Raw genomic sequence first — 71,666 nt, forward strand, 5'->3', positions numbered from 1 at the left:
AACACTACTCATGCTGTTCCGTCATATATTAGTCTTAACTCCTTACTTGAATACCTGCAGGATACATACGACAAATATGAGCATGACATCTGTCCTGGCTGGAACGTGCTGGAAATTTCCCTCCCGAAGGGTTCAGACTTTATGCCACACAGCTCCATCCTGACCCAATGTCACATTTTATCCACTAATATGTCCATGGCTGTTTGAAGTATCATCTTTATTCAATGCCTGTCTGAAAGCTCTAATATAATATCGCGACTTTCCTAAATTCCTTTTCTCTTCTTTTCATGGTCAAATTCGAATACATAAACTTGATGTTCCTGCCGCTTTATCTTACCAATCCATGCTTGTAGTGACCATGTAATGTCTAACTCATATGTCTGTATGTATTACAGTGATCTTTGAATGGTACATCTATCCCATGCCAGGCCAAAATAATCAATGCTTGAATCAACGATGTCCCAAAGATGCCCTTGAACTCAACACACAAATATTCCTTTGGCATGTAGGATGAAAGGAAAACATGTGAGCTCAGGTCTCTTATGGGTGCCAGCAGGGCGGGCTTCGGGAAGACCTGCAGAATGTCAGAGTATTGATCGTGACTGGCTGTCTTGTACTGTGCCCCTACCACTGTGGTTCGCATGCCTACCTGACAAGTGCTGTTCCTTGGTGTTACTCTCAATCGTTCATGAATTGCCTTTTCTCTCCTCCACATTTCTAACTCTCTGCTGCCCTGTTCCTATTGGAATATCCATCATAAATCTTTTCGTTCTCTTCATTTCTCAAGATCTGCTTACAATAAATTAGCAAATGCAATGGATTGTTTCATTTCTCACAATGAATTAGCAAATGCAATAAATCAGAAGAGGGAAAAACAGTGATATTGCATAGGTTCTGTAATAGTCTGTCTGTTAAAAATATATCTTGCAGCTCTCTAAATATAAAAATGCTCAGTTGAACTATTTCCTCTTCACAAATAAACTGACAAACATCTACACCTCTATGATCTGTGAAGCCTTAGGAGGTGAGTGCTTCCATATTTTGGGACATACATGTATATACTTTTCAGAGAAACACAAACTAGTTCTTTATCCTCCTATAAACGGGAAGCTAGCCCAAGCCTAATGATTTAAACTTTCTGCATCAATGTCATATGTGTAATGCCAGTGAACACAATTTTATAAATGGAACTTCAGATCACTGACAATAATTATTGATGGACCCTGGAAAAATTTAAAAAAACTGATTTTGATTGATTTTAGCCAAACATTCTCTTTTTTCCTGTAATGAATCCTTTCTTGTACAACAGTTTTGTTTGTTTATTACCTACAGGGTTTTTTGTGTCCTAGAAAGATAAATTCTTCTTCACCTCTTCATCTATAGCCCACATGCCTACCAGCAGAGCCTGCATTCATCAGGAAACCCCACATACTTACCAAATTGAATTCCGCCTGCAAACCTCTTTAATGCTTTCCTTGCATTCGGTTGGCTCTCTGCAGTATATTATTACTATTGGTTTGCCGATAGTGGAGTCAATACAGCTACAATCCTTAGGGGAGGGTGAGCGCGTAATGCAGTAAATGGAGAGGGGCCGGCGCTGTTACATCTATCAATAGAGTAGCCAGGAATTAAGCATCGATTCATTGGGCACTTTGTTACGGACATGGGCTCACAGGAGATGGAGTCCTTTGATATACGATTATTTCTGCTGCTTCCTCTGTGCAGACCGAAGAGGCACACGCAGGCCGGCGAGCGCCGGCGCTCGAACCCCCCATGAATTTTTCATTATACTGCGTGGGTCCAGTATTAAACGCAGATAAGAGCCGCTTGCCAGGCAGCCGGGAGGCGCCGTTGGTGTTTCAGCTGGCACCCGGCCCCCAGTTCCGGGCAAGGCGGCACAATTAACGGGAGAGGCTGAGGAGGCGGGTCAGCAAGCCTGCTACGGCTCAAGGTCGAAAGCCCGGCATGTGGCTGACGGCATTGGGGTTCTGGCGGGATGTCCGTGCCGAGCGAGGCGACGGGACGACCTCCCACAAGACCTCATCTGGAGGCCTGGAATGTTCCGGATCAGGGCTGTGACAGCAGTGCGGACCTTCCTTGATCCCAACTAACCAGCGTCACCCTTCTGGCGGGAAAACAGAATAAATCCTTTAAATAAATCCTCAGTTTTATGATCAGTAAATACATGTAATCCTTGGTGAAGCATCTCGGAACTTTCCGGACTCATCCATCCACCAGGCAGCTACTGGGCAGGTCAGCAGTTCATTTGGGTGTAATATTTCATATCACTATTGCACCGCCTAATAAGCAAACTCAAAATTGTCATCAAAAGCAAGATTTATTTATAGAACACTGGGCATCAGCTTTCTTATTAGGTTTAGCAATTACTGACAACTGGTGTCCACAAGAAATTTGTGGGGGGGGGGGGGCACATTCGTGAACTAAGATGGGTCTATTAATCCCATGGTCTTGTCAATCCTTCTATGATGCCCCCCCGCAGCAGATAACAGGCGGAGGTGACAATAGTTTAAGAGTCATCTTTAATGGAAGGCACAACCAGCCACCAAATAGAGCCCCAGATCTTCAGCTGTCTGTCTTTCCTCTGGAATCCGGCCACGGGGCTTGAACTAGGTCACGGACATTCTGGGAATCTCCAGAAACTCAGCTAACACAAATCCTGAAAACACCTCATCCTTCACCTTCGGGTGGACAAACAATACATGTTTGGGAATGACCATCTCATCACACTAAACCGAAAGAGCTTGTAGCTATGAATATGATGTGTTGAGGAATCAGATGTACTCAAGGTACTCAAGAAGGAAGTTCAGAAAAGCTCAATAAGACACTTACCTGCCTTCACACCAGCAAATCTCACTATGCACTTGTCCATTAGAAGGTAAACCCAACAGCCTTAGGATTAAGGGAAGACATTCCAGACATTCCAACTTTTTTTGTCCAACATGTGCACAAAATTTGTTGCTGACCTAATGAGCTTAAGGTGACTGGATCGCTGATTTGCGAATAACCTTAAGCTAAAATAAGCTAGGCTGAGGATTCTTCAGGCTTCAGAAGATACAGTAGCTTATCATGCAGGAATGCTAAGCAGGGATACTAAACTGGGGCAGCAAGAGGAGAACAGAGATTTAAGAAACAGTAAGCAGTGATAAACATGCACTGGGGTTACAGCAGTCGCTGAAGAGATAATACAGAAATGCTGTGGCAGCAACAAAAACTCCCAGTCTATCAGTGTCATATATTCTTGTGCTCACTGACCGAAAGACAGATGTCAAGTAGTACTTGTGAATACACAAGAGCTGCTCATAAATACTGCAAACAACACACTTACTGACCCCCATGAAAAATGCAAGAAGGCCCGTGTGGATCGGTCTGGCTGAAAAGTACACCCTAACAGGCCACTTTGGGAGCCCGCATCACGCCCAGACTGTAGTCGCCAAACGCCTTCATATGGCTGATGATCAGCCAACCAAAAACAGATCTGATTTCCAACCTGTAAGTAATCGTTTCTGCAGTATTTCAGCTGTGATTCTGCAGTTACACACAAAGAGCAGTATGCCACATCATTTGCAACTCATGCAGCCAATTAAGTTTTTTGTCCTTGATTTATTGAAAAGGAGTGAAAATGTGTTATTGCCAAACAGAGCAGATGCAGTGGAACCTGCGAATAAGCAGAAATCTAAGACATTATTGCAAACTGTTAATATCTACTTCATACATACTGATTATCACTGGCATAATTTTTGCAAACAAAATGTGTCTCCCCCCCCCCCTCCCACTGTAAGGCCCATTATAATTTTGATCTAATGGAATGAATATGTTCAGAAATTTTCTTCTTAATTAAACTGCTCATTTATTCATTTCAAGTGTTACAATTTTAGAGTTACAATGGATTATTAGTCCATTAACACTAATATAAAATTTAAAAATTTATATTAATTTGTTGCTTATCTTTAGAGTTATATAAATCTGAGAAGTATTCTTGTTCTTACAGTAGCAGGATTTTTTTGTTCAATAAAGTTTGATCTGAATCATGCATTTACCAGATGCTGACCACCAACCTGCTTCACGTTTCTAGGCATTTGACAAAATTCCTACCTGCCTTGTGCATTCTGGGTATTTTCTGGCTCAATTTCCATCAAGGGCCTTTGGGCCTGAAGTAAATGCAACAAGAACCTATCAGATCGATTTCATTTGTCATCCATATAGATGCATATTAACTCAATGATTTAAGCGACCAATAAAACTTTCGTTTTGGTAAACCGGGACCGGGGCATACGTTACGGCGGCAGCTAGGCCCGGTCCCGGGATATGGCCGCCGCTGTTTGGTTTTCTTTTTCCGTCTTCCCCAATGCACCAGTAAATGTGCTAATAAAAAAATCAGTCCGTTTTTCATGAGTCCCGTGTGATAAGTAAGACTGCATCAACCTTTAATATCACGGTGTCTGCATTACTGAATGGAACGGGCAATTTTATATGGGACTCTTTAAATTACTGCACGAAGTTCATCGGAAGTCCGAACAGCCTCTGAAATAATGTTTTGTTGGCGGGAAGGGGACGGTTTTCTCGGCCAGCTACGGCCCAGCTAGACATACGTATGCTGCTGTGACCGACGTATCGACAGAGATACACAGAACCATACAAACAGATTAGTGAGGATCCTCCGCATACAGCTCTGGGGGGGCGCCTGAGCACCCGTCCGAACTATTCAATATACCTGCCCCTCACAAAACAACTCTGAACAGCCCTGGTGAGCATTACTCTTACGTTCCCTTCCCCAAAGCACGAGGAAATGTCAGGAACCGGAGAGAAACCAGCCAATCCCCCCGTGCATCAATAACGGACGTAGACGCAGTCAGGGTGCCCGCGGAATTGCGCACTGCGACGGTAAACATCGCTCAAGCATCCGTACCACGCAGCGCCCACGAAAGAATCGCAGACAATTCAACAACGACATGAAGATGTTTAATTTGGAATGGTCCATTACGCTCCGCACGCGATCCGTCACCCACCTCTCGGCAAGGCAATAGCCCTAATGTGTGAAAATTGATTTTCAGGGCTGCCCCGCCCCCGCTGCCTGTTAATGAAGACGTAGCGCTTGTCTGTGGGCAGGCTTTTTGAGAGGGCTCCTCGTTTTCCCTCTTCAGCAGTAAAGGGGGCAGCTTAATCACTACTTATCTGCGGCGATTCGTTTATGTGCACCCCCACCACTGAGGTACAGTACTCACTGCCAAGGAGAGGGCTGTGGTGTACAGCAGAGATGATTTTTTTTTGGGGGAGGAGCTCGCACCTATGAGTTTGGACCACAGCTGCTACTAGCTGCTCTGAGTAACATTGATATGGATGCCAACGCTCACAACTGTGGTAGGCCCAGAGGATCCTCTCAGCCAATCGACACGGGACTGAGGGTCAGACAGCCAATCAGCTGAGGGTCAGGCTATTTCCCCTCCTCGCCTACGGGAACACGTCGCACTTCCGGCCCAACCCAGGTTGCGAGCTATCTTTCTGAGGAAACCAGGCCTTCCGTCGACGTGCCTCCAACTCTCCGCACGGGTTCCCGGATGGCCGAGGTCCGTCCCTGTCGAGGACGGTGCCGGCACTCGGCAAACCAGCGCGTATCGACTTTCATCCCGCAGGACGCTTCTAATCAGGTAATTGACCACCGTGTGCAGCAGGTGCGCGTATCAATTACAGCAAGCCTGACCCACTCATTGTAAAACAGTGACCCTCTGCAGCGCTTGTGCCAACACCCGAGGCATGGCAGCGAGAGCCCGGCGAGGCCAGCCTCCAGAGACAAATACACTTCCATATAATTACTGCAGCCGCCCCACCCAGACCCGCCACGGCAACCCTGCTTAACTCAAGGTGATGCTGCTAATGCGTTTGTGACATCGCCCTGACATGCGAGCTCCTTTAAACTAAAGAAAACTGACAGGAGAAACACCCGGGCTTCTTCGTGTATATTTTTATATACACATTTTTATATAAATAAAAACCTTTGGTGTATATATATATATATATATATATATATATATATATATACACCAAAGGTTTTTTATATTTTATAGGTTTTTTATATGCATGGAGGTGCAGTGGTTAGCACTGTTGCCTCACACCTCTGGGACCCAGGTTGGAGTCTCCGCCTGGGCTACATGTGTGTGGAGTTTGCATGTTCGCCCCATGTCGTTGTGGGGTTTCCTCCGGGTACTCCGGTTTCCCCCCACAGTCCAAAGACATGCCGAGGCTAATTGGAGTTGCTAAATTGCCCGAAGGTGTGCATGTGTGAGTGAATGGTGTGTGAGTGTGCCCTGCGATGGGCTGGCCCCCCATCCTGGGTTGTTCCCTGCCTTGTGCCCATTGCTTCCGGGATAGGCTCCGGACCCCCCGCGACCCAGTAGGATAAGCGGTTTGGAAAATGGATGGATGGATGGATATATATATACATATATATATATATATATATATATATGTATATATATATATATATATATATATATAGCTGCAAAGCACAAGAACCTTAAAATATATCAGCAACTTGTAACATAAAAAGTCCCTGGTATAATCACTGGCTAACCAGCGTACAGTTTTTCCATTAAGATACCCCAGTTACAGATGCAACGTTATGATGAAAGGGTACTTAATGGAGGAGCCAGGCACGTTGCGTATATGTTAAGCAGGGGACTCCAGAGGCTGGACCATATACTTGTGCAGCAGAGGGAGGCTACATGAATTTAGCAGGATTACTAAACAGTTTGTGGTACATTTAAGCAGGGGGTTCTAAGTTCTGTTCCTAGTGTAACATCTACGCGGCATGTTGGTTGTTGGTTCTCGCTGAGGGCTTAATTAATTAGCCCTGAAGGCAGGGCCTGTCGAATGCAAAGCACACAGATGGAGTCCACGTTAACACAAGCATGTTGTAGGCGTTTCTGTACTGAGCAATTAAGTAACTGTAGGGTCGCTTAATTGAAAAAGTGCGCGACTCCCAGCAGCAGTAATTCACGCCATGTGGGAGGTTCTGTGAAGCCCTCGCTTCTGTCAATACCTGGATCCATTTAGGCAGATAAGCATTTTCCAACATGCATGGCAGCTTAATTGAAGTATCATCCCAAAGGCTACACACTTGTTCTTGATGACTGTCTGTCAGTCTGGTCCTTGGGGAGACACAGGCTGTCCAAGTTTTTGGTCAAAGCCTGGCAAGGAATTGGGTGGAAGCAAAAATGTGGACCGTCTGGGGGGGGGGGTCCCTGAGGACCAGGTGGGGAAACACTGTTCCCCGCAAATGTGAAAATTCGGGAATAACACATATAGAACTAGTGTTTCATAAAATGCGTGCATTGCCGGCTACTACAAAAACGCTCCAGGGAAATAATTCACTTTCCAGTGTAAGTAAATTTATGCTAATCAGTCTTGTTTACCTCCGAATATTCTTCTACGTCTAGATGTCTTATTTCAGCTATGCATGTTCCTTAACTCTATCCCAGGGAGGAGAAGGCAGAAAGGCAGGGGACACTCTGGATGTCTTATTTAAATGGATAGATAAATAATTAAATGCTTTGGTATGGTATTGGCGAAGAAACAATACAATTTTATTAAGATCAACGTCTGCTCAAATTGTGTCATAAAATTTAATCCCTAGTAACAAACCAGATTGACTTAAAGAGGATTAAAATACTGGTGCTATTTGAGATTAAAATACTTTACAGACTCAAGTGTTAAAAGCTGCAGCCCCTTAGTTTGCTTTATACACACAGACCCGATATGGCGACTGTGGTATTTTAATGCTCGCTGCGGTCGCCATGGCTAATCCATGGAGAAGGATAGCTGGGAGCGCGCAGAGGGGACGCCATGACAACCGCGTTGCGTCAGACCGTATTTTTGTGCTGCGATGAAGGCCGCTGGTGATGCAGTGTGTCCACTTCATGACAGAAAGCTGGAAGTCGTGTATTAGAATGGGAGAATTTTCACATATTAAATCCAGGAGCCCAACAGGAATAATAACATGATTGTCTCACATGAGACAGAGAGAAAGATGAGTTTATACACACATGACCTTTCACCGCCTCAGAATTGAATCGTTCATTTTCTTGGCGTTAGAGGTGAAGTGATTATAGATCAAGATTTTTTTATATTCTTTAAATTACATTTTATGAAATAAGGCAAGAAATGTGTGTACTTTTTATTGCCTGCCTTGTTTAAAAAGTTTGTAAATCACAAACTTGCTAAGATCGTTTTCAGGGAACATATCTACCACTTGCCAGACCAGAATAATAAACATCCGACGATATGCAAGGCTCACATCTTAATGGAGCAACTTGTCATTCTCTTGTGATCTTGGTTATTTTGGTTATTGTTCTACACTTGCGCCTATGGATGCCTGACAAATTAGTGTATAAAACCTGCATTACATACTCTGCATTAAATTTTAGCAGTTTAACAAACTCAGACTTGTATATGTGCCTATGGACTTTTACTGAAGAAACATTTTGCAACTACACAGAAATTTTAATTCTACACAATTCTACACATTTTTAAAAATGGCCTTCTTTCAGCAAGCTCCGAAAAATATTGCTGTTTAATTATTCACGGCCAACTTGCGAATAACTGGAACTGCAAATGTGAAGGGGGTCACTGTAGTTAATTTTTATTAACTATAATATGCAGTAATATAGACACACACACACACACACACACACATACATACATATATAACATTCTGGAGTCAATCGCATGATTCATGAAATTCCACTTGGGATCAATAATGTTTATTTAATCTTTAATCTTTATTCTTAGTGAATAAAACGTAACTTGTAAAAAAGAAAGCAGATAAATGCAGAGCTTCCATACTGCTGAGACCCAGTATCCTGCACCATGAGCTGTGTGGCTTAGCAGGTTAGGACACTGATTGGATGGTTACGGGTTCAAATCCCACCATTGGACCCTGAAGCAAGGCCTTTAAGTCTAAACTGAAAAGCAACTTTCCAGTTCAGGTCATATCTGTGGACATTCAATGAAAGTCCTTCAGTGGAGTGAGTGAGTTTTGGTTCTCGATACTGTATATGATGTGGGAGCCTGACTTTAGGTCACCGGTGGTCTCATCTCAATAACCACAACAAATCTGACTGATTTATGGAAATTTTCTCTTCAGTTGCTCCAGGAACTGGCTGGCCCTGCTTTTGTAAAGCATGAATGTCACTTTAGATAAATGAGTCTGCTAAGTAAGTGTGGGGACAGTGTCCCCTTTAAGGCTGCAGATTGATTCAGGAGGCACCCAGACTCTGGCCATCCAGGAGGTTTTATCCGGCCTGATTACCTGAGGCAGAAAAACCTCATCATATGGCTCGAACGTGACGTGAGTGACAGCAGGCTGAGGTAATCGGCGGGGGTGGGGGGAGGGGGCATGGCCAGGTGCCACGGGTGGCTTAGCGATGACGCGATTGGTGCACACGCTACACAACGGGGCGACCTCTTTACAAGCAGGGCGCGGCACACGCTCGTCGAAGCGAGTCTGGATCCGCTCCGAAGGGACAGGCTCGGAACAACAGGAGGCGGCTTGGGTATCCTTCAGCTCGGGGTCCTCAAACCCATCCTGAAGAGCGAGGAGAGGAACAAGGGAACGATAAAAGAGGGTCACAGGCGTATTAAAATATGACTCGAGTGTTTGGTGCCATTGTTTGCACTGTTAATTGGTGCATATATCAGAATTTCTTTGGCGGCTTGGAGGTGCCATTAAATCACCCTCCACGCTGAAATGAAGGGAGCATGGCTGACCTGGCAGAGTCCGGCTGAGGGTTTTCATGTGGGATTTAAGGTCACAGCCCTTGGAGACACGTGGACAGAATTACGATATCTCCCTCTTTCCTGGCTGCTTGCTGGGCCTCCCACCTCAGAACAAATCCCACGCACTTGAACCTGGCTTTTTAAAAGCCTGCATCAGCTCATGCTCAACTAATTACTTTTATCCTTTGCACTGTATAAAACTATCCCTTAAAACCTAAAACAGGTCACCTTTCCTCTTTCAACTTGACCTTTATTCCTGCCGTTCATCCTAATCCTTCCAACCCCTTCTAGAAAATCAGTGCTCTCACCCAAAAAAAAAGACTCTTTTTTTTTCATTTTGTTTATAGAATCGCTTCCTTTATGTTTGTGCGCGTTTATATGTGTGACCCAGGTGATGAAATTCAACTTCGAATGCAAACTCATCTAAAATCTTGTTGGGTTGGACCGAACCTTTTTCATGTGTGGTCTGATCAGAATGTCACTGTTTTTTATATTAGCCTGAAAATCACCACAGCAATTTAATGTTATATTTTAATTGCAAAATTATTAAAAGGTGTTTTAATGTGAGAAAATGGGTAACCCAGAGTACTGAGCCGATATATATCTTAAATTAAGATGCTTAGCTGTTAATGTGGCAGCTTTGCCAATCAGAGAAATACCTTCTATTGATAAAGAAAACCTTACAGTTTCCATCATTCAAAACCTTTTCTGTCATTTTAAACGTTTTCTTTCATTCTGAAACATGTTTTGGCCAATGTTACAGTCCATTCTCTTTATGCTTTTACGATCGCCAGATGAACAAGATTAGCAGAGGATGGCGATGACAGAGAGGGTCACAGGGACATCTCCAGGCCTGCACTTTAACACACATCTCCCCCCTTAATTAAAACAATAAATCTGATTTGTTTCCATCTTGTTCTTTGTTTTTTTTTTTTTACAAGCAGAGCTCGATGTGTGGGAACTTCCCAGGACTTTCATTCTGCTCCCCAGGTGCGTTTACGTCTTGCGTGAAACCTGAGTAGGGTTAAATGTGTCAGCCCCTGGCGGAAAAAATGCTTTTAGGAACTTCTTAAACTCCGTTTAACGGGGTGTTTTTAGTGCCCACTAAAACCCCGGCCATGAACCACGGAGGGACGAAGTGGCCTCGCGTTAGACCACGTCCCTCCTCGTCAACACGGCTCCTTCAAGGGTTCTCCGAGGTCCACCCTGACGCTCCAGAGATCCTGTCCTCCTCAGATCCCCTCCTCAGGCAACTCACGGCCCTCTACGTTCACCCCGGACGATGGATCCAATTTCATGCTGATCGGATCACTATGGATGGATACGATATCACGATTTGGGATCTTCGGCGAGTGACCGTTCTGTCCTAATCTTCGGTAAGATAAAGTTCCCCAGCACACATCATCCCCCCTCCCCTGAAGGGTCACGTCTGTCATCGGTCGGCTCCTTCACAGTTCCACTCTAGATGCCGAAAATCTTGCCGACAGGTGCGTTTCACTTTCACACATTCAAATCAAAACTTTTTTTAACACCTGTCAAGGTGTTTGAAAGCTACATGTCAAAAATAAACAGAAAAGCTAGCGGGATTTATTTTTGTTTGAAATAGCCTTGGGGAGAGTGGCGCTATGTGTCGGAAGAAAATCATGGCGTTGGCTGAGGGTGTTTTACAGCCTGCGTACACGTGTTCCCCTGAGTCGGGGTCTTTGACCTTGTGTCCGTACCTGAAGGTTAAACACGCACCCCTCGACTTCCCCGACGACTCACCGGGACCCACTGCCGTTTCTATGCCTATGCTGCTTGGACGGGGCTCCTTGCCACTGAGCCCCTTTGACCCCCTAAACTCCCTTACTTGTAAAAACAGCCACAGGAGGTCCGAGCGAGGGGAGAAATGGAAGCCATATGACTCGGGACAGCGCCTATAAATATGAGCGAGATCACAGGACCACTTAATGTAAGGGGAGCCAGGTCCCCCCTTTTACCACCACATCTACAGTGTCTTTAAAAAGAGCCCGTCGTGTCATATGAAACCAATAAAACGTAAACACTTCCTCACAGTGAGAAGGGAAAACGTACGATCTTCCCCGCTTCATGACTCTTTACTCCTGCGGGGTGGGGGGTGGGGGGGGGAGATATGGCCTTTTACGTTACACAGATGCACTTGAGGGTTCCCAGAGCACCGGAAAACAACATGAAGCATGTGGTGCAGCCGAGAAGCGGCCATGCAAGGCTGCTTTTCTGCGGCGCTTTGTGGCGCTCTGATTGGCTGCATTGGTGCTTCGGCGTAAATCCCTCCCCAGGTCTATCGCCAGGGTCGCGGGCCGCTGCTTAGAATACGTGGAGCCAGACTGCCGCGCGAGTGTCACTGAGAGGCTCTCCCCCGTCACATGGGGAAATCCGGAGGCGAGGAGAGCAAAGCCCTGTGCGTCGGCCTTCCAGTGGAGTTCCCCCGCCTCTCCCGCTGCAGCCACCCCCACCTTTCCAACCAGGGGGCTCCTCTTATCTACTCTGGGAAGGACTTTCCCTGGGGCCAGGGCCTGCTCTCTCAGAGAGATTACAGCCGGGAGGTGGAGGGTGCAAGGGAAGGAGCGCTGACATGCCCCTGTAGTGTACAGGCTCATAAGAAAACTTCTGAATTAATAGTGTGATGTACAAGAGATTATGTGAATATTACTGATTTCAAGCACATTCATTTTCTCATATTAATCTTTTGCATGCAACGCAAAAATGAATCTAGCTTCATTCCATGCAATATATGTAATTTTATTACAATTATATGTATGCATCAATGTGACCCAGCTCAAGACAGTTGGAAAGTGGATGGATGGATGGATGGATGGATGGACTTATTAGTGTCAAAGCACAATATAATTGTGGCTAAATGCTGTAAACAAAAAACGTTTTGTTCGTCACGTCTAGCCCAGGTTTTCACATTCTCGCGTCAGAATTTTTAATACATTTTCCAGGATTTATTTCGGAGTTCCTCGGCTACTGGGAGTAACCAGCTGCCTCGAAACGGAGAAACGAATCATTCCAGCATGATGCCTGCCATCAGGAGAGGGATTACAGCAGCCAGCGGGCCGCCTGTTGGGAATGCTCTAGTGCTCTTTCAACACAGACATTAAGCAGCTCAATTAGGTTTTTTTTTTTGCTCCAACTCGTGACAAGAAACCTGTGCACATTTTAGAAATTAAAAAGGGAGTATCAAATTAAATGCAAACACTGACTATAGGGTGTTGCTATAGCAATATATTCTGCCACTTTAACTAATAATATACAAATGGGTGACATTTAAGAAAAAAATGACACAATTAGGCATCATAATTAATGTCTATGTGTTTTTTGTTTGCTTCTTTTAGCGTGAAATGCTTTTAGAAGAGGAAAATACAAATCACACAGCTGTAATAAGTAAGCCTGGCATTGTTATTGTTACACAGGCAGAACAGGCAGAATATTTTAACTCAATAGACTCTGTTGAATCTGTCAAACAAACGGTCTGTATGAGGGGAGTCAGTCAGGCAAATCAGCAGAAGTGCAGTGGCACAAAGCTAATTACGTGGACTTGTTAATTACCCAGTAGTGCACCAGAGGGCGCAGTGGCTGATGACTTGGCACACTGCAATTGCAGCACCAGTGAATACTAAGTAACACATGCTAGTATCTCTATATTGTGCCTTTGCATGATTAGCAGTATTTATATTTCGTTATGGTTTGCTATTTATATACCAACATGATAGATATATAACACACAACCCAAAGAGAAACTTCACCACATTTTACAGTCAATTTAAAGCTAATTGAAATGCCGTAGAACTATCAATAATAAGCGATTTATGTATTCCATGGTGATTTCCGAAAGCAAATGTGACCGTTTAGTGTGATGCAGACCAAAAACCCAGAATCCATACCTTGACTGGTGGCTGATGTCCTCTGGAGACCTTGTCCATTCTGAAGTCTGCTAAGGTGGAAGAAAGGCACCTACAAAATAGATGAATTCTGGAGCTAGATTGGTCAAAGACAAGCCCATTTTACAACTAATATTATTTTATATCATATACCCCGTTTTCAGAAAAAGGTTTTGTCTAAAATCTCGGACAGTTTTCTCTACCTTTGACTACCCTCAACAGTCTATCCTATAAGACAATCTCTACCTTGTAAAACAGTGTTAGTAATGAAAGAAGAAGGAACCGGTCTGCATATTTTGAATGAAAACCCAATATTGTAATATTAAAATTTGTGAAAAGTTATAATTGGTTAGAAGCAAATGTACTACACTAAATTAATTCTACTACGCAAATTAGAGCAAACATACTTCACTAACAGACATCGACCTCGCATGCTGCAAAGGAGAGTACGTGTACACAACGAGACGTGTTTGTTGGATGTTTGAAGAAATGTCTTCAGCATCTTAACATGTTTAAACCTGATGCTTTCAGGTGTTCAGTCAATCCTATCAGAACCTCCTGAGATACACTGGCTCTGGGTAGGACTCAAGGAGGAGGGATTTTACCCCGATGGTGGAGCACTGTACTGTTCACACACCAAATTGCCCTTATAGCTGAAGACAGAGAGATGTAAACGGCGCAGACTTGAGTGCAGAGTTGAGCAGGGCTGTTGTGTTTAGCTACAATAACACGGACGATAGCTCTCACGTCAGACGCCCTATTTGATAGCCCTTAACAGGACCTTGTTGGGCACCATGCGCCCTCAGGCACCGTCTTCAAGACATGAACTTTCAGAAGGATCCTCACGCCAACACCGCACACGTGTGCCAAGCACCCTACAGATCTCTGCGACATTCCGGACCATTCCGTTTCACAGGCCTGGGCGGCCATACCGGCATACCTTGATTCGGGGCCTGTTCATTGTAACAGGCTTTTGCATAAAACTAGTGACCCCCCCTCACCCCCCCCCCCCCACAAACTCAGTGGCTGCAGCGTGAATACAGCTGGGATCCTGAGTGCCGAGGGCAGCCTGTGGAGTATTTACTGTATTTGGAAAAGGAAATGGGGAAAGGGGGGATCGTTCCTTGCCCCCGACTGCACCCCCCTCCCCTCAGTCAGGGCTTGGCTTGGATGCTGAAATGCTTTAATCAGCTCAGAGCCCCTAATGAATGGAGGACTGAGTGTCTGCTGAAGAGAGCAGGAAGAAGGAAAGTAATTTCTGGAAATGATTACTGACTCATTTCCTTGTTCCATACACTCCGCCCCCCCCCCCCCCAAAAACAGTCCTTCACTGCATGCCCACCCCCCCGAATACCCCCCCCACCCCCAGTCCAAGCCTTGCCACTCTTTTCTATATAATTGTAGGCCCACTTCTAAACATTTGGCACACTAGATCAAGCCGAGGCTGCTTCTTTTCATGTTGGGGGCTGGCCTCCTCTGGCCCTTGTTAGCCACAAGTGAGAGAGACGGCTTAGTCTGAAGTTAATGGCTGGAAAGCTCCGGATAACCTCCCCAACAGCTGTCTCTTCATCCTCTTTCTTTTCCTCCCCTTTCTTGCCATTTTCCCCCTTCTCGTTTTGTTTTCCTGACCTCCCCCCCCCCCACCCCGCACCCTACGCACCTCACTCCACGCAAACGGCCCCGAGCGGGACTAAGGGAACGGCCCGGCATGTTGATAAAACAACCACTCCAGCAAATTTTCCAAAAATTGGCTTTTTTCACAGACAAATGACCAGAGTGCGGAAGGAATGGTGGGGGTGGGGGGGGGCAGCGAAGCTTCTCAGCCCCCACCCCGCCACCCCCACCCAAGCTGAAAGGAAGAAGAAGAAAAGCTGGTCGTTAGACATGTCTTTCATCTGCAATCCACCCTCGAAAAGCGCCCGGAGATTTTTGCTCCCCTAAACCACCAGTAATGACATGGGCTTCGTTTAAGTTTTTCATCCAACGGACTTTTTTTTTTTTTTTTAAAGTATTCATATCGGCTAAAAAAAAATCACTTGCCTTTTGAACTGATGGCCTGTCAGAGACTCGGGGAACAGCGCGTCAGGATGACTACCACCTGATTACAATTGCGATCACAGATGTTACTAACGCAAAAGATTGTGCCATGGAGGTCAAGGGTCTGAAACTGATGAGGGACCCTGATTTATACTGTTGTCACAATAATGATAATCCAGAGCTGCCGTTAAATGAATAAGGGTCTCCTTCCACCAGGCAGGATGACATGAATTCTCAAAAAGTTTAAGTGTACCCATACAGTCTGTTTGCTTTTTCGGCTTTTCCTGTGTGACCTTGTACATGCTAGGCTACTTCTCCCTGTCAAACACTTCTAGCTCCATAAATCTGGGTAAACAATGTCACACCTTAGACTTCATCCAATCCGTTTCGCATGCAGTTCCAGGGAAATGGTCTTTGTTGGAGCCCCAACTAAGCGGCCAGTCCCGGCATCACTGGGACGCAGGTAGGAGAGTCTACCAAGCTATGTAGTAGCACCAGACCTTCTCCCCTAGACCCCAAACATGTCATCCCACCATCTAATGATACTACCAGCGAGACCCTTACATGGACACCCATAACCCACTTCCATGGCATTGCCTTCCCTCCTGGAGTGGATTGGCCTCATTTATTTCCTTCACTGTCATGTCTCTTAGCTGTTCACTTTTAATCAATCTGCTTTTGCTTCTAACCAATCAGTTTAGCACCCAGCCGTGAAAGCTGACACATACCGCAAAGTTGCAGTGACAGCACTGGTATGAAAGACAGTTCCGATTCACAGTGATTAGCAGATGTGCAGCTGGTGGCGGTGGTGGAGCGGGAGGGAGGCGTGAAAATAAGAATCAGTGGGGCAGTCGCGAGCGTTCCTGTGCATTTCTGTGTCTTTCTGTGTCCTGACAATTCTGATAAGTGACCTTTGCTGCTCTTCACCTTGCTTCACCCAAACTTTCAGCCGGCTTGACTCTTTACAGTAAATCTCACGCATCGGTGTACAATCAGGCCATTGCTCTCCGGCACTTCAAAGAGCCATGATTGCGTACAGTCTCCGCAGAGATAAAGATGGAGCTTGCGATTTGTCGGTCACATACATGCCACGCACCCCACATAAACGCCTTGGCTCTGTGGGTCTTGACCTCCCCAGCGGGGAAACGTCTCGTTTTAAAGTCTCTGCCCCCCGGCGGCCACTCAGATTTAAACTTCCTCCTCTACGATCAGCAGGAGGTTCCAAGCGGGAGCACTGGAGTCTCGTTCTTTGCTGCCAGGCTACACAACTAGATATTTTACTGATGTAGCACAGCTATCTTTCTGTAAGACACCGAGACCCTGCTGAAACCTGGAACCTATTCCCCTGTTGTACTGCATTTCTACACTGGAGGAGTCCTGATTGCCAGGAAGGGTGTGTGTATGCTTTCAAGTAGCCTAGCAACTCACTTGAATTTAAACATTCATTTCACTAATTTATGCACTTCACAATGGCAGTTATGCTCCTGCATATATGAATAATTCCACTGTGTCTAAATTCAATCACTTTAGTCTGATCTGTAAATGTTCCATTGAATCATTGTCAGAAGAAAGGCGTTGCATATATAAATGGGCAATTTGTTGTTGTTGTAAGCTGTATAGAATGCATTTTAATAATGACCTTTTCAAGTACGTACCTTTTATTTACCGTGTATCTGTACTAGAACATGCAAATTGGTCATTTCTGGGTCTTACCGGGTTTAATCACACTTGCTGATTACCATTAAATGGCTTCCACCGCATTGTTGTATCAATTCACACAGCCACTCAGAAAAGGAAGCAACTATTTCGATGTAGGAGATGACATGGAAATATCATAATGGATGAGATGACCGGTCACTGGAGACAGAACCTTCTGCACACCACGGACCAGACAGCGCCTGTCTAATGTTCAGCATCTCTAACCTAAAATTCACTTGTGACCAGTAATGACAAATGACATGGAGGAGAGGAAGAGAGGTATCCTGCACTCAGCACCGGGAGTGAGAGCGATAGGAAAGAAATGCAGAGACAGAGAGCGAGTGACACACTCAGGAAAGGGGGCGGACCTCAAGTGACAAATTAATTAATTATTCCAAGCAGGTGATAGAAGAGTATAAACAATGCACTTCAGCAATGTGGCGTTTAGGGTATCTAAAGCAGGAAGGGGAGTGGGAAGGTCAGTCCTGAGATTATCATATGGGGTCATTTGTAACATGCTGACATCATTGCAGCCCAATCACATTAGTGTACGCCATAATTAGCATGACAGGCGAGCCTCTCCGCCCCGTGCCCATTAAACCGCCGTATGAATCACTCTGCGCTTGCGTCCGACTTGCCTCACGTGCCTTAAATACTGTGGCAAGGCAGCGCATTGGGAAGCATATCCGACATGGCGGTGTGTCCAGGGTAGATACCGCGACAACCTCCACAGCTGACAATGTGACGCTGATGGCAAAACCCCTAAAGATCACCAGTGTAGACGGTCTGATGGGACACGACGTTTTCCGATTTCATGATTATTCACCAAACGGACAGGAGTAAGGAGAACTTTTAAAAGTTCGTTTGAAAGAGGCATCCACTGGACATATACTGTGACCCTTACTACATAGGCTGCGAGATGTACACTTATGGCTGTAAATTAATACTGTTTTAGCTCTCCTTTTGTGTACCATTGTGTACCTAGGACCATTGTGGAGAATCCCCTATTCTTTTATAGAAAGCAGTCAATTAATTTGTGCCACTCATCTTTTAAATTTGTTTTTCCAGAAGCAGCTTCACCTTGCCCTAATTCTGGGTACCAGGTCATGCCCAAAAATGTGTCTATCTGTCTGAAATTCAGGCTTAGTTCTCCTGGCTGGTGCAATTTTCAGATGCTATTTTCACATTGCAAGCCTGCTCACCCATCTCCCTGAGAAGCGTGTCCCTTTAAGGTGTAGAAGCATGTAAAGACCAACACTGAGGTTTGAACTTCTGGGCATATAGATATACTTTTTGGTTAAACTCTAAACAGGCCAGTCTAACAGGATGCTGTTCGGCACGTTCGGCATGTTCTGATGGTAATTATGGGAAAACTGGAGAAAGGACTCAGGGCCAAAACATAAGTCAGGAAGACGGGACTAGAAGCGTGAAAAGACCTCAGCCGGCAAGATGCAGCTGTTAGTTCTCGTTAACAGATTGTTGCACGATACCAATTAACGAAGAATCTCAATGACAAATGTAGCTTGGTTTGCACACGCCTTCAAATGAATTACACTTATTGACTACTCTTTTGCTGGAGTTCTTCATTAAGCTGCATTTTATGCAGTCATAGATTAAGTCTTTAACAAAGTGTAATTGGGTACAAATGCTTACTATCACTCAAACTGAGAAGGCTGGGTTCTCTCACATTCTCTGCACCTGGAAAGTTTAAAGTTTAGGAAAAAGAGATTTCTGCCAAACCAAGAGGAGATTTAAATATTCATCCATCCAAAATCCATCCACTTAAGCACTGATTCTGGAGCTTATCCCAGACAGCAAAGGGCATGTAGCAAGCAAACACCCGGTAGATGCCACCTGACTTGAAGACGTACATGTCTTGGTTGACAGGTGTAATCAGTGTACCTGAAAGAAACCTACAAAAACAACAGGAATAACATGCAAGTTCCACATACACAGAGTGAGACTCAAGCCCCCAACCCTGGTGGTATGAGACCACAGATTTTGTCCAACATGTTGTCGAAAAATACATATTTATGGGTTCCAGTGAATGAAATACAATATCCCCCAGTTTATTATTATATATTACAATCATGAAACACTTCAAAGAAAGCCTACAATCATTTGTTTCTTGTCCTTAATCCACACAGACAGAATCGGTCCCCATAATGGCTGCCTGCTTCCTCTCACCCTCTCAGTCTGAATGAAGGAGTTCATGAACTTCACTGTCAATGGCTGGCTTTCATGGGAAGATTCATAGTCTTAGTTATGGTACTGGCCTTGTCACAGGGCAGTTCCTGATCGAGTAGGAGGAAGAGTCTCATGAGAGGGACAAAGATGGAAGGCTGATCAAGCCCCCCAACAGCAGGTGGGGTGGGGGGTGGCGGTGTACCGGGATCATGCAAGGATGCTGGGAGACAGCATGACTCCCCCACCTTGCATGCCCTATGGACACCCAAACTTCAGCAGAGGGGTAGGTAGTGAATGTACTTCCCAAACTTCTATCATATTGATTTATGCTGCTGTTCCTCTAGTCCATGCCTCTTACAGTCAGATTCCATATTCTGGTCTTCAGAGCTTGTCTGGGATTGCTCAGGAGATGTTTCAGATCTTCTTCCACAGACATGTCTCGATGGTGCATTCCAGAAGGCAGGCAGCGGGCCCTGATCTGCACAGGCTTCCTGTTGCTGCAGTCCAGGCATGCGAGATCTCTGAGAACCTACCGTTGGCATCTTCAGGAACAGAGATCTCTATCTGTGCTTTGGTGTGACAGGCCACATCCCACACTAGAGAGCCAGGCACAGGCCTGTCCTTGCAAACTCTCCTCCTCCATTTTCTGGCTTTCAATGAGGGTGTTGTTTGGAACACAGGCTGGGGAATGATGCTTGTTAAAGATGCTCAGCGCCGAGACCCAAAGCTGGGAAAATGCTGGCCATCAAGGTGCATTCAGTGTTTGTGAGCATGTCCCGGAAGGGTGAGAGGACATCTCTCTTTAATAGCTACATTGTAGCAAAGTGGTGTTTTTCAGGGAAAGTTATACCCAGAAGATGTGTGTTCCGCAAATGCCAGCTGTACCAAACTCAAACTACATTCTGTATTAAACAATTTTGAATTTTTCTGTCTAATTTTGCTTAGCTAGTTGTGTATTAACCAGTTTATCTTTGTTCAGGTAACAAAAATGAAGTAATTTTATCCACCTGCAGTGCCCACTACTTCAGACCAGGAACTGGAGGGTATTGTTATCAGGCCCTGGATATAAAGGGACAATACGAAGCAATCAGGCCATCACTGGTCTGCCTACCAGTAGGATTACATTCCGGATCCATCTCTTGCAGATCCTGCCTTTTCTGGACCGGCGTAAAACAGCAGTGGTGTACTTCCTAGTTTGTGTTTAGCAGCTGTGGTCTTGCTGGGAGTGTTTTCCTTTCCGCCTGTCAGTCTAGATTTTTAGCATCTTGTAGCCAATCTCAGGTCGGCCTGACAGGTCTGTTGATTTGCTTTAATGCATCCTGCAACTGCAAAGAAACCGATGTAAAGTGCGACGGCTGAATTTGTGTCACGCCCCCCATCCTATTGCCTGCCTCCAAATGTGAGGGTTATGAGAGGAATGTCCCTTACGTAGCTGGCAGTTTAGCCGTTTTACTGCCTTCACGACAGATCTCCAGCGAGCAGGACGTCGCTGCCACAGCCACGGCCGCTCCTGTGACCTCCTACGTGCAGTAAACATGACTTACAACTTCCAGAGTGATCGGTCCACACGCCGCCATTTAAACTTGCTTCCTCAGTGTCCAACTTGGCATCACTGGATGCCGCCATCAAAGGCAGATGGAGGACCGTCAACAGCTGGCAATATTTCCAGGTGAGAAGCGATGCAGAGAGGCCAGTGGCCACCAGCACAGCGAGGGCCTCGCTCTTTGCTGGGCCGCACCGTACACAGTTAGTATTCTCCGGCAGATCATAAAAGATAATTGAGCTGCCTAACAGTTTTAAGTGTGATGGAAGAACCGCTGCAGGGTGGTCAGGGAGAGCCGGGGAGAGTTTATGGAGGCCAACCTGCTAACGGAGGCAGGCCTTCTCCCGCTATTTGGCGCAGGAAGCCAGACTGGGTTTTTATGAGAGGAAACAGCCCCGTGTGCTTGAAGAAGCCCCAGGATCCAACATCCACAGGCCTTCTACTCTATCATCCATTGGCGATGTGTTATTCCAATATCCAGACAGACCTTGCTTCCTAAATTCAGTCCGATCGACAGTAACTCGTGGGGAAGAATTCCTGTATGGGTTTTGCCTAAATGTGGAGGAATGTGGTTTAATGTGGCCCTCAGCTGCCATTAACGTGAGCCGGAAATATCGACATGGGACTGGAGACAAAGCAAACGTTGCCTCAGATCCCAGTAAAACGCTGAAGAAATCGAGAAACTGCTTACAATTACATGCAAACAAATCAGCAGCAGTTGCTTCTCATTTTATTGCCCGCGGCATACGGCGGTTCAGGGCTACCCTGTCCATGGCAGAAATGTCTGGAAAAGTGCTTGGGAGGTTGGCGCCAGGTCGACAGGCAGCTCTACTGCACCTCGTTTCCTGAGGCGTCAAACTGAGGAAAACGCTTGGCTGAGCCCAGGCGAGAGCAGCTCCATCAGATGCTATTGCTGCAGAATACAAAGTCGTACAGGTGGATAAAAACATCACTCTGAGGCCAATGCTGAAATTCCTGACCCTGGATAAAGTGCTTTACTAAGACTCAACAGGCAGAAACCAAACTAGGTGTCCAATGACAAAAAAATAAGCCTTATGCACCTTAAAAACATGCTCTCTTCTAAGTTAAAAAAAAAAAAAGATTAATCAAAGATATCAAGCTATCCTTCATAACTGCTCGTGCAGTACATGGTCGCGGTGAACCTGGAGCCTATCCCAAAATGCACAGGGCAGAAGGCAGGAGTGAGCAATCCATCACAGAGCACACAGCTCAGATACGATGGGCAATTTAGGGATTAAGACAAAACACCTAACCACATGTTTTTGGACCTAAAAGAAGCTTTCGCAGACACAGGGAGGACATGCATACTCTACACAGACAGACCAGGGATGATGAGATTCAAACCCCAAACCCCAGAGGTGTGAGGTTATAGAGCAACTCACAGGGCTGCCGTATCACCCCAGCGACATGCTGTCACATGGAAAGAATCTGGTTTATTGTTTGAAATAAAAACTCTGCACTTTATTTTAAAATACAGCGAGAAAGCCAAGTGTTCTTCAGGATCCTGTAACCCCAGTAGCCTCTACTCCATGTGCACAGTGAGACACCAGGGCTGCATATGTTCCGTGTGTCTCGGGGAGTCTAATTCATTCGCTGAACCTTTATTAAATCAGTGGCCCATTTATTCAAGTGAGACTATCAAGCAGATCTATGCTAATATGGTGCCCAGAAGCAGGACAATCACATTACTGGGCGCGGACCCGCTTTCCTCGTGTCCCCGCTCTCTTCCGGGAGGCTGTACAGAGCACAATGAGTGAGGCTCCATCCCTCCCCGGTCTGCACCCTCTCCTCCGACCCCCACAACCTCAACAGTAGAGTCCCAACCCAGAATAACAGGGATCTTCAGACACCACACTCATGCAGGCGGGGTCCCTCTTTGTGTTACCGCACAGTCCGGACCCCCTCCACCTCCTCACAAAGACAGAACATCTGCGACCATTTCCTTTGCGAAATGTGAGACGCCCCGTCCTCTTCTGCCTCCGTGTAGCTTATCTTGACCCCCCCCTCCACATGACCACATAAACAGAAACATATATAACGACACATGTGTCCTGGTGGGGGGTGACTTTCATCTCTTTAGACAGATACAAAGGACAAGAGGCCAGCACAGCCTAACATAAACAGTCTCCCTCATCATTGCACATTACCTGCTATATCACATGCTATACAGGAAGCAGGAGTTGGGGCAACAAAACTGACAAATTATTTTTAAACAATTAATCTGTCTGACCACAAGCCTCCTAAGTCTCCTTTATAGATATATAACAAACTCACTCTCTCTCTCTCTCGCTCACACACACACACACACACACACACACATACACACACACACAGGTTTGTAATTATATCTTTGTGGGGACTCTCCATTCATTTACAGTATATGGGGAAAACTCTAATCCCAACATGACGACCTTATCCATAAGTAACCAAGCAAAATATGAGACTTTTGGCATTTTTGCAAATCTTTATTGCATTCAGATATTTCTGTGGACCTGAAAAATGGACACGTGGTCAAAATAACAGGTTTATATGACATTGTGGGGAACCTTTGGTCCCCACAATGTAATATAAACCTAATCCAGGCACACACACACACACACACATGCACATGCACACACACACATGCACACACACACACACACACAATTCCATCAAAAAATTGGCATCTTTAAAGTCAGACATTCATGCAGATGCATTTCAAAGTTTTTACGCTTATTAACTTTACGTTTTATTTTGTCGTACTTCAGTTCCTCTTAAGAGAGTGAAAATCCGCGGTACCTTGCACACAGCCTTAAAGAGGGAGCAAGCAGCTAAATCTGTCCCAGTCTGTCCAGTATACTCATACCAGTGCGTCTTGGCCACTGTAATGATTCAAATGAACCTTAAACAATATGCCTAAAATGAGAACTAAAGGAATTTTATAGAAATAAGACGTTTTGGGAAAATTCCAGCGAATGCAGTTTCACTTTAGAATCAGGTTTCACTTTATTATTATTATTATTATTATTATTATTATTATTATTGTTGTTGTTGTTGTTGTTGCTACTGTTGTATTTTTATATTTTATCAAACAATAGGGAAATAAAATATCAGAAATTCTAAAGGCCACTTCATGGCCCCTCTCTCAAAAAGTACGCACTAACACACCCCCCCCCCTCCCGCACACACACACACAGGCACACAGGGTGCATGTTCATCTATGCTCACCAACGGCGATCAGGCAGACGCTGACATGACCCAGATAATTGGTTGAAAAATCTGGCCTCTGCAATTTCATCAATTTTCCATTTCCACGTGTCGCCCTCAGCAACGGGCGTGCGGGGGCAGGGGACAGACGGGGGGGCGAGGCACGCTCCCCATCCCTCTCCCGGCCGTTGCGATGGCGACTTGTCCGTGCTGGGTGCCGTGACGCAGACCTGCTCGTCCACACCCCAGTCTTCGAAGGATGGATGAGAGGAAGCAGAGCACTGATCTGTCTTGCACCATATGCCGCATGGCAGCAGAGCAGATCTGATAAGAGGGGCCGTGTGCATGCAGCCGGAAGGCCTTCCAGCGTGACTTTTTAAACTCACTCTTTGTCTGCTTTCATTTTCAGGAGGAATCCAGAAGCAAAATCACTATCTGGTGTCAACACAGAATGTACTACACATGTCCTGAGTTGTAGTCGCTTTTGTATGTTCTGTTGATGTGCACATTAGACAGCTACCTTATTTTAAAAGGAAGTAATCCTCTCTTTGTTGAGCTAGGGCCAGGCTGACAGTAATCTCCATGGCTGTAGTATGTTACCGCTTAAGCTCCGCTCACTGTGCTCAGGACAAAGGCCTCGCACCTGCACGTTTCTTTAGGCCTTTCTCATGGAACCCCAAACACCCTCTTTGCCTGAGGGATGACAGGAGATGCACGCTTACGGCAGCGACGAGAACCACAGCGGCCCATGGGACGGACCGGTCAAGGCAGAGAAACCTCTGCTGGTTCACACCGGTGCTGGATTCCGATTGGCAGGGCAGGGCCGTAACGAAATGTGGGAGTGGGATTGTTATGAAACAGCAAAGCTGCAGAAGTCAGTCCTGGTTACCTACACATGCACATGAGAACAGATAATCAATCTTCTTTATCATATTTTGGAACATCAAGGAACCCCAAATGTTGTGATTAAAGTGTAGTAACTAGCATTTACCTGTTGCTGAAGCACCATAAACACACATAAGGGTTACACTTACCTACCTAACATCATCATATGCAGCGGCAGGCTGTTACTATGTTTGGCTCCCTGCATTACTAGAAAACAAATTATATATGATGTAGTCTTAAAATAAGCAGATAATACAAAAAAGAGATTTAAAAACACGGGTTCAGATACAATATGATATTGTAAATGAAGGGCTGGCCTAGATCCAAAGGGATCGGGAGTCTCCAGCATGATTAATTTCGTCAACTTGACAGACTGTCCCGACGTCGGGCGTCACCTGGGATTAGGGCGAAGGCCGTGAGGGTGACGCAGGGTAGGGGGGCTTCCCTGCATGCTGCTGTGTCTGTGAGGGGCAGGGAGAGGCTGACGGGTGATTGACAGGCACCCAGAGACATCCGGCAACATAGGTGAGGGCCTGAGGAGTAAGCAAGTCAGATGGAGCCTATGGGAGTGACAGATGAATCCCCAGTCATAGAACCTCCCCCCCCCACCTCCCCTAAGTCTCCTAAATTCCATCCAGCCATATTCCACAGACAGATGGCGACGTGCCCCCACCCCCTCCCAGGGGTCTGTCAGAAGTATGGCAGAGAGAGTGTCCTTCCCCTGTCTCCTTGCATGTCTTGATTATATGTTGCACGTCAATTTCTGGGAGGGGGGTGCATGCTCCGTGTACTGCCCATATTGGTGTCAGATCGAATTTCATGCACACGACATCCAGGAAACAAGCCGGCAGAGTAAGTGAATCTCCTGATCTAAAATGCATTTAAAGAAAAAGACAGTACACCTATCAAGCGAAATCAGATGAATTGCAATAAAAAATACCGCGTATAGATCATAATGGCCTTTCCTTGTGTGGGGTTTACAGAGCCGGTCTCATCTGCCTATTTCTGCATTCAGAGTCGAAATCCGGCAACCGTATCGCTTGACAACATGGAGAAAGTGACACCAGAGCCAACATTCAGCCAGCGTGTGGCTGTCAGGCATGAAAAAACATTCAGATGCTCAATACAGTCTCCTGAAATGCCAAAAAAATATGCAAAACTAAATAATTTTGTAATGTTTCCATAGGCTTAGTTTTTGCAGAGTCTTGAATTAAATCTGAATCCCTAATCAGGCCTGTGTCTGGCTTTTGGGCCAACAGACCGAAGCTTAGAAGAAAAGAATGGTCTTGGTTAAACAAGCAAACGACCAATGCTAATCACTGTTAATCGCCACCAGGGAAGGAACCAAGGTTCTGATGTTTCAGAATCTGTGAAACCTGTGTGTAAATTAACCTGCCATCAGGAAGCCCCTCCCCCAGTGACCCTGGTCTTCCCTTCAGAGAAAACAAGAATAACCAAAGCTACATGCTTTACTCCTCATTATCTGCCTGAATTACTCCTTCCTTACACTCCAGCCCGTATACTAAGATCGTCTGATGCTAACTTACACACCGTACCTAAAGACAGGTTGCCAACTATGGAGGAGGCAGAGCATTTAGTGTAACAGCCCCTAAAATTCGGAATGCGCTTCCTCTCAGTCTTCGTGAGGAAAAGTCTATTATCCATCTCAAGGTCCTGCTAAAAACACATCTCTTCAATGAATATTGTTCGTCTTCTTGCATGGATCTTGTACTGTCTTGTTAAATGTATTTGTTGTTGATATGGATAGCGTCCTTGAGTGTATGAAAGGCACTATATAAATAAAACATATTATTATTATTATTATTATTATTATTATTAATAAAGTATTGAAACACTCACATTAGCTCACAATCAAACCGAAGCGCTTTCACACAGGACTCTTTTACAGACTGACTGCTAGCTTCGTGTGGACTTCTCAAAGGGGCTTCCTGCGGCATGACATCTTATGAAGAGCTTCAGGACCACATCTTTTTAGTTACTTGGATACTGGCAGGGAATCTTTAGCGCTAAAATTTACCATAATTACACCACTGCAAACATAATTTGTGGAATTGCATGCTAAGACAAAATTTGGCTTCATCCCAAGTCTTCACGCCAAAATATGCCAAGCAGCCCCCCACCCCCGTCCCCTTAAAGGTTTGTGTCTCGCCCCTGTTCCTCCCCACACTCATCCACTGCAACCCTCTGTCTCTGATCTCATTTCCTCCACACTGCTTTCCAGCCTCCCTCTGCCTGTAGTACATATGTAACAATGCCCTGCCCACCCCACCCCCCCCACTGCGCTGTGGGCCGCGACCTCACCTCCCCTCCCTGGCGGCGTCGTCGTTGTCGCCGCCGCACGTCTTGATTAAACAGCCCCAGCTGTGCCTGCAAATCTGGACCCCCTGTGTCTCAGGTTTCCTGCGAGCTCCCCGGCCGCAGTGACACCGACGCTGACTCAAGCCTGTCTGTTTATTAGTCGACAGAAGAGCAACAGCTGTGCATACTCTGCACCCTCCCACACACACAAACACCTACCGAACACACCCCCTTTAAAACCAGCTACAGTCCTTTCTGCGTTCAGAACATTTCATACATTCTTTGAGCTATCACAAATACAATCTAATTCCCATATTTCATGCACAAGAACAGCCATATTCTAATAGTTATTTTAGCAAAACACAACACTCAATGCACGTTTTTTTTTTTATAAAATAAATGAATGAGCCTGTAGCCCATTGCAGGCAGCACAGGGCACTAGGCTGGGGTACACCTTGGATGGGATGCCAGTCCATCACAGGGCACACACTCATCCTCTGTGGGTGACTTAGAGATGCTGCTTCACCCAACCGCATGTTTTTGAGGAAATCAGACTACCCAGAAACCCACATAATACTTGGAGAGAATGAAAAGCACACAAATGCAGCAGAATAACCGAGAATATGAAAAGGTTACACGAATTCTGCCTCCTGCTTAAACAAAGACAAGAAATATCCAAAAAGGCGACGTGAAAATTGATCTCCAAGAAAGGCTGTTGTTCATCCCTCCGACAGGGCTATGTGCTTGGGCGCGTACAACGAACCGCTACACTGAGAAAATTCCCATCTGCTCCTCCGAGCCAACAAACATCAGACATGCCCTCTCAGCAAGAACTAGTTTATGGACATATCTTGAACCCTAAAAAATATTCTTCCAAAAAAACTTACTTGAGTATTGTAAATATCACTGCTCCTGACGTGTGGGTAACCAGTCACAGGGAGCTTAATGAAGAACGTCCTACCCTGGGGTCTGTGGCTTGTCGTGGAGTCGGTACGGAGACACCACGGTACACGGTACAACGAAACACTGGCAGACATTGCTGATTTTGCAAAAAAGTGTGGTGGCCCATCCACACTGTAACGTGAAGCGCTTGTCTCAATATTGACCTCTTGATTCTAGAGGTGCACTTTGCAAACTTGGCCGGCCACAGTGAAGCGAGATAAGCTGACTAATTACTGTTAAGCCATTACATCAATGGCATCCCCGCGGCTCAGAATTGCAGGTATTTCGGCATGAGTCACCAGCCTCGTTGTAAGGGGACCGCAGTTGGCGGAAGAGTCGTGGAGCATCCAGCATTCCTCATTCATAAATCTCTCTCCGTGGAGAAAGTCTCCACGTGGCCCTCCCAGTCTTTCCTGGCAGAAAATTGGGAGTTTGGCGATGAACCGGACGGAGGGCCGAAAGAGATGTCTCCACAGAGCCTTTCCAAGCCCTTCCCGCAGCGGCCTGGAGGCAGGGAATTATTTGTCTGGGGCCTCCCATCTGTTAGCGGTCATCCAGCGCTCCCAGGCTAATGGGTCGCCAGCCTAGCTTCTCGCAGACATGGCAAAGGCATTGAAGGTTTCTGAGCAGTGCTGAGGTGCCAGGTGGGGGGGCATATGCCATTAATCAGGTCCTGACACCTGTGCTACACACTGCCCACCCCCAACGACTCCTTTCAGAAAATGGTGCAGACATGCCTGTCATTAACAGAGGGGCAGTGTGGGGGCTGTCGGAAATCCAGTGCGGATATCGCTTATGCTCACACCCACTACGGGTATTTGCAGGCATGGTGCCGTCAGCAGGCAGGCATGGGTGTCAACACATTACACAGTGAAGCACAGTGAAGCACAATGAAGAAACCTGGAAAAAGGTCATGTGGGCTACTAAGGCAGGGATAGACCAATACGGGTAAAAAGCCCTACAAAGGGCATAGATGAAGGTCAAGTACAGAGAACTGAATATTGAATACTGACTAGTAAAAAAAAATTGCATGTCAGACTACAGTTCTTACTGAACTAGCCCAGTTGGCTAATAGCAAAAATTCTTAAGTTCCACCCCAGTATTGGCATCATGCCATAGGTTTGTCTGTCCCAAGCTGTTCTGATAAATGGGTCATTCATGTTACAGTTGGGGAGGCGGGGGGGGGGGGGGGGGGGGGTTAGGGGACGCTGAGAGGCACATTGAATAATGCCTCCTGTGAGAGTACACTGGAGCTCCATATCGTCTACCCAGCAGGTTAAGGATTACTCTCAGCAGGGGGCGGAGAGGCTGTTCCTCTCATTTACGGCGCTAAGATCCAGCAGTGGATATGAGCTTCAGGCCAAGACACAAGGTGGGCGGGTCTATCATGCACACAGGAGACACCCCAAAGCAGATACTGGGAGGTGGGCTAAGGAGCCATCCATCTCCTAATGAGGAAAAAAGCATAAAGCAAAACCACACATATACTGTCGTATTTATATATATAATAAAAAGCGTAGATGTTCTAATTAGTGTCCTATGAAATATGAGGCATTTCATTGTAGGACACAAATGTTTTTAAATGTTGAGGTGAAATCATAATAATAAAACACTATATTAGATGTAAAGTTATATAACATTTGCACTTATTTATTTAGCAGATATTTCTGTCTGAAGCAACATGCAAGTGAAAATCAGTGAGGATCAGTGAGGATCAGTCAGTGTCCCTGGAGCGGCTGTGGGTTAGGGGCCTCGCTCAAGGGCCCAGGGGTGATATGATTACTCTGCCAGTCACGGCTCTTGAACCCATGACCTTCCAGAAATGGGCACGGATCCACAAAACAATAAAAAAAAAATTCTCGCAGAAACGTAAAAATAAAATAAGTGACATAAAACAAATTGCAAATAAATTTTATATGTATATTTTTAATCTGACAAACCTTCAGTAATCACAGTTTAATTCACATATTTCAATCACAGTATATAATTGTGAAATAGCAACTAAAACTAAATAAAACAACAACTACAATAATAATAATAATAATAATAATAATAATAAGATGAGCAATAGAAATGAATTGGGGGAAGCTGAGATTCCTGAGCGATACTAGGTGACAATTGCCCTGAAAATGGGTTTAAGACCCCAAATAAAATGAAGACTTCTTATGGTATCATTCTTTATAACAACTCTGAGCATGACTCTCTTCAACAAAGAGGAAATGATACATTTCTGTGGGGGCAGAACGACAGGACTTAGAAACATAAATAACGAAACTAAAACATACTTAATACAGGCATACATGTTCTGATATTGAATAATGAATGAATTATACTTCATTTATGCCTGTGGGAAAATCTTCTTTTCACCCATCCCGTACTGCTCTCCATGAGACAGACATACAGACAACGGCAAGCCTGGTAAATCATAGTAAAGGGCAGCTACCTACAGTGCTCGTGAGCCTAAGGTTTAAGGGCCTCAGTCAAGTGCCCACAGACGTGTAACTATTTCGATAATGCTGGGGCTCAAACCAGTGATATTCAGATCACAGGTACAGAGGCTTAGCCCACTGAGCCAGACACTATCCGCAAATCACTCACTGGATATACATTATGAACACATGATTTAAAAAAAATCTGACTGCCGACCGAGGAGGAAAATGACTTCAGTAATGATAATCCATTAAATTTAAAAAGGAGAGCATAGAACAAAAAATTACCATTAAAAGTGAGATCTGCAATTAAAGAGATATTTTTTTCAGCTGTCAAGAACCTTCATGGTTTTCTGTAGTTTTGTCTACCTGAGTTCAAGATATGGTTATGTCAGTCATGGGCTGCACCCAGGAATACTGCAACATTTCGGTTTGCAATTTTAGCTGCAGGAAATACATGATGAAGACGGAGTTTTTTACTCTTACTTGTTTTTAAACATTTGAAAAATGGCACTATATCAGTTTTATCAGTACAAGGCAACCAGCATTTTGAGAACAAAGGGGCCGGATTGTCTGGAAAATGTAAATCCTTAAGACACATCAATGTAAGACTGTTCAAAGCTGTAAATGTGAGAAGTGGATTTTTTAATTTATATGATATACTATCATCTAAATTTATCTTTACATTCTGGTTTAAATTTGACAGGCAGCTAATGTTGGCAATCAAGTGCAGGGCTAATTTGTTCATGCATTTTAGTTCTCTTAAGAACTCTTGCAGCTGCATTCTGTACCAGTTGGAGACACTTTAAAGAAGCTTTTGTGCAGCTAGATAGGAGAGCATTACAATAATCTAGTTCCAAGGTCATGAATCCTCGGACCAGCTTTTCCACATCATTCACAGACAGCTTTTTCAGACCTTGGCTATTTTTCACAGATGAAAGAAAGACACTTTAGATATATTTCTAATATAAGAGCCAACTGTTCTCATCAACTACAACACCAAGGTACTTTACTGAGGTACATGCATGAAAGCCATATAGATTCCGCTGAAAGAATGGATGTCTGAGTAACAGAGGCTACTGGCATCTTATCTTTCTTATTGCAGTTCAGCGGGTTGATTTCCTGTGTCTTTTAGACCTTTATGATCTTAACATTCGGTTCTGAGCTGAGGCAGTTGAAATATTTCACTCCATCAGACATGTGTGTCATCAGCATATCGATGGTATTTAACATTGTGCTTGTGGATAACGTCCCCAAGGGCCAACAAATAGCAGGAGAACATTTGTGGGCCCGTTACTGAGCCCTGAGGAACCCCATACCTGATGGTGGAGAATCTCAATGATTTATAATTAAACCTAGAATGTAATGGAACCACCGAGACTCTATAGTCTCTCCAGCAGAATTTAACAGTCCTTGGGCATCAGAAGTGAAAACACAGAAACACAAGGACAGGGATATAATATATATCAATATAATCATCCACAACTCTGACCTTCACTCTGTCAGTGCTAGGATGGAACATTAACCTGGATTAAAATGTTTCATCGATATTATTGGACAGTATGAAAACAAATAGCAGCAGAGCCACACACACCTATGTAAAATTTTTCATATAAATGGAAGGCTTGAGGCGTACAAGTAGACAGATAGATTATTATATTATATTATATTATATTATATTATATTATATTATATCATGTTTTCCAACAACAGAGAGAAGCTTCTGCACTCATTTTGTATTGGTTTTAGCAAAAACATATTTAGTCAGTTCAGTGCAAAAAATATAAACAACTCAAAAGTCGGCAAAAACTGTACTTGCAGAAAAAAACCTGGCAACATATATTATTTATATTTATAGTTTGACTTAAACTGTAGTTATACAATCAAAGTCAAAATCACATTGTGTAATCACATTGTGGGCTAGTTGCTTATTTTCTGTGGAACGATTGTCCCGAATACCACTGGTGAGACTGCGGAAGTATGTGAGACCAAGTCGCAGGGAGGACGGCGGTTTTTACAGTCTACCCTAAGTAAGATGAAACACCTCTGCGATGGATGCAGTGAGCTAAGCATCCATTTTGTGCTGCAGACGCGAAACACCCCTGCCTGCCTGCTCTGAGTTGGTCCACAAAGTGGCGCATCAGCCTTTCGCCTTCCAGCTCTCTGTTGCGGGAGGGGGGGGGGTGCCGTGTGCCGCATGGAACCACATGGAGACCAAACTGCAGTGGCGGTCCTGTGGACCTGTAACCCCGCCAAAGCCACTATAAGGGCTGCTGCACCCGGAGCCACGAACGCAGCTGCATTCCGCATTTATGAGAGATCTGAGGCCCGAGAAAAATGTGGGCAGTTCCTCATGCTGTGCTGTGAAATGTCCCGTCGCACCCTGAGTCTCGTTTCTCACCTCTGTGCACCCCCAGTCCACCCTGATATAAAAACCGACAGTGTCGACTATCAGAGGGATGCAGACTGCAGACACAGACTGTCCAATTCCGCTAAGATCCCGAACACTTCTGATCTGTAAAGCACTGAGCTCTGGCTTTTCCCCTGGGTGCTGGTCTAGTTCACTAATCTTAAAAATTATTATAATAATATAGAAATAATTTTAAAAATGATAAAAGCACAGGGCATGGGACAGGGAACCCTGAATGGTTAAACATATGAATACTGCCATAACAACAACAATAATAATTATTATTATTATTATTGCTGTTGCTGCTGTTAATAATAATAATAATAATGTATTTTTAAGTATTATAACTAAAATCAAACAGAAACTCCTCTTTTCATGTACAGTAGAAATAAGAATGGAAGAAACAACAAGAGAAAAACACGTGACTCATCCCAGCAGGCTGTATCCCCGGCCCAGCCAGGCCAGCTGTATCCCATGCCAAGTCTGGATGGAGTTGATTGTATTTAATCAAGCGTGGGATGAAGAAAGTGAAGCTGTTAGGTCAATGCAAAACCTTCCCAAAAAAAGCTTCCTATCAGCCGATCAAGGCTGCCTGGCCTGCATATCAGCAGCTCTCTTCCAGGTAGCGCACCGCTGAACCTCCACATCACTTCCTTCAGAGCTTCCCCTGAGCCAGCACTGACCCCTGATTCGTTATTGTTGAAAAACAGCAGACGCAGCAAAGGCTGACAGTTTCTGCCTGGATCCGGTCTGAAGTGTTAACAAGGCACAACCTGTCTCAAAGAAGAAAGGAAAACAGAGGAGATGCCATCCGATTGGAGCATGTACCATATTTTTACAGATGATAAAGCGGACACAGGTGACAAAGTCACCCCATGGGTTAGTAAGTGGGCATTACTTCCTGTCTCCGTCATTTCCTAAATACACGGCTTAGGGACACGGCCCGAGGCTGCCTCTGACTATGGGGAGGGGTGCTCCATGGTTGATGGGGGAGGGGGGGTGTCCTGGTGGCTCCCCTTTCAGCCTTGAGCTTTATACTTCTGGGAAGGCCTCCAGCTCGCTGTCACTCTACATATCAGGATGAGTTTCCGGGACTGCATGCAGTGAATGAGAGGGGAACGATGCTCACGTTCCCCTGGCATTCAGAGCCCCTTTTATTTCTGCATAATGAGCAGGTATTCATCGCGCCTTCCTGTGCTGATGAAAAGTACTCATATCATCTTCTAAAAAAACCAAAATATAAATTATGATGATCATCGGCGTGTTTTGTTAACGTCGACACTCAAAGTGTCAGATTCACAGTCGGCAGTGAAATACTGCTCACTACTCACAATTGGCTACGAATTTCCGTTGTGCACAGAGCTGTGTGTGAATGGGCATAAGAGGATAAATCAGAGGACAAAACAGCGGAAGGCCTATCAGATGTAGATTGACTTGTAAGCTAACATGGTTTACATGAACAAGAGGCGGCCTGGATCAAAAAACTTAAGCTCAGTGACGTCAGCCAGGATCAAGTTAATGCCTTGGCCACTCCTGCCCCTGACACACACACACACGCACACACACACACACACACACACACAAACCCTTTTTCACAATGACCTGCTGGTGATTTATCTACTGAAAGGAATTCTGTGAGGGGTTAGGCTCCTTACTGTAACCTTTTACCCTCGCCAGATGTTCACTCAGAAAACACGATAATGTTCATCCCCAAGTCCTCATCCAAACATATCAAGTGGCCGCAATGTGTTTGTGGCCAGACTGCGAGGAATGGCAGCCACGGTGATGAGAATGGATTTCAAACAGCGCCGGGAATGGGGAACATCGTGGTGTCCATATGCTTCACTGAAGTCGCAGGATGACCAAGGAGCCGCGAGTAGCACTCAAACGGAAAGTCCCTTACGGGCGTCCTAGGACAAGATTACTCTGGATTCGTTTGTGGCAAGAGACCCGGCTTCTGAGTGGAGAATCACCGGATAGATTTACTGACTAAACAACACTTGACCTCAACAAATATGCAGAGAATAGTGAAGAAACTCAGGATATATCGCAGGCCAATACGTCTCCTACAAAGGTACCAAGGAATTGATGGATGCTGAGCCGCCTGGATACAAAGCACTCATTTCAGAGCTCCCAGCTGAGCTTTAAATACATTAGAGTCAGTTCAGATTCGGATGAGGAAGCCCTGACACTTGCATCCCAAATTCAGGAACGTTTCTTTGTTATTTTTGGGGCCAGGCCTGGTTCTGAAAGGAAAAGGGATGTTAATGTCAAAAACAAGGAGCTGCCTTGGAGTTATGTGAGGAAGTTTATGTAATCTTCTGGCACAGGTCCACCTCCCTGCTGTATTAAGCACATTGTCTGCAATGCTTTTAAAAAATAGGCTGACAAATACACAATCATAATCACACACATTACATATCTATCTAAATAATACCGTTGCAGTTATAACAAGGCAGCATGAATGAAGCTGTTGAAATCCTCTCTTAAGACTGACACATTTCTGTGAAAAGAAGGTGGAGGGGGTGGAACAACAAAAACAGCTAAACTGTTTTACACTGAAGATTAGATTTATTTTTGTAAGAATTGTATTCATCAGGCATACTGCATATCCAGTTAAGCAATGTGGTGAGTCTGGAACTTGCAGTGCATAGGAACGTATAAACTCCATGCACGCAGGGATTATTTCACAATATATATAGATTATAAATTATTTTGGCCAACAAAAACAAAAATGTGAGCCAAGCAGGTGGCTTAGGTAGAGGGTCCTCCTGAGGAAGCCTCTCTTAGCTCCGAGACGATCACCCGGATGCATGCCCACCTCACATTTCACAGCTAGGCGGGTGTTAGCTGGGGACCACCCCGCATGCGGTGGTAGTGATGGGGTTGGGCTGACGGCTCCGATGTCCCAGCTGAAATGTGTCACTTTTCCAAGTGCACGAATTCTTGATTTGCCCGTAACGGATTCCGCTCTGTGCGATTCAGGCTGCCTACCAGTGAGTTTCCTTCCAGGTTCCCGCCATTAAACGGGAGCTGCTGGTGCTACAAAAGGAAGATGAAAGTGGCCTCTCGTTGACCCCTCCTGGGATCATTGCCGCAGCCATGTTGGGGCCGTGCCGAGGCCATATATGCTTAGAATAGGAAGCAAATCAGGTCTTGACAACAATGCTAATGACATCCCTTTTTTGGAAAGGGACGGTCATTAAGCTTGTGCCAGCTGAGCGCTGGTTGTTTGCTTTAACGGGATTCCATCTCACATGGGGCCTCAGACTTCAGGTCTCACCACACTGTGATGTAACCCAAATGAAAACATTATAGTCAGCAGACCAGGGAGCTACCTCTCCATTCTTCCTGAGGAACTCCAGCCGTTCCATGGACTGGTCCACCATCAGGATGTCCGATTCCAACACATCCCCCTCTGTTAGCTGAACCAACTTGACAACTAGGCCATACTCTCCATCTAGAATGACTAAGGGTCTTGCGGAGTCTAGAGACTAGTAACTGCTATAGGTTACGCTACTGGCCAAGAAGAAAACCTCTTGGGCTCATTACATCTGCACCAGTTCTAGCATGATATTGGTGGCCTTTAATACACAATGCAAACAGATCCACTCTTCTAAGTGGTTTATGAATAATAATAAAGGAAACGTCCTTGAGTGCCTCAGTCCTGGCTGGAATCCTTAGGAACAGCTGTGGGAAGAACTCAAACTCATCTATAAAAAAATCAGTTATATTGGCTCCAAAGTCAGCCTGCAAAACTGGACAAATGCTTTGACAAATGGTTTGAAATGTGCTTCCAAAACATAACTATGCAATCAAAATGTACTGTACAACTCACTTAAACAGTTTTAAAAATAAAACAAAGGCAACATCCATAAATTAAATGGATAAAAACCGTGAATATTCAAAATAACTGTACATATATAAATCTATACCAGGGTAAGAATTTCATTACTTTTAATATGCTCTCTCACCTTGGCTAGTTGATTGCTGTAATCAATATTTATTATCACATGCATTAATGTGTTTATGTTACAGGCTGTCTTGGTAACTATTCAAAGTATTAGCAGATATATGCTCATATATCGAATGCGGAATTCTTATACAATCTTATAGTTTTACAGGATTTGCATGGTAACAGTAAATCATTCAACTGCCAGTAATCCAGGCAGGTAGGTAAATGTAAGATTAAATACGAAGTATAGAAACAGTACAGACTGTGTATTGGAGACATGATAATGGACCTTGACTAGTTTTCCAATGACATTTAGATGACCTTTTCTCTTTTTTCAGTATGGCTCTTCTCAGACCAAACCTCATAGATTACATATATTTTCACAATTAGCCCTCATTGCAAATATGTGCAAATCTGTGTCTGAAAGTGATGCAGTGTGAGAAATTGCAAATTAACACAATTTTTTGCACCTTTCGCCACTGTTCCATAGCCTGTAATATTCTATCCGGATGCTGCCATGGCATCTGTCAGCTAAACTGTGCCGTTACAGTCAGTTAATGAGGACATTGGACTCATTCAAAGGTTGCGCTGAATAGCCAAGTCTCTCGGTTTTCCCCAACAATGGCTGCCTGCTCCTTTCCAAAACGTGTTTTTGTAGCATTCACGGCTACTGTGTTCTTCAACCAAGGTTAATGCCAATGGTCTTGGAACTGTGGCCTCAAAGGATTATGTTGTGTGTTTTTTTTTTGTTATGGGCAAAGAAAAGTTTCACCTTGGTCCAGATCCTGAGGACCACCAAGAGATAAAGAAACATCTCAGCAGCACATACCCAAAGTGATGCTTATTTTAAGGTCTTCTTTCTACATTTGTACCACCTCTGATGTAACTGTGGAAGGAAAACTGAATGGAAACCACTCAATTTTATTTAGTGCGATAATTAAGTTGATTGTGCCATTTCCTGAAGGTCTACGTGGATATGAAAAGTGAGGTTCTTGAATCGCTGCAGGAAGAGTGCAGAAACGACTAAATCCTAATCAGATGCTGATTACATGCTACATTTGGTTTCACGTAATGAGTCGTTCAACAGTATCCTGGCACGGTGACATGCACTTAACAGATTCTGCAGTGCCTCTATTAAGGGGATCACGTGACAAGGCAACGAAGTTAACGGGAGACTTCTGGTGTCGACCATCTGAGCGAAAAAAGTTCCTCTGACAGAGAGGTTAAGGTTTCTTCAAAATGTCTGTGTGGAGGGAACGGCACTCAGCTGGGGCGGGCTGAGCGGGGGGATGGGGGGGGGGGGGGGAGCTCCCGGCGTGTGGCTGGTGTGCCTGTGTCACATTGATTATTCGGACCGCCACCAGCCTTTGTTTGGGATCCCGCACCTGTCAATCACACTCCTTCTGGGACGGGCTGGAGTCACGCTAAAAGCTGCTTTCCCGTCTTTGCGGCATCTTTAAGCTGCTTCAGTGGTAGAGGCGTCCTCCTAGGAGATGCCCCCAAATCCTCCCCTCTTATGCATTTTCACATATTAATTGCTTTTTAATGTTCCTGCTTTTCACTGGGAGCCTGTTGTAAACACACGCCTCAGCCTGAGCCCTATAAACACGAGTTCAAGTCACTTTCATCCAGGCTGGGCTTGTGACGGATGGAAAGCACTCCAGATAAGTGCTAAAAATGTGCGGCAAAACTGACCTTGAGACAGTTCTTTAAAACAATGCTACTCTCTGTAGTATGTGAACCTTAATATTTGGACCGAGAAGCAGCACATCCATAATGGTACTGTTCAGGTTCTCCAGATACCCAACGACAACAAAGGAGAATAAAACAGCATTATGATTACATTATACTTATTATAATTATTATATAATTGTAATAGTATATTATTATAATTTAACTTTTTTCATTCCAAGGGCAGCCTTGTATTATCTTATCATAATGAGCAGTTCATATAAAATTGAAATAAATATTACATAAAACTTTTCAGTGTTCCCTTCGGGAAACACAAATTTGAATTAACATAGGTTCTGCCAAAGCAAAAGTTCTAAATATATATATATTTTTTTCTTGCAATAGATTGTTTTGTGAATATTGCGCAGATTGTGTGCCATTAGTGGTTTTGTATCAGCAATAGAGTCGCTGAAGACCAGATGGACAGACTGTGAGACCAATAAGAGTTATGTGGACCTGCTGCAGACCTGCTGCAAGTACTTGTGTTTCTGCATCTCTGAGATGCAGCTGACACACTTTTCGTCACACCTAGTGACAGTAACGGTTACCGTGACGGCAAGGCTCAGGGAGCAATCAAATGCTTCACATGGTCAAATCTCCAGAAGCCAAGGGGAACACCGCGGTTCTTTTCGGGAGGTGAACGGTAGCGGCGAGTGGAGCGGGCGATGGTGGGCCTGGCGGGAGAGGAGGCAGGCCTGGCTGTGAGTGTGAGGGGGCACGAGGAGGTCAGGTTTAGGGTTTGAATTACAGGGTGAGCATCTGCCACCTGGGCCATCAGGCTGCCGCATCCATCATTCACCGGCTCGGGGGGCTGGTGTTTGCAAAAACACCCCGAGGAAATGGAGCCTCTTGGCCAGACAAGAGTAAAATTAGCCTGATGACTAAGTTCCTCCTCGGCTCCGGAGGGGATAAGAGCCGCCATTTGTTTTCATTACTTGCCGCGGCCAATGGCAGACCTGGCCGCCTGGCTCTGCGGGCCCTCCACCGTGCCTTTTCCAAGTTCTCTAGGCTCCTGACATATTAGTGCGGAGGGTTTTTGTTTTCTTTCGCTTATGATATAAAACAACAACAAAAAAACACACAGCTGTCCCATCAGGCTGCGATATTATGTTACTCGATTTAGCTCCTTAGCGGAAGCTTTCCATGAAAGTGATGTTTGAGACTTACGCCTCTCCACTGCATCCACATATTATTGTACTGCCATGAACCCGAACAGAATTAAGCTTAAAATCAGACACAGATTCTATAACACTATTGCTAGAGTACTTCTTGTAGTGAAATTTATTGTATATGTGCATTTATTGTTTTTCTTCTTTTTTCATCTACAGTCTAACGCTGGTCTTCAAGGACCAAAAGGCTTTCAGTTTTTTTTTTCTTTCACAGTACCTACAGCTTTATTTGAAGTAATTAGGTGTTCCAGGTGAAAAGCAGGTGCTAATTGAAACACATTCCCTTAAACCTGCAGGACTCCAGAGCTGCACACATATTAAACCAAAACATGCTAAGGTGGGGCAGCACACACGCAACACGGAAAATACTACCCCATTTCAGCTCACTCGCGCGACCTCCATAATCCCAGCCACAAAACAGTTTTAGCGAAAACCCTGGATGACTAGCTAAATAAAACAACAGTTATTTTTTTTCTGTAATGAAAAATGTATTTAAAAAGATTATTTTAATAATCACGTAAAATGTAAATGATTAAAAACACTTTGCTAAAGGAGTAAATCTACCTTGACTCTTGCTAAGGATGTAAATGTTCACTGTGAGTTGCAGTGCACGTGAAGCTGTGTGAACAGCAGAGTGATTTTTTTCCGCACTGCACTCGATTTACGCACGTCCACTGGAGTAGGTTCTGCGAGTCGGTCTGCAGCTGCATAGCTGTATTTGATAATGAGGCCATCATTGACACCAGATGCCCCATTTGGGCGCGTTTCCCGCTCATTTCAAATGCTTGTTACCGCAACATACTGCGTAATAAATGTTCTTTATTAGACACAGGAAGAGCCGCCGTTGTTCCTGCACACCCGGCAGCTCCCGCGCCGCACCTAATATGTCACGCGCTCGGTCATATTCACAGCTAACGAAGCCAAAATGCATCGGCTTTAGACGCAAAATCACCGGCGCTCCGCTGCACGGTCACATATACCCACTACCTCTGGGGAAAAGCGAATAGAGGCTTTCAGGTCAGCAAGGGGGTGTAGTGGGCGGGGCTCCTTGTTTCAGACAGGAAGTGCCTGGGAATCTCTTCCGAGGTTCCGTGTGAGGGGGCTCACATGCTGATGCACACTTTCCTGATCGGGAGTCTGGAGGGGGTCGTTACTGGGGAGGGATGCGTGGGAGGAACTGAAGACGCCTCATGCTCCCTCGCTGAGCTTGCAGTATTAACACCCCCATGTCCCCTGCATCAACCCAAGTTCTGAACCACAGCAAAGAGAGGTCTGTAGCCCTTTGTGATGTTGCCATAACCCAGACCCTTTTTGTGAATGCAATACATGACTGGGGGGCGGTTCAAGTCTGACTTCCTAAGGAAAGGGATGTGGGGATATTGCCAGGGGGACTGGTTAGGGGGGAGCAGGTTTAAAGAGAGGGCCTGAATAAGGAGGGAAAGGGGAGAAACAGCCTAAGCGGTTTGAAACTTTAACCAGATTGCTTCCACAGATTGTTTCCCGTATATATTTTTCTTTTGCTCCCGGCATTGTGTAAGGCATTGTTCAAGCGCAGTGAGCGCAGTGAGAGCAGTGAGCGGGGAGACAGGAAACGGGGAGGACTGGTGTGTACCTGGGGGATGCCACGAGCGAGCACCCAGGCAAACACGTCACCTTCCGGAATGATCCCCGACTAACCGGGTCTGGGGGGAGGCCCAGCTGGCTGACTGCCTGTCCTTCCAGAGTCAGGGTATTTGCCAGTGCCGGTTGGTCAGAGGAAAGGGGGGGGGGGGGGAATGCTGAGCAAATTAAAAATGAGAGTGTCAAACACTGTAAAGAATAGTTTCACTTACCTTAAGTGAAGGCCCACCCAGCCTGCCCCCAACCTTCCAGGGGATGTGTTAGCAGACAGTCTTGGAGTCGCAGACTGCGATGATACTGACTTTTGGCTCACTCGAAGCCTGATTTACAGCAGCCTGGGGTACAACCCAACAAAACACAGCCAAGTGCATACAAACTTTGATCGTAACTCCTCTCATTTCTCATTTTCCTCCTCCATTTTAATTATCTCAGTTGCTGGAAAACAAAAATACACTTCCTTAGGTTTTGTAAGTAGTCCCCCTTAACCCACTTATGTTTCTGGCTCAAATTGACCTTATAACATGACAGTAATTTAATACTCACATTTGCCTTTCTATAGCATTAATTTATTTAATGTCCGCTTTTGTGTGCATGCTTGGGCCGCTCAGATTCCTTTAGGTCCCTTAATGGAGCGTTGTTCAGGCCAAGGTGCACATTAATCTATACTCCGCCCACAAGCTATTCAACCGTTTAAGTTAAGGAGAATAGAGGCACGTCAGTCATTTGTGGCCCCGAGAGACGAATGCTGCTTGGCATGATGGCAGCGGTTGCACAGGGACTTGATGATCGAAATATGTAGCCTTACGTGCATAAATCACGTTTCAATAGCTTCAGGGCACATGCAGAGGAAGCCGTCCCCTGACAAGCCCTAGCAAACACATCCTCGCTGTTACAAATCCCACACCGTCGTATGAGTTCCGTTGCAGTGCCGCATTAAGAATTGATAGAAATCGACTTTTTTTACGAGGGATTTAATGCAACAGAAATACTTTCAAATTCAAAAGGAAATTTACATATTCTCTGCTTGCCAGTTCATGGGCGTGACATTTTCTAGGTACATCATCAGATGAAGACTGTAAGTCATACATAAGACAAGATCTGCCTGATTCCTGTTTGTTATGATGAGGTACAGCACACTATCTGCACAACATGTATATAAAACAAGGGAGAGATACATGATTAGGAAGAAATGAGAAGGAGATAATTGAGGAGAAGAGGGCCTAGACTGGCAATGGGGTGGATTGGGTAGCACCATAGTCACAGCACCTGTGCTGTGGGTTCAAATCCCTCCTGTGGCCCTACATAGGCAGATTCATATTCATAGAGGTAGGTGAACTGGTCTCAGATTTGCCTATAGTATGTTCACCACAAGCTCACCACAACCCTGTAACGGAAACGTAGTTGGAAGATGGATGGATCGATCACAGGGAGCCCAAAGGTTATGCTGCTGCATGTGTGGTACTGCTGACATATCACTGAGTAGGTATCTATAGCACATTAAAACCTTTATATCCTTCAATCCATGGGTCCATTCTGTCGTGTGAGCACTTTCAGTTTTGATCGGTGGACCCTGGGGCTTTTGCCACTGCCTTTGAGTTAGAGCGTAAAATTTTTTGTGGGAAACCCCTTTACATGACAGGCCATAAATTTCAAAACAAAATTCAAACTCTATTTTTTTCCCATGAAGTAGGGCCAGTCAGGCTGCCCCATTTTCATAGAAATCCTTCTAACAAATCATAGACGTTAACCCGCAATTGCTTTTCTTATCTAATAAGGAGGTGGAAGTCATCTCCGTAGGACTAAGGGTTACCAGGTATCATTCAGTTGTCTCTTTCATTTTAAGTAATCCTTAAACTGACAATTATACGCGGTGTGACAAAGCCGAAAGCACAGAGAAGTTTAAGAAGCAGTTTCTGTGAGGTTTTTAGCTAAAGACATCAATAGAGAAGAAACTCTTGTGTCAGATTCGCCCTGGGGAAGAGAACCACATGACACTGGGATGAGAGGGAGGAATGTGGACTTTTTTGGGGACGGGAGTGGAGATGGTTTTAACAAAAGTGGTGGAGAGGAATGAAAATAAAAGACAGCCGTCTCAGCATCAGAGCGAGGCAGAAAGTACGAGAAGACAACATGCACACTGGAGAAGGGAGAGGGCTCTGAGTGGGGGGGCAGGTCACCAGTGGCTGGGTTGTGTTTTCTGAGGCGACAGTATTTAATGCTATGTAATGATTTATAATAAGGCACAAGTGAAGTAAATCAATGTGCTCATCATCATATTTTGTTTTCCATACCACCCAAAACTAATCCTTGATTAATTCTAGCACAAGATAATTCAAATAAAAACACAATGCACCCCATTACATATTTTTATGTTTGGTGTTTGTGTGACAGAGGAGCGTGAGGGGATCCTGGTTGATGCATTGCAGGCTAGCAGTACTGATAGTTATTTTTACTAATGTCACTAAGTTTCACCATCGAAACATGGTAGCGTTTGGAGCTGGTGTGGATTTTGGAAGACTGTTTGCTGTTTGTCAGCTTCCCAGAAAGCACTGATATCCGTTTGGATAATCTTTGGTTCTGCACCGATGTCTGCTGGAAGGTATTTGCTGCCCAGCAGTAGTGTCAGATGCTGAGTGGTCCTACCCAACCTCTCCTTCATTCTTGGAAACTGTGGCTCCCTGTAGACAATCCAGTATAAAGGTCACAGAAGAAGCAGTTTCATCACCGAGTTCCCGTCCTGCTTAGGATGCCGCCCAGTGGGTTGTCCCTTCCGCCAGCTGCAGTCTTACATCTGACACCCGCTACAGTCACCAGCTACGGCGAGAGGCTTGTTGAGAGATCACCAGTCAGGTCAGCCAAGCGCTGTTCTAGAGACGTCAACGCAATGGTGACGCACTGACAGGCTGCCACAGCCACTGGGCACTACTGTATCTAAGCATGGTTTCAGCAAGAAAGGTGCTGACCAATCAGGGATAAAGGGGGAGGGGCCATTTACAGAAAAAAAGTTCACCCCAGCTCTGTCAATTCTGATGTCTATTTCCCGATCGTGCATTTGTTAAGTCCTTGGTGTGCTGTGGGGTAGAGAGGGCCATGAATGTGCAGACTGTTCCCAAAGTGATCAAAAAGAGAATTCTGGGATATATATATGTGTGTGTGTGTGTGTGTGTGTTGTCTAAGGACCAGAAAAACAGCTGCCTAAAATGGCAGAATTACTGCCCTCTGAGCTTTGTAGGTTTCTAGGTAATTGCTCATTTCTGCATGGATATCACATAATAAATTAAACCACACTGAAGATAGACATGCAGCTGTTCACCTGGATTTTATCAGAGCACCTGAGAGGGGAAATTCACCACAGCATCCGCACCTGCACCACATTATACATATGATGTATTGAGAGACAAACACACATGCACAGTAAAACACTTTTTATATAGTTTTGATGTACATAATCATATTTGGAATTTAATAATAGAATTATAACTGCAATTTTATAAAGGCACTATTAAACCACATTAAATTAGTAAATAACAAATTCTTCTGTAACCCTAATAATTTGGGGTTTGGTAGGACTTTATTGACGCACACCGAACTACAACCACGGCTCCCGCACTCTCTCGAAAACCCTCCATCCTTTTTCCCCCCTCCGAAACCTCTCTTCCGGAACCAGTCTCCTTACCGTAATCGACATAATGTTCCTATTTGACACTATGGCGATATTCCTATTTTGACACTATGTATTCAAACAGAATACAAAACATTTTTGTTTCATTAACAACAAAATATAATACACCGTTACACTTATATTAAGCATAAAATGCAAAATAAACTAACATTGCCGCTATTAAGAGGACTAATATAAATTCTGAATATACTATAGAAATCTGAAAAAGAGAGTTAAAATATAACAAATGATTCATTTAAATGCTTTTTGGACATTATGCAGGAGGATGAAGAACTGGACCATATTCATCCTCCGGTCCTGCCGTCTGTCTACCCACATCTTCCTCTTTACCAAGAATTGGCTAGATTCTAAAGCACCTCCACCAGATTCCTGAGACTCGGTATCTGCCCGCTAATCAGGAAAGCTTGCACTCAAGGCCGGCTTGAAAGTGGACAGGCGCACACAGTTCTAACTGGAAGAGAATACAGCCATTGTTGTGTCTGTGATGAGAGCGCCTTTGTGGAGGAAGGCCGGTGGCAGTGCTCGGGTCCAGCACCACTTCCTCCATACTCCTGCCTTTGTCGTCCGCGCCGACTCCAACGCTGCAACTACCGTAACCTGAGAAACTCTTGAGAAGTTTGTCTCCTTGAGTTTCTCTTATACTCCACAGGGACTGAATCACTCAAACACCCCCCCCCTCCCCACCTTCCCCTCCATTCCCCGACTCGTGACAGCAATTGGAAGCAGATGGGGGGGGGGGGGGGCAGGGGAGATTATGTCTTGGCGTCTTTGGGTCACACTGCAGCTCTCCTTGTCCTGCTGCCCCCGACTTCCGTCTCAAGACCTCTGCACTTTCTCCAGTCCTCTGATTGTCTTGGAAAAACAGTACTCACTGCGCGTACCTGCAGCTGCACAGAGGTGAGCGGGTGGAGCGGCACCTCGCCATGGTACACCAACCCCCACCCGGTCCACCTTGACCCCCTGTCGGTTTCTCCCTTTGAGTGTATGTGCTGAATTCTAAATCTCCAGTGGCATGAGCACTTTCAGGAATATTTGCTGCCTCCGTCTCTCCTATTTTTTCGCTTCCACTCACCTTCCTCCCTTCTTAAGTTTAATGGAGCTGGAACACGGGTTCCTACAAGTGCAGCTCCATCTGATGTATAGCTGGCCTCCTGCTTGTGACTCCCCCCCATCCACAGTGCTCATTACCAGACCAGGACATCTTGATTAGATCATCAAAATACAGTATCCACAGAATAACCATGCTAATATATATTGATGTTTGAGCTGCATGCCTTCCTTCAGCAAAGGCCATTTGAGTGTTTCAGCACAGATGCCACCATGCTCAACACACGCCTTTTGGATTTTTTTGACTAAAAATACCTTTTTTTTCTACATTAAATCCATGAAGTGGCCAAAACTGAGGTTGTCATTCTTCAGATAACTAGTCAACAGCAGCTGTCTGTTGGCTGACTTTTTATTTATATTTTATGAAAAGGTATTTCCAAGACAAGTTCACTCTATAGATGTATTGTCTAAAGAATCCATTGTTTGTCTCTATCAGCATTGATTTTTGCTCTTTCAGCATAGAGAGAACAGCATTTTCTCCAAATGTTTTGAGAATGGGATTCTTTTATAGCTATTGGCTTACATTAGTCATATTATTTAACCATGTTGACTTAAAAATGTTTCTTAGAAATGTTGAACAGTTTAGTGGCAAACTAAGATATGTTTATATATTGGTATGTTGTCTACAGCTCTACAATTCTAGACCATCTTGAAGTCAGAAGACCCAACGGGCACTCTCCTGTAAGCAGTAAGACAGCACGAAGCACCCTCAATTTTCCATTCACAAATGGACAGGGGCATATGTGAACTTAGAAACAAGGCTATGATCTCTTTTAACAGCTCTTATTCCAGTATTTGTACTAGCACCATACGAGAATACTTATCCTTCACGTTTTCCTGTCTTAATGTGCTTCTAACCCCAAAGCCATGCAAGACTTGGATTTGGCATCTAGTCCCTCCATGCAATTAACCTTGATGAAATCGGAACACTATCTTTTCATATATTTTTTCCCCTCTTACTCTAACCCCTCAATGTTACTTTTCAACAATTGAAATCAGAGTAATGACTCTAAAAGGAAAAGAGAATGTTCTTTCAATAGATAATTAGGGAGATTGGTTTACCCGACCTACTCAAGGCCCATTCAGGGATTGAACCAAGGCTGTTGTCTAAGTGGCCAATGGACTCCCAGGAGTAACATTCCTGTCGTTTCATTTCTCAGAGCAGGTGCCTGGCAGGTAGTCAATGGAGATGCCTGAGCGCAAAATAAGAGGTCCCACGAAGGGGTCAACATCAGAGGTTGAAGGTCAACATCCAAAGGTCAAAGGGTCGGTGGTCACTGAGGTGATGGATGAATGGAAATGCATCTTGTATCTGCGTGACCCACATGAGGCCATGTCATCCAAGAAAATGAAGTCAGGTCATTGACAGCTGTTCCTGTCACGCAAACGTAGGCCTGTGACAAACCTCTCATGCAAATGACCCCCCTCAAGCAACGAGACCCCACCTCTCTGCAGACATGCTCTACTGCTGCTTCTCTCATTTAAAGCATAAACAATCCTCAGGCCAATATCTGCATCTGAAATGATAACCAACACTGTGCAAAAGCCTATCTACCCCATTTTGATGTCCGTCACCCACATATACCAGAACATACCTGGTAATTTCTGACACATATTTCAGCAGACAATATCAACCATTGTTTTTTTTTTTTTTTACAATCTACAATCTTGAGGACAGTTTAGAAGCAGTAATAGTTTGTAAAATCCCAGTAACAAGTATGACAGCTACAAAAAGCTGCAGGGAGAGAACTCAGCAGAACTCAGTTGGGGATTTATAGGTGACACACTGGGTTTGAGGGAATATCCACCAGGGCATGTTACATGGTTGACAGCATCACTTATGTTGTGGCTATGAGCACAACTCAGAATTCCAGAGCGGCGTCTATGGTAGGCAGCACCCTTGCAACTGTGATACCCTGCAGTAATACAGGGCCCAATGAGGCAGTCAGGTGTGTACTGTTCACAGTAACAAAATGCTAGTTCCACCCTTAGTGAACCTTGAGAGAGTTAAAGTTTGGTTCCCATTACAGTACACTGAAATGCACTGCATCACAGGCTCTAAACACATAATCAAGAATACACCTATTACTTAAGATGATAACATTGGGAAAACATCTATCCAAATATCTTTCATAATGGCTTATCCAGTGGGGGGGTTACAGTGAACCGGGAGTCAATCCCAAGAAGCAGAGGGACTGAGGCAGAGCACACCTGTGGAATTAAATACTGAGTGCATTTTAGCATTAGCTGAAATTGCCAGCTTGTATTGCTCAACCGCTTCAAGGTGTCATCAGTCTACATCTGTCATTATGTATTTCCAAAGTCCTGTATCGAAGGCGATGCCTTCAAGCTGGCTAATCCCTTAACCTGATTACCATCGGTTACCTCCGTCAACGTGCAGCTCGAGCAGTATCTGGGAGGCGCATCACTGTCACGTTATAGATCGGACCTGAACTGGTGCACACTTCACCTCTTCAATCTTTTAGTTTTGTTTTACGGGCAGCACCTCATTTTGGCAAATGACATATTGACCAGTTTTTTGTAATTATCAGGAACGTCATATTTCATATTAAAGGAGGCTGTTTCACTTCTAATTTCAGTTCACAGAAGTTGCTTTTACACCATTTTAGTGTATTGTTGATATTACAGGTAATCAAAGATATTACAAGATATGCATGAAAAATATATGGTAGTTATTAAACCACGGAATTGGCAGGGCTGCTGTGCTTTGAATACGAAGGGTAGAAGTTGCAGTTGCAGAAGGTTCAGTGCCATATGAAATCAGTTCAGCTGTGATAGGCTATTTTTTATTTTTTTACGACATTTTAGCTTACATAGAAATTTTGATGGGGTGGGGTTACATTATTATGAAAACTTTGTTTGACCATCACTGAACTTTCACAGACAGAGAGGGTTAAGGTTAGGAAACTGAAAGTGATTGTGACTATGAATCTATGGACCCAGAGCAGGAACAATGCAGGAACCGGGTATCGAATGCAGCCTTTGAAAGCTGGGGTCAAAGGTTAAAGTTACACTCCACCTTCATTATTACGCACGTTAAAACATGTGGTTTGAAAAGGTCTCTTACATCTTCCACTCAAACCCATGCAAGTAATTATCATTCATCTCTACGAAGGCATTTTTAAAGCCTTCCAAGGAAACTTTCCAAGTGAGCTACAGTGTCATATCAAACTGGACGGAGAAAAATAAAACTCCCCCGTTTGCACTTCGCACAGGTTTTTCTCTGTTTCAGAAATCTGACAGGTTTTGACAGCCCTTCATCCTCAAAGCTTTCAGAGTCTTCAGAGAAGCTGCAGCAATGAGGTCATTTTCTGTTATATCATCGTTGCTGAAATCATCTGCCCAGTTTGTTGCCATTGGCGACAGACCGTGATCAGCCAGGTGTCATTAGCTTGAAGCAGCACAGACTCTGCTGGCCCTGGAAAGTGATCCTGAGTGAGAAGTTGCAGGGTTGCTATAGTTATTGCATTCACTAGGCACTTGATCATTTAAAATACTGTCCTGAAAAATTTTAATAGATCTTCATCCTTGTGTTAAGAAAAATGTATCAGCCATTCATCGGCTGTAACTATTTATCCAGTACAAAAAAAGTCATATTTATGAGATACAAGAAGCATACATTGTATGGGTTGACGGTAAATTTCTTTGGACTGCTATAGTTATTTTCAGGAAGTTTTCCTTGTCCCCTGTGAGTTCTGCCATCAGTGTTACTTCAAACATAAACAATGTTCTCAGCTTGTTTACAGTTTCACTATTTTCACTCCACAGGCCTAGTATTTGTAGAAAGGAAGCCTTTAAAAGGAGCACTGACTGTTTTAACTCTGCCACCCCCCACCCTCCAGTGCTGAGACCTCTGGCTTGAACCTGCTGCTCTCACTCAGCAACACATAAATCACTGCATTTCAGCAACATCCCTGGCCTGCCACGGAGTGCCGAACCCGACTCCATGGCAATAAAGTCCGTAACCGGATACAAAAACTAATCCCGGGCTGGACAATTGTTGGCATACGTCAGGCCCGTGGTGCAGCAGTGTGCAAGTGCCTCGCTCGGCTCCCTGGCACACCAGAGCAGAGCCACACCTACCACGAGCCTGGGAAATCACAAAGTGCCTTGGGTAAGAGACCTGCCGTTGGCCTGGGGATTGCTCCATCTGGTGCAGGGTATGGACAGATTCGTGGCCCCTCAGAGACAGAGGTCAGTACTACATGCCAAATGTGGCTGACGTGTGTCAAGACTCTCCGCTTCGATCAGAAGGATCCTTAGAAAGCAAGGTCTTAATCTCATGGCATCCTATTGTGAAAAGAGCAACACCGAGGTATAAACACAAGACAAAGTTACAAACGCTGACTTGAGATGATAAGCTTCCCTGTTTAAGTACCCAAACCAAGATGGTCGTTTAACCCTTGAAAAATATATTCAAACTTCATTTTTTGCGTTACATCAAGCAGCTCAGTAAATACATAAAATTACAATAATTCATTATAAATAAATATATATTGTTAGCAATGACATAAATTGCTCAGTAATTCAAAACTGACAACAACAATAACAAGCAGAATAACAACAAAAGAAACAATAAAAACTGTTGCTATAACAACAATAATAATAATATTCACATGCATGCATGCATACATACATACATACATATGTACATACCTTACTCTTTTGAAACCCACTCCCATTTTGGGAGACTGTTATGGAGGTGTCAGTATGGCATTGGGTTTACACACAGAACCCATCATAAAGAGACAAGATGTTTGTTGCCCCCTTGGCACAGGTGCAATATTCCAATCTTCCCCTTGGCCCATTCCTCAGTGCCCCATACATTCACTGAAAAGTAGCCCCAGCAGGTGGAATGCCTTCCTGTTATCTCCCGTCTCCTTGGTTGATAGCATCGGTCTCTGAGAAGACACAGCGAGCAGACTTATTACGGCTTAAGTGCATTTTACGGCTTTTATCTGAAGCGATGCTCATCTCCCAGCAGTCTAGACTGCTTGTCCGTTCTAAAGCCCCAGTCTAGGACTGATGGGTAAGAGTTTGGGTCCAGCCTGTGTCATCAATCACCCTGAATCAGATGTTTCAAGTGGCACTGCATGTCACGTACAGCACCGTGACCATGAACGCCATTAAAATATATACTAAAATGTCTCTCTTGTACTGCAATCCTGTCTAGGGTGTGCTCCTGCCCTGTGATGCGTAGGATAAGCTCCAGGGCCCCCATCGCCCCGCTCATGATAAGAACTTGGAAGATATATCTTGAAAATGCACTTGGTCCTTGGATAGCGACTGATGGAAAGATCTAAAATGCTTTCTAAACTGAAGCATCTGAAGGGGTTTCTAAAGCAGGCAGGAATATCAGAGACAGCTGTAATCACTTATCTCAGAATATAGGGCATAATACTTGCATACAAATACCAATTAAGATTGTTTTTTCATCTACATCAATACACTCACAAATAACCAGATTACTATAAACAAGTTATCGTTTCAAACAGACGTCACATGATGTTTAGCCAAAGCTTAATTGTTAGAGACAATGAATAGAATTGTTCTGAGAGACTGGAAATTTTTAGCTGCCGACAGACTGCAGAGAAGCTGAAATGTCTCCACCTGTCAGTGCTTCCAAGATGTGAAGCAGGCTGGGTGCTGGTGTGACACAAAATTCGGCCAAAAATTCAGCTTAGTATTAACATGTTAATTTAGGAAGAGGCAGGTAGGAGGGGAATGCATCCATGGCTGCCTCTAGCAGGTGTTCCCTGCACTGCTTTCTCTTCACCTGTCTTCTGTGCACAAAAATTTGCCTCCTTATAGGAGAGCATAGGCAGTCCTGTAGAATGTCAAACTGAGTCATGTCAACACCGGCTTTTCAAACAGATGTGTTGTTTCCGACTATGGAACTGTTTTTTGAGGGTGATGCACCTTTCTTACACAGAGGCAATCTTACAGGGAGGGTGGCGTCACAGAGCAGCCAATACATCAATGATTAAGCGGCAGCTGGCCTTGACTCGAGGCGCCTATGGTTGGTAGTGCAGCAGGATGTCAATTTTGCTCCAGCGGCACTTTTTGATTTTATTTTCATTTTTCCTTTCCGCGTCCTGAAATCTGATTAGGATCGATCGTTACTAGCGAGGCGGTGCTGTGAGTGCCAGTGCGATTCCAGGGGTGCTTTTGTGAGTATTCAATGGAAAGGTTTGCCCTCAGATGTCAAATCTCCTCAGAGACATGGATGTCAATACCAATTAGATGGCGTACAGTTGCCTCGGTCACTCCAGTGACCCCGCCCTCTTTTTAAAAATTTCCTTGCCTGTCTGGCTTAGTCTAATGGGTGGAGGGGAAGTTGGGTTGGGGGCAGGGCTTCCAAAATAACCTTCAGCTCCAAAATCAGTCGTGATTTACCCGCACATTGCCAGTATTACATTAACTTCGTTAGGATATGGGGGGGAGGGGGAGGAATGAAGGGGATTTATGACATCTAATGAGGGGTTAGTGTCTCCTGCCGAAAGTCCGTCAGGAAAAAATAAAACAATGCAAACATACAAAAGGGAGACTTAAGGAAAAAACAAATGAAGAAGTAAATGCAATTAGGGGAACATGAACCAAAAGGGTCTGTCTCCAACCAACAGTAGTTTTATTTTTTTCCCCTCCTGCAGGGATTTAGATGAAGACATTACAAACAGATGTGGCTAGGGTTAGACCTGGAGTCCGTCGTATAGCGAAACACACAGAAATACCAGCCCGGCACTGACCACACAGTTTGTTCCTCTGCTCATTTTACAACTTCTTTCTGTTCTTTAACCTTTAAAAAAGGGTTTAAAAGGCCCATCCAGGTGGATCATAGATCTGGGACCTATGTATTACCATTAAAACTTTCTCCGACTCCACTTTCATCCAAAATGGCGGTGTAATAGAAACCCAATCTACCCATGCATGTTTTGCTGAGGGTTCGGCTCCTGGCTGACGGCGACGCACTGTGATTGCCTGCGATTGTCCCGCCGCGTTGTACGTGACAGGCCGTGCCCTGACCTCTCTGTAATCTGCTAAGTGGGCAGTCACATGAATATGAGTAAACCCAGTGTGGAATCCGAGCCCACAAAACGCACTCATTAATACTTGTGTGTGCGACGTAAAGAAGCGATAAATCCGAAGGTGGCAGCCACTGCGCAGATTAGAAACAGACCCGAAATAAACATGAGTCTTAGGTTCCTAGACAACATACTTTTTAGATTTAATCAGCCCTGGTAAAGGAACTCTCTTGTAATTAACTATCCTGATCTTATCGCAGGATCCATTAGAAAATCACATTTCTCATTCAGCTGTTATGTAGCTGTAGCTGCTGCTGGACATAGGTACACTCTGGACCAATTGTTCTCCCTGTGCAACAACACACAATCTTTTGTGGTTTCCCCAAATCGGTACATTAAAAAAAATATATCAGTCTTGCGAGACATTTAATTGAAACACTGGGCTCATTTCTCTCCTTCAAAGGCATTGGGTAATTACTAAATGAGTAACAGGAAAAAGGCAAGTTATACAGCGTAATACAGCAAGGCTGAAAAGCGGGGTTATTACGATTACTGGGAGCACATGTTCACTGCTTCGGTTTGATGCGCGGTATGAAGGATAAGCAGCGAGCAATGATAGTTCCATTGTTATGACTATGTTTAAGAGGTGACTTGCTTTAACTGACAGTAGGTTGCCCAGTAAGGTCTTGGATCAAATATGGCAAAGAAACCTTATAAGAAAGTTAAATTTGGGTACGTGAATGCAGTTTTTCCATCATCCAGTAAAAATAATCTTCATAAAATGAAATACAACGATCTGATAATATAATCTATGACATTTATGGAATTTTCCTTTAAGAATGCAATACAAATTTGAACCACTCAGTTTCTACCAATTAATTTAGTGTTCCGGACTTAAAGCTGTCAAGTACAACTTAAGATACTGAAAAGGGGGAATCCCTTTTCCACATTCTAAAATGGTATTTTAGTAAATCTTTTTTTTTTTTTTTTTTTTACATAATATGTATAAAAAATAGCTTACCAATCTTAAATAGAACTGTGAAATTAACCTTTTGAAAAACCTATTCCATGAATAAAGGGGTTCATATTTAATGACTATTTAATATTTTAAATGAATATTTAAGTTACATTTTCAGTTGCTGGCTGAATAATTCAACCTGTGTTTTCGTTTTTTTTTTTTTTTTTTACAAAATTGTGCAAACAAAACAGGCTACCGTTACATTAATCTGCTTTTAAACTGAACCAAGTGAGATTTTACTGTGCTATTTTGAAGAAACAATAGCATGGCCATTGAGGAAATTCCTTTCCTCCTTTTGAATAACCCACAGCATGTTGCTGAATAAAATTAAAGTAACAAATAAAGAATGGTTACAGCAATTTCAAAATATCTTCGATTTTCTTAGAAGTTGGATTTTCACTGCAGTAAGGCACAACTATGCATACAATTTTATTTTAAAATGGAACTGTTATCTCTGTGAGTGAAAGTTTAACTAGTACTCAACGGAAGACAACAATTTAAAGCAAATTTAGTCTTAATCAGCTATAGAAAACTAAGCAGGCTATTTCAGGGTTATGAAAAGGACTGTATCCTAAATGAAGTTTTCTGTGTAATTTAAGCTATACAGGCAATTGTCAGACTTGATAATAATTAACCGCCGTATACTACAGCAAGGTGGAAGCTATTTTAGCACGGTGTTCACTAACAAGGCAACTAAAGCATATCAATCGCAACAAATGGGATTTGTCATGTACGTCTTAGACAGCTCCTCCACAATTATTTTAACGTTGCATTTCGAAAGCAGTGCCCACACTTCACTGTTAGTTTTAAGTACACAAAAACAATTGGAGACAGACTTCTGGCGTGGCAGACAGGAGTCAGAAGCTGATGCTTAGATAAGAGCTGAGGCCTTTTAAGATGCATAAACTGGCCCCCTCCCCTCCAGTGCCCCTATGTGTTATCCCACCTTAGCTGATATGTGATCTATACTTTATTTTACATTTTCCAAACATCCTGCCTTAGACAGGCTGGTTTAAATTAGCAGAGAACTGAGCTTCTCTACCTGTCAAGGGGGATGTCCTCCTGAATTGGCAGCAATCAAAGGGCACCTTTCAGACATTAATTTAACGCAGGCGGCGAGTGCAGAAAAATGAACTCTCATCACCGTTAACATTTGTGCCAGTTTGTAGGACCCAAGCGGGAAAATTCTAGGAGTTCTTCTACATTAGTATTGCTAACAAGTTTTGTTTTGCATGTTAAAGTTTTTAAAAAATGTTTAAATCTGACAGTAGTTCTGAAAATGTCCTGACAGTACTCTGGAAAAGGTCTGAATGAATTACGCAATGGATCGCCTTTCAACGTTCCAGGTACATTCCAAAGACCGCCATAAATTCAGAGCATGTTTATTTGTGGCTAGATAACATGACTGCAGTAGTTTGTGCAATATAAAAAAGATGTTTAATAAATTAATAATGTTTAATAATGTATAAATTTGGATTTAAAGGCCTCATTTAAATTTATTTATAATCATCAGTATCTGTTTTATTTTGAATATTCATCATCATCATTATTACTACTTCTATTATTCAAAACTTAGATTCATCAGTCCAAGTATTTCATCTTCAGTAAAGATTAAAGAAATAAAATTCTACCCTTAAAGTGACTGGTAAATATTGCCCATATTCTGTCTTGCATTTTCTTCTTTACATTCCTATCGTTACACGTAATAAATACAGACAACACTGCCTCTTTTCAGAGTTATTCTTTTCCATTTACCTTCCTCCACTCTTTGTTTTGAATCTGATTGACAAGTCTGAGCCCCTATAACTTCACCTCACAGCCAAGATGGCAAAGCTTCAGCTTTTTCCTTTTAAATTTTCATTTATTTTTAGGAAGGCGTCTTTCCTTATATAGACCGATTTGTTAATTGCATGATTAGACTGCAGACATTGATTTTGACAATCAAGCTAAAGACTGCCCAGTTTCTAATAGTTTTATATTCCATTGCCTCATTCAGTAAAAGGGGCTGGTAATGATCAAAAGATGACTTGGCGGGTTTATAGTGAGACCAGGCACTCATCATATTGATACGAGTGTGTAAATACACTGCACACAGTTTACAGTTCTCACAATACTGTTCTGCTATTTAAACTGAAATATATCAAGGTTTATTTGCCTGTTTACTTCCATGCCACCATTTTCTTTTACATAACTCCTGTGATTCTGTAACAGAGTTCCTATTAATCAGTACAATCTTTAAACATAAAAAGAAAATTATTTTAGGCTTAGATTCCAGGTGGAGGGGAAGACTGAGTGAAAGCAAAAATATTGTAATCGCAGTAGTATATCTTGTCTGTTAATTACTGTTTGTTTTCTAAATTTCCATTAAAAAACAAATATACTACTGTAATTCCTCCAATTTATTTGTATGGAAAATTTTAAGAAGCTAAGTTGTTGCTTAATATCTGTTCATTTTAAAAAGAATGTTACACATGCAACAATTAGAATAATAAAAAGGACATCAAACACAGGGTTGAACGTACACTAGTCACACAAAGAAAAAGTCCTTTTGTAACGGCTCATGCGTGAGTAAGAAAGTTCCTAGTGAATGATCTAAATGCGTAACTTTGAGACACAGAAGTAGCATCATCAGAATCTGCGAACGCAAATCGAATATGCAAAATAATAATACATACAGTAAGCTAATTATATTTGATAACATATGAAGCAATTAAATGCAAATCTTTAGTATCAGTATTGTCAGATACATACAATTCAGTCCAATACAAAAAGCTCAGTCAATTTTAATTTTTTTTTTTAAATGACGAGGTAAAGAGTTAAGGGTATCTTGATAATGCATTATTTAAATGTTAGCATATATGTATTTTTCCTCCAGAATTCAAATCTTGAAAAATGTACGTTTCACATTATGTTATGTTTAAAAAGGTTTATCAAATAAAAAAATTAAGAAAAAAATTACTACTTCTCACATCTTCATCCGCAATCTGTACACCATAAATCACAATGATGTAGCTGAAACTTTTTACAACTATTACAGCAATATTACTACCTACCCAAGTGCTGATGCTATCATACATGTCCCTGAAGGTGCATTTTTAAAAAGAAAAAAAAAGTCAATAACTGGTCAATGTCAATTATGCATCATAATTAGACTGTTTTGCGTCTGAAGGCCGTTTTGGTCGAGTCCATCCAGCTTGTGGTATCTTTAACCAACATCAGTTTCGTCAAAGCAATTCCAGACACTGAGGCTGAATTTATACTTTAGTAGAGGGCTGATTCCCCACCTGAAATGATGTCAGTTTCATACCGACAGCAAAGACAACAAAAACAGTATGAGAAAAAGCCAGGAGACGTTTGGAAGGCTTTCAGAAGATTCCCGGTTTTACTGCGACGCAGGCGCTGTTTGAAGCAAATTAAGTATAACTGCAGAGAAGATGAAGATATGCTGCAGTAACCTCAGTACGGGCTGACACGGGCCTGAGCTTTATAAGCTGTCGCACCCTGGTCTCACACTGCATCCTGATGTATTGCTTGAGATGCCTGACACCCAGGAATCTGACTGGAACCATATTCAAAGAAAGGTTCTACATTGTTCCTTCATAAAGTTACAATTTAGTGCCATGAACCTGGCAGGATGTCCGAGAGAAGTTTTATTTTGGCGGGCTGGTAAAACCTGGATGTTAAAGTATTTTATAGCAAGTCTCACAATAGATCGATATGCTCCTTGGCCATCTCAGCATAAGGCCCACCTAGTACACAGCCCATAGGTGCCTAACAGTAAAAACCCTGCAAAATGAATAGGTGATTGCACATCTAACTTGTAATTGAAGCATTTTTTTAGTGACATGCCTCCTCTCTGCCTATGAAAAATGCAAACTATTTTGCTCCCTTATGCTATTTTCTACTCTGTTGTGCCTCTTGGACAGTAGCTGTGATTTTGAACATTTGATTTTCCAAACTGCGTATGCGTTTTCCTGCGTGTGTTTTTGTGTGGTGTAGAACCCATCAACTCTAAGTACTGGCAATACAATTCCAGGAAGAACTCTTACCTAGAAACATTTCCCCTCCCCCAGTGTCCTTAATAACGATCATTGTTCATTGCATTGTTCGATTTGATTAAATCTCTGCTCCAGCATGGTACCTGCATCGCATATATACAAAGTATCTGCTCATTTGACCCAGTTCCAGCCCGTAGGTTCGACTAAATGCGGCAGCCAAATCCATTCCATCACCTCCACACAACGTTGGCTCTCTTCCCCTCTTGTTTGCCCTGATTATGCATCTTCTTTATTTAGTCCCAGATCCGGTTGGTGAAAAGAAGAAAATCTTTGTAAGTCGCATGAAAAAAAAAACAGCACTTCAATTTTTAAAATGGATTTTTATATATATGACTATAGATTTTTCTCCCTCTGTGGCTGAATTTTATAGACCTCTTAATCATAAATACATGACTGGGACCTAAAGTAGGGGGTGTATTCTGTTGGCTCATCGCAAACTTGTGCTCTCTGCCCCAGCCAGATCTTGCTTCATTCAGTGGCTGTCTCTGCTAACGTAACTCAAGCTGTAATCATCCTATGATATCAAATCTGAGTCTTTCCACCCCAACTATTATTGTCGTAAAATTTGCCATCGTCTCATTACACAATTTAAATTTTAGGCTATTCCCAGGCTACGGTAACCCCACGGTGACACCTATTTTGGAGCTCAGAATTAGTTCCGGGAAATACTTTCCGCCTGGTGGGATCTGAAATTGAGGCAGCACATCTGCAGCAAGGTCCTGTTTTCTGGAAGCTCCCTGCTGGTCGGTGGCCAACACCAACACCCCCACCGCTGTGCTGCCATTTTCACCCCCCAATGCCCCCATTATGATCCTGGCTGGGCAATTAAGGCAGATTTCACCTGCTAATTTCACAGCAGATTATGTACATGTCTGGACGGAGAGGGAGACAGACACACACACACTCACACACCATGTCGCCCCTGAGGAATTCCGTAGGGCTGTATCATGAACTTGAGCTCATGTCATGTGACCACGTCATCTGCTAACCACTTCAATCAACTGAACCGTTTAAACTTTCAAACCACCGTTTACTTTTAAAAGTGCACTCAGACCCACTTCCAGTTTAACTTGTGTGTCAGCGGGCCGACCCCAGCGTGGCAGTAAATTCTGGAAGGATCGCGGATGAAGGTGAACAAAAACAAATGGTTTTTACTGCAAATGGGAAGGAGTGAACTGTCTAGCTTCCCTGTCACGTCATCGGCAGCACTTTGCAGGCCTAACTCAGGTACTTGAGCAGCAGCGGTAAATGCCTACCTGCATCTTAGCCTAACCCACAGCCTATGCCTGGAAGCACAGAACAGGGTATTCTAACCCATGAGAGTGCACCCAGTCACACACTAAGAGCAATTTAGAGGCAGTCCACCAAATCTTCATGTTCACACAAACAACCTGTAACCCCAGGCCTTGTGAGGCCACAGCAACCTGCTAGGCTACCACACCTATCAGTAACCTGCTGCATGAATGAGTAAAACATGAAAGCTGATAGGAGGTAAGAGAATCATCCATTCCGTGATTTCCTGTACAGTATTTTCTATTTAGAAGGCCGTAGGCAAGAATCCCTTGTCAAAACCGAAGCATTGACCACGTGGGAGAAGAGCTTCATATCAATTTTGAGAGGGAATTCAATTGCACTGCATGTACTTAAGGATATTATCCTCAACCGTGACTAGTAACATAAGTAAATGAGTGAGCCAATCCTTGGTTTCCCGCCATTCCAAGAGGTTGTAAGCTTACATCTACAGTGGGGGGAGGGTTATGACACATACTCCTAGATGTCTGGCACCATACCATGAAATATGTAATACACACGGACAGGAATGCTGAGGTGGGCATGGCTATGGTAATTCATTTTTGTAACAGAGTTTGCTGGCTGCAAGTGAGGGTGCATACCACTGAGAAGCTGAAATAACATGGATCCAGGTCCAGAAAGTACAAATCCAGACCAAGGGTTTGTTTCAACCAGCCAGCTGAGTACTCTGTGACTGTGACTCTTTATACTCAACTAATTTTCATGACATGAACTTTTGTGAGTAACTTCCTCAGCACTGCTGATCAGACTAAAAACAAACCTGGCTATCAGAAGCGAAATACCGATTTATATGAATCCTCGCTAAAGGACTATAAAGTCCCAGATGGCTGCAAACTAAAATAAAGTACATTTGTAACCGCAACTCTGTATACCTATGTTCATTTGTTCTACTGTAAGTACATAATATATGGTTTGTTTTAGTAAAATACTTATTTTTAATGAAAAAAACGCATAATATATTGGATGATATAGCAGAATTGATCGATATTGGTTAAAAAAAAATATCAAGATATCGCCATCGGACTGATGAGTCAATCTTAACCAATACTGCCAGTTGATATTTAAACTTTATCAGTATTCAAAGTTTACAGCTAAGTTTACACTAGTACTGAGATCGTGGAGATGATTTCATTAGATGATCAGCATTTTCCGTAGTGGGATTTCATTCACTACTTACCAGAGGTCTCAAAACATCGGTCCACTACAAGTTTATAATTCATTATTAAATCTGGCCGATAGATCAACTTTTTGTTTACCCACAGAATAAAAAACAAAGTAACATCATTTCACCAGTCTGTGCCTGGGAGCTCAACTAGTCATACCGCCAGCAGAAGTGACTCAGATTTGAGCCAGTCATCTATATCTGAGATATTGCACAAAAAATATATTCATATCAGTAAAAATGTACACATTGTTGCACCACTATTTTCAGTATAACATCCACCCCACACTTCTTAAATGTGACCTAAAAGCAGCTCTGCTGTACAGGCCCCCTGCCCCCCCTCCTGGCATCATAATACTCTTGCATGGTGTGTTGGTGCAAGAAGAATGAACATGAAGGATTGCGGATGGCCCGGCGCTATGGCGCGTGCATCATGGCGCATCAACAGTAAGTATTAACCAGACCTAAGGGGACACGTGGAGCACTGTCGCTCTCCAATTCACCTCCTAACAGCTTTATTGAGGTAATTAGGAGCAACACACTTTGCTTCTGGTGTTTGAAGTGTCAGCCAGGTGCTAATTAAAACACACATTCTCCAAAACATACAGGACTGCAGCCCTCAAGGGCCTGGATTTGGCACCTCTAGTCAAAAGACACAAATGCCCAGCTCTACTGCGACAGTGTGAATACACTGCATGTTAGCTAGACATTGGTAGCTTGCAATAGTGAAAAATAAAGCCCCGGAAAATGTGTCTGGTCATCCACCTCCAGGGACCTGGACTGCAGCAGTCTTCTAGGTCCTCTGGGCATTTTTATTTCATTGGCCTGCTGCTAATGTGCTAGCTACATCACACAGCCATATTGGATTGCCATAAGGTAACTTAACAAAGCAGTCCCTTGTATGGGATCGTCTGTCTGACACAGATGGTGTTGCGCAAAAGAAAAGGTTCTTTTCATATTCTTTTCTTAAAAAAAAAAAATCAGCCAGAGGGTGTGTTGATATCACCCATTGTCATCTATTTCATACTCATAATCTCTTGCAGAGACGCAAGCTTCCTTCATAGGTGTCTGGATATCAATGCTTCTCTGCTCTCCCGAGGCGAAAGCCGAACACTGCAACAGGGAACTGCAGAGATTCCTGTGACTAATCCGATGGATCTGCACACATATCAAGCGCAGCACAAAGTGCACATCGCGAGTCCGTTCTCCAGCCGGCGAGAACCTCATGGTTCTCCAAGAAAAACACGACCAGGTCGTCGCCCCCCAAGGAACTTGCCCTTTTCACTGACTTCAGGAAACACTTCGGGGACAACGCCAAAACAGCCCATGGATGGACGGCGGGAGAGAAAAGGAAGGGCAAAAAAATAGATATACCGGACACGTCAGCGTAAGCCCGTGTTATTTCCAGTTTCGCCAGCGGAGTCAGGTATCATCCGAATGCAGTAAAATGGCAACTGAGGCCTCCGGGCACACGGGCTAACATGTGTGCCTCCGCACTGTCCGTGTTCATTAAGCCCCCTCTCCACAGAGACCCTGGCACGCCAGCACACAGGAACCGCACAGCCGCGCTACACATTTCCCAGGGTCTGCAGCCTGGAACCAATGCATGGCAAATAGATTATAGGGCTGCTTTTTTAAATTAGGACTTACCGTCTCCCATTCGGCTGCTGCATAAAAAGGCACATTATGGCTGTATCAACACCAGAGGCATGGTAAACAGCAAGGAATGAATCAGCGGGAGCCTTTGTAGTAACGTAACAGAGAAGACAGTGATAACCTGTTTTTTTGACAGAAAACAAGGGCCACATATTGTGCTTGGTATTATTATGTTGCCGCTCTTGTTCTAATAGCAGTCAACATTTTCCCATAAAAAAACTTTAGGCTCGTAGAATGGTATGGGGGGGGGGGTTATCTAGAACAGCTTTCAACATTTTATGTACAGTTTGCGATTTTTATTTTTGTAATGGACAGAACACATGGGAAAGCAGACCACCAATAAAAGAGACAAGATGAGACAGGACAATACCAGCTGATTCCTGGCAAATGTTTAGATTATTTGAAAGATTTTGATGTCAAATCTGCCCCGGACCGGGTGATGTATTACCGGATGGTAACATGACTAGTTGTAGTGGGCATCACTCTCAGTTAACAAGAACAACAACAATAATAATTTCAAGACCGTAATTTATTCGATCTGTATACTTTGGCAGAACTCACAAAGCCATCCATCTAGAGAAGGTTATTATCTTGGACAGTGCTGAGGTTGTTTTACTACCAAAGACACAAGCCCTGTAATCATAATTTATGAAAATCTGACTTCGAATACACCTGTACAAAACAACATTAAAGCAATGCTGATTTACCCACACGTTTTTGAAGCGACATTACATTATAGTGTGTCTGCATCTGGAGACTGACTGACAAACTCCTCCATTAATGCAACATCTGTGTTTAGGACTGACGGGCAAAAAGCAAAGCTAACAATTGCAAATCAACAAATAACAACATCATTTGGAGCACAACGCCTAGTACACTTGGTTGCCTATCAAGAATTACCCTATTTTATTTACTGCCAGATTACTCACAAATACGGACAGCGGACTGACAGAGAACATACAGCAATGTGAACATGCAGCAATGTGAACATACAGCAATGTGAACATACAGCAATGTGAACATACAGCAATGTGAACACACAGCAATGTGAACATACAGCAATGTGAACATACAGCAATGTGAACACACAGCAATGTGAACATACAGCAATGTGAACATACAGCAATGTGAACATACAGCAATGTGAACACACAGCAATGTGAACACACAGCAATGTGAACAGATTAGCACACTAGAAATACAATGTGTCTTGCCTCAAACTTTCACTTGAGAAATTTAACATTTTAATTTTCCTTGAATTAAAATAATTCATTAAAAGAAGATGAAGAATAGTTTGTCTTGCAGCAAGTGTGGCACACATTCCAACCAGAGGGGGCACCATCACCTTCAGCTGACCCTCCAGAACTCCTCCTACTGTACCTCCTCCCTGGAAAACTCATTAGCGCCACCCACCCCCCCCCCCCCCAATCTTCCCTCCAGACACAAACAAGAGCAATATGCTGGCAACCTGCTTTCTCCTTTGACGGAGAACTCGCCTGTCTGCCGCAGCACGTCTACTCAGGGCAAATTCACGCTGCTCCCGCCCATAATTCCTCCCGCCGTGTAGCACGTGTGATGACTCAGCCACCGTAGTATGATTCCTCACTGCCCCATGTAAGCCTAGATTTACGAAAAAATTCAACCGGGACTATTCGCAGTTAGAGCCACTGGACTTGAAACTGAAAACTTTCCAGCACACTAAACGAGAGGGAAGACTCCTTTTTCATTAGCGAATTTCCCAAACTTCCAAAACTACTGCCAAGCTGGCAGTTGATCTTTCGTCAGCCCGTAGACTAGCCTGTGTGCAAGGAGCGGCTCATTTCTTTCCTCAATGGCAGCTTGCTGGAGCCTGCCTTTGATTGTTCCCAATTTCCTCAGATTGTTTTTATTCTGAGACGGGTGCTGCGTCCCTCGGCGCTGAGAAGGTAAGGCATAGCCCAGCAGGCGTCTGGACGGGCCTGCAGCAGCCATGGTGCCGTTCGAAGTGAGTGGACACAATGGGTGCTTTTTTTTTTAGGTGTATGTCACTGTGGGTTTCTGCATGTGGGGCAAGTTGTACATTAAAAAAAAAAAAAAACATAGGAGGGAGCGAAAACATGGACTGTCTGGGGGCCCCCGAGGACCGGATTGGGAAAGACTGTTGTAGAGAATCTATGCCCAAATGGAAATTAGTGAACGCAACAAGTGTCACCGATCCCACTCATCACACCTGCTGGGGCCCACATGCTGCCTTGTCTCACGCCTCACACATGACACCCAGGGTCATAGGAGGGTGTGCTCTCACACTGAGTGACATCTTAGTGCCAAAGCTCAGACAGTGGGGCCGACCATGTGCACGATCAGGATCAGAATCTGCTGGACAGCAGAGCCTAGCTAAGCCAACTAACAATCAGAATCCTTCCATCTCGCTACAGTAAAACATTATCTGCCCTTTTCATGTTGTGTAATTCAGAAAATATTGCCGGGGTATTCCTTTTGACGTTGAACAATTTTAAGACACAGCATATGTTCATGCATTTTTATCAGTTAATTCTCATGTCAGTGGCTGTGTTACCATTGACAAACTCACATAATACATCAAAACCCAACCATGCCTTTTCTCCACGGGAAACAAGACATGTAATTTTGTGTTCTAGAAAAATGTAGTTCTTAACCCACGGCTCTTGCCTCGCTATGAAATGGTTACCAGTTGTGGCCATGTCCTCTGAAATAAAACATTATCTGTACAGGCCACACACCAGTCCGTGAATTCAGAGGCTGTGCAGGTTACTATCCCGAGCAACATGTGATGGCATCTAATGTTTGGATGAACTTGTTTTTGTTCTCAGCTGCTGGCATTTTTAAGCTTATGGAAGCTGTGCTACAACCAGTTTTTCCAGCTCAAATAAATAGCTGAAAGAAATTATAAATTTAGAAGTAAAACACCCTCTGCATCTCTGACATGTCAGTGGAGTTTAATTTTCCCACAAAAATAGCACACACGGCAGACTGGGGGGAACAAGAGTCAGTAACAACACCTGCAAGGGTCTGTGTGTTGGTCCAGTTGTGCAAAGATTGAAAGAAATGGAGAGTCAAGACAAAAATTACATGTTCATGTAGCTGTAAAACTGCAAAAAAAAAACCATGGTGATCTCAGTGTCTTAGATCACTGTCTTTCTTGATATGAACAGGATACACGTCATTTTTTCCATGCTGCCTGTAAATAGTGGCATCAAATACCATCAAATGAGAAGTAAATGAAACTAGGATCGCCTCAATTCAGACACTGGTTTGTGATGAATGCAACACTGTCGAGTGATAGAGAAGGAGGTCAGCGTAAGTTGCTACTTCAGCCATGAAAGAGAGAAACTGAGCAAGATCTTCATTAAGAGATGCCACTGTGGGGGAACTCCGCACCAGCTGACTGCCCGTTTCCAAGCAGACTGGGACGGTTCCACTTCCAAACTGATTCGTTCACACTGCATTTAAAGCCATACGCTGCTTGCGGCTGTGCAGCTTTGATTTCCTTTGTAAATGTGTATTGTGCACTTGGAAGGTGTACATAACCAAGTATCAGTTATCTGGTGGTCAAACGCTAGTTAACAATATGAGGTTGGGTATATTATTACCGAAAATGAGCATGAAGAATAGCCTGCTACCTTCATTGACATCCTTTATTAATTATAATAAACACATTGGCTACCTGCATCTTATCTCAAAATACAAAATGAATTTGACCCCCGTAACAGAAAAATTGCTTTCCCACACATGAATAGCATATGTTAGAAACGTCAAGCGTGCGCATTACCCGCGGCATATGTGCCTGTATATGCATTTAATTCTGATGCACTGATTAAAGCTTCATTCGCAAGGACCTCGTGCGCTCTGGTTAAAAGTGCCAACATGTCAAAAACCTTTTGACAATCAGCTTAATTTCAAATATTGCTGTACCACATGGCTCAGTCATATTATAAATATCTGCTACGATATGTAGTATTTAAAAGTGGCTGCACAGCCAGAATACCGATGTTATCCGTTACTGTCGAAGGGAAAATCTCAAACGTGAAAATATATTAATAAATACGGTTGGTACGCGCAACCTAAAACAGTCAGTCATACACTGAGTTCTACACACCAAGTGGCTCTGAAATTGAATCCTACGTTTGTATAACTGAAAGAGCTTTCGGTCTGGCTTCCTCCCAAGACTTGGGGTAAGGGAGATTGGCTTGTGTTTTGCATTACCTCTAAATACAAGCGATGAATAATTGATTACGAAAACTTTGCTTTCCAAAACGTGCGGGAAACGCAAGTTTTCACGTTTGAGACAAATTGTTGCACCTCGCCTGGAGAGGTGCATACTATATCATCTGAAACCGTATCATTCATATGCAGAAATTTTCATTGCAGGGGAAAACAAATACTGCCGAAACTTTATACATTAGAAATTGATGTTTCACAGGTAGGCGATTACATAGAAGAGATCAGTTTGCAATACAGTATGCTACATGTGATTTTCTTCTACAAGGACATTGACAAAACATATTCTAACCTATACACTTTGGTTAGATTAAAGGTGAACACGATCTTTAAGTTTGAAGTTCTGCAAGAATATGAATTAGGGTAATTAAGCCATTATGATTTAAAACAATGTCTTAAAATGATTTAAGTCAATACAAGTATTTACAAAACTATACAATGCATAAACAAACCATGGTTCGGGAGTTTAATTTCAGATAGAGAACCTCCTGCAATCATTACAGCCCGAAAGACAGCAGTGTCCACCTATCATCTCGCTTTAAAATTTTCTTTCTGTGTTTTGGTTCTTACGGAGTCATATAATCGCAATTTCTCTTTTTAGCACTTATGATTTTATATCTTTCACGTACACTAAATGCAATTAATATTTTGGCTGGTAGACTCCGCAGGTCACTGGTGCCTCACAACACCAAGAACGCCATCGACAGACCGATAAAGGTCAGTGATATACTTCTATACTTTCCGCCCTATATGTCAGAAATTTGCAAAAGCCCCCAAAAGATATATCCGTTGGAGTTTTAGTTTTGACATCTGAATCAGTTTTAGTAGCCCGATCATTGTCAGTCAACAGCACCGGCTTTATGGTTGTATTCCTTCTCCGCGTTTCCGTGGCGTTTTCCTGCTCGCTGTCTGTGATGGACTACTTCCACATCAGCCTCCGTATCCTCGTCCCTAAAAGACACATACGATTTTTTTTTCTGTACGAGAAACTTGTTAATAGGCTAATGTAACAGTAGCGGATAGTGAAGAGTTCGGCCTGTTTCCATACGTCAAATACGCCAGATTTCGGCGTCATTAGAATAGTTGGTCCAAGTACCAACATTTCAAACTATATCCCAGCACGATGGTCAAATTTGTGTACCCTCGATGCAAGTCATATAGTTAACACAGCAGTGTACATGTGTTAGGAAGTTCACACATCTCCCGAGTTTCATCTACTTCAAAAGCACACGTAGGTTAGGGCTAACCTTCTTCATTATTTGACAGTGATTAATTTAGAATTTAAATTTAGTATCATTGATTCACACATAATGATATTTTTGTCTATTTGAAGTTGTTAGAAAACAAGTGATACTGATACATGTCCCCATACAGTCCCAGTTAACATTGTCTTTTCTTTTTGACATTCAAGTTTCTCAGTTTTGCTTTTTAAAACGCATTATGATTGTTAGCCAACAATGTAGTCATACAAGACTGTAGAAAAAATGTGGCAAACATATTACTGTATTATTATTATTATTATTATGCTGGCCTTCGCCCGACATGGGAGATAGAAACATTATTATTATAATTATTAATATTAATAGTAATAATTATAATAATAGCCCGCGACGGGATGGCGCCCCATCATGGGCTGTTCACTGCCTTGCGCTCATACAGGCTCCGGACCACCCGCCACCCTGAATAGGACAAGCGGCTACAGAAAATTGATGGATGGATGGAATAATAATAATAATATACAAAAAAAGACCAGCATCGTCTGTCAGGTTTCTGGGCCATTATGAGAATTTAGGTTTTTTTAAGATATACGCACAGAATTAAAATACATAGTGTTTTAGGCGTTATTCCAAAAAACGCATTTACAATGGTTACAACTACTGTAAGATATTTCAAACAGTATAATATTAGATTGCTGTTGTTGTTTCAGCCAATCAGAAACGCCTTAAGAGTAGAGCTGGGAGGATCCTACAATGAAGCGTATAGGGTACTGTACTTTACGGTTCAGGATTCAAACCTTAAAGAACTAAAGAGAATGTTATACGCCCAAAGATGTTTCACTGACCACTGCGGCTAAGGCGTCATTAAAACACAATAGAGTATGCCACAGATATTAGTTTAAAATGCTGCTAGAAAACGGATCTCTAAAAATCAACCGGTACGATATGTATACTGCATATCCATCGTTTTAATAGCCAATTAACCTTTAATTATACATATTTATAGAGGTATGACTTATTTTTGTTAATTTAATCTAAGAAATACTTCCACGAACTATTAAAGTACAGGAAAACGATAAGAGAAATGAATGAAGCGGGGATACCGTCAGTCATCACAATGAATCCTTCCATGGAACTTTGTGTGTGCTTCTGCGTGGATCTTTTGTAAATTAGCAAAATGAGAATTAAAAAAATGATCAGTGCTTTTAATAAGCAAGTCTCAAGGAAACAGGCATATTGGGGGAAAAACACTTCGTGGCATTCTTTCACTTCTAATGTACTGTCGGTGTGACTACAGAATTGCTGCATTAATTTAATGTGACCAAACTAATTAGTTCGGGATTTTCACCGCCTGGAAAGTTAAACAATCGTCTTCTCTGTGTCACGAAACGCGCGACAAAGTGTCTTTTTGCGAAGGTGTGCTTCGGAGACTAGTGTTGGCAAATACTGACCTCTTCCAGGATTAAATCTAGGTCGGAGTAATGAGCTAATGATCTGACGACGGTTTCCCTAATCCCGCTAATTGTTTTCACCGGGTTAAAAGGTTTGGGCGATGACATTGTTTACAGTCCCCTCCTCTCGAGAAAAAAAAAAGCCTTGCGATGCCGCACTTCACTTCTGTGTTTGGGAGTGATAGAGAATATTGCGGAGGAATAACATGAAAACAGAGATATAATTTACTCAGAGTCACACAACAACACATGGATACATTGGGAAAAGAATATTACATTTATTTTTATAAAAATGCGTAGGCTATGATTTAATGTAGGCCTACACGTACTGTTTAAATTAAATGGGCTATTTTATAACTTAAGAGTATTCGATTGTGTCCACAGCTCTTTTACCATTTTCACATTCGGTTTCATAACGTTTTATATATACCTGTTTCATCGCCACGGTTCATGTTTCGGCAGATGCACTTACATTATAAGATGGTTTATAGGTTTGCACAACCCTATCAAAGACAGCGGGTTAAACCTGTTATTGCTACACGCCCCTTCGCTTTGCTGCATGACAGTAATCATCTACTTTTACTATGATAACACATCAGGAAATCACCACAGATGAACAGTAAGAAACAAACACTTTATGTAATATATACTTTGAAATTATAGCTCAAAGGTATACATCATCCCAACCGTGTTTCTGTAATTATGAGTAAAACTACATCAATATACAAATTATGATAACGTAATCGGTAAAGGAGGATAGCGTATAAATAACTGAAACAAAATTTATTAGGGATTAACACAAAGGCGATCTACCGAAGTAACTAATCCGCTCGCTGGATCCGATGTGGATTTCCACAGTTAGGCCGCACCCGGTTCCACGTTTGAACAGGAGCAAGTGAACTGGCGCGTGAGGGGACGATCGTGGATTGGTTATTTTATTAGCGCTGTCTACACTTCCTTAAACCTCTCTGAGACAGTGTGTTGTGTTTTTACAGTGTGTGCTGATTGGACTTTTATTGTACTGAAAAGGTTGTCTCTTGTGACTGCAAAAGGCTACTTGGCTCCACAAACCGTGTGTACTCGCCATCCGATTTTTAGGGGCTTGGCATAGGCTAATATTTGGAATGAACTAAAAATAAAACAAAAATCAGTTTTTAGTACTTGACTTTGTTTCATCTCCAAAAACAAAGGGAAAAAAAACACAACAGGGATCCTTCAACTTGCTGTTTGGACCCCTAATAAATGGCTGTTGGTTTTAGTTATGGCTAGGTGAGGATGTTGAGAAAGTGACTATTATGTTAGATTTAATGGCGTTTATGTGTGTTATATAGGTTATTTTTTACTACTCATTGCAGATTTGTCATATTTTTAAATTCTAGGCTCTGTGTGTACAGATTTATAAGAACAAAGAACTCAATATATACTTTGGAGTGTCTGAGTCCACAGTACGTATTTTTGCAAGTAAGAATGTTTAAAAAATTCACGAATATCAGTAAACTTGTGGCTTCACTCACAAAGTTACTGCAATTAAAATGTCAAGTAAAGCAAATGTTATATGGTCATTTACGCATTTTTTTCCACTTTGTCTTTTCTTTTTCCCCAAATGTCGATCGGTGCGGATGTAACTGCCTCTGGGCTCTTTGGAATGATTTTTTAAAAGAGCTTCCCTTCATAGCGACGTCTGACTCCATGTTTCTGTCCCCTCTGTCTCAATTATATGCAGCAAGTCTCCGGCCATATAGTCACCCGTATTCGGATGTACAAATTACCGCAATACTAGGGCTCTAGCGGAACTATCCGACAATCTACACTAACACCGCAGTCCTCTTTCCCACCGTCTACACATCTAACGATGTCAGGTATTTTGTTTGGCGAGTGATGGAACATGTATATGGCTAA

General features: G+C 43.5%; 1 long non-coding RNA gene across 1 annotated transcript; it reads right to left on the reverse strand.

The window, feature by feature from the left end:
• Window positions 1-47,720: 47,720 nt before the first annotated feature.
• Window positions 47,721-58,112, reverse strand: LOC125746252 (uncharacterized). The gene is made up of 3 exons (XR_007398896.1): window positions 57,730-58,112; window positions 51,293-51,537; window positions 47,721-50,926 (listed from the first exon to the last, which is right to left on the reverse strand). It is a non-coding gene; the product is annotated as an uncharacterized LOC125746252 (long non-coding RNA).
• Between the last annotated feature and the right edge of the window lie 13,554 nt (window positions 58,113-71,666).

Source organism: Brienomyrus brachyistius, chromosome 7, assembly GCF_023856365.1.
Source record: "Brienomyrus brachyistius isolate T26 chromosome 7, BBRACH_0.4, whole genome shotgun sequence".
In the NCBI taxonomy this organism is placed as follows: domain Eukaryota; kingdom Metazoa; phylum Chordata; class Actinopteri; order Osteoglossiformes; family Mormyridae; genus Brienomyrus; species Brienomyrus brachyistius.